Source organism: Serinus canaria, chromosome 9, assembly GCF_022539315.1.
Source record: "Serinus canaria isolate serCan28SL12 chromosome 9, serCan2020, whole genome shotgun sequence".
In the NCBI taxonomy this organism is placed as follows: domain Eukaryota; kingdom Metazoa; phylum Chordata; class Aves; order Passeriformes; family Fringillidae; genus Serinus; species Serinus canaria.
In genome coordinates, this window is record NC_066323.1 from 373,179 (window position 1) to 439,914 (window position 66,736).

Genomic DNA, 66,736 nt, shown 5'->3' on the forward strand with positions numbered 1-66,736 from the left:
CCAGGGGCTGTGCCACATCCTGCCCTGCCCTTCACCTCCTGCCAGATCCCAGGGAAGCTGCTGGTTCCTCCCAGTGGGTCTGCTCCGAGCCCAGGGTCCATCCTGGCTGCAGCCTCCCGAGCCCAGGGCTGCTTTCTGAGCCGAGGCAGCCTCGTGGGGGCTTCTAAACCAGCCAGCCCTCACCAGCCAGCCTGCCCACCCACCAAAACACCCCCAGCCCCCGGAGTGAGCCTGGCCCCCGCAGGGATGGGGTTTGAGGTGGATGTTGGTGGGCTGACACAGGAAAGCTGAACGTGTCTGCACATCTCTTAGTGAGGCTCCGTGGTCAGACACTTGGAGATGTTTTATTTACACCATGTACAAGCAGCCCCACAGGCCAGCAGAGTCTCTGAGGGTGCCCTCAGACGTCGGTGTACTCGTGGTAGATGCGCACCTCCGACCTCCTGACGCTCTGCAGGGACCTGATGCTCTCGCTCCTGGTTCTCATGTTGGATTTCCTGAACAGCCTCCGTGAGAATGATCGACACATGAAAAAATAAATGATTGGGTCCAGACAGACGTTGCATGCGGACAGGAACAGGGTCATTTCCTTACAATAATACAAGATCCTATGTGCGGAGTCATCTAAAATTTTGTCCAGATGACTAAAAGTGAAGGGTATTCGGCACAAATGGTAGGGTAAAAAGCAGGTGAAAAACACGGCCACGACAACCCTGATACTCTGGTTGTGCTTCCTCTTTCGGCTGGAGGAGCTGATGAACTGTTTGCTGGATTTATAGATGTACCTGGAAATGGCAATGTAGCAGCCTATCAGCACGATCAGCACCACCACGAACGTGCAGGTGTTGATGTAGACGACGGCCGAGTGCCACTTGACCCCCAGGGGAGACTTCAGCTTCAGGCAGTCGTCCACGTTCCTCCTGGTGGGGTATCCGTTGGTGAGGATCAGGTTGGGCAGCGCCAGGAACGCCATCACCACCCAGACGCAGGCCGACAGCACCTTGGTGAAGGTGATGCTGTACATCCTGGAGTCTCCAAAGGGCTTCACCACCTTCAGGTAGCGGTCGATGCTGATGAGGCCCAGGAAGACGATGGTGGTGTACATGTTGGCGTAGAAGAGCACCGTGCTGTAGCGGCACAGGAAGGAGTTGAAGTGCCACGGCCCCAGCCGCGAGTCCTGGATGATCTTGAACGGGAACGTCAGCGTCATGAGCAGGTCTGCCACCACAATGTTCTTGAGGTAAAAGATGAAGCTGGTCTTGTTCCTGATGTGGAAGAAGATCCAGACGGCCAGGCCGTTGAGCAGGAGGCTGGCCAGGAAGATGACGAGGTAGAGCACGGGCAGCACGATGGTGGTGAACTCGTCCTGCGCCGGCCGGCTGCCGTTGGGCCAGCTGCTGTTCTCGGGGCTGGGGCGGCTGTCTGGGGACACAGGGGCAATGGTCAGCCCTCGTGGTGACCCAGGGGTGGGCCAGGGGAGGGAAACAACAGGTAAACCTTTGTGGTGATCCAGGGGTGGGAAACAACAGGTAAACCTTCGTGGTGGTGGCTTCAGGGATGGGGCAGGGGAGGGAAACAACAGGTAAACCTTCATGGTGGTGCAGGGGTGGGGCAGGTGAGGGAAACAACAGGTAAACCTTTGTGGTGGTGCAGGGATGGAGCAGGGGAGGGAAACAGTGGTGAACTTTCATGGTGCTTTAGGGATGGGGGCAAGTGAGGGAAACAACAGGTAAAGCTTCGTGGTGCTTTAGGGATGGGGCAGGTGATGGAAACAGTGGTGAACCTACATGGTGCTTTAGGGATGGGGCAGGGGAGGGAATCAGCAGGTGAAGCTTCATGATGCTTTACAGACAGGGCCACTCTGGAACTGCCCTCTCTGGGCAGTCTGAGGCTGCCTGGATGAACCATAAACCAGAGCTGCCAAAGCTCTTGGCTTTCTTGACAGAGTGTGACTTGTGAGCTGAGATGTTTGTCATGGGACAGGGCTCTGGAGAGACTCCTCAGGCCTATCAAAACGTGAATTTAAACTTAGTTTACTTCAATGTACTTAAAAGTCACAGTCTCTGGGGGATTTTAGGATTTCATATGTAAATGTTTGTGAAAAACGTCTAAACTGTGCCATGAAGTGTCAGAACACTTTGTTTCATGTTGTGTGTGCTCAGACCTTGTCTGGTGAGGCAAAGCAGGCTGGGGCAGGCTGGGCAGTGCTCAGACAGCCCGTGCTGCAGTGACTGATTGCTTTCAAACGCTGGTAGGAGCTGACAGTAACAAACACTCATCAATCACCCACATTTCCATTGTTATTTTACCTGGCAGCTTCCCATAGGACAAATTGTACCCCATCCTTCGTGTTGCCTTGGGGTTTTCAGCTGAAATGCTCTTCAGGAGTCCCACTGACAGCTGTGGGTCTGGGATGCAGCAGGGCCTGTGCCAGGATGATGTTCTGGGGGAAAAAAACCCAAATTAAAACCAAAGGAAAATAGAGGAGCCCATCTTCTGGTCCCCTGGGTGGAGAGGAGCCCTGTGGAAGGAGCTGCCTCTGGAATTCCCAGCGAGGGCTGGCTGAGCTGGCTGAGGCCTGGGTACTGCACAGTGGTTGTGCTGCCAGGTCCTCGTTGGCCTCTTCTTGCTCGTTTCAGTGGCAGATGACTGAGAGTATTTTATATCATCACTCACTTCTTGAAGTAAAAATGTTTTATCAGTAATTATGAGATCAGTGTGTATAACTTCATGGTGTATTCCCCAAATTGGGGTGGAAATGACAAGTTTCTGTTCCTTTTTCATAGAAACTGGCACACAAGGAGCACTGAAACCTGCAGAAACCCATTAATGCCAGGATGGCCTCACAATGTTTGACATTGCTCAAAGGGATTTTGCCAATACCAGTTTGAAAGGCTGGGCTCCAAATTGTTCTTTCCCCAGCCAGTATGGAAATGCAGTAACTTTTCTGGGATTCATGTTTTGTTTACAAGTTTTGATAGGAAAACTGGCAAAATGGTTCAGATCTCACCAATCCCACAGGACCTGACTGCTCTCATGGGAAGGAAGAGAGGATGGGAGCCTGCAGCCATTTTGCAGGTCAGAGCCTGTTTTAGGTGCATCCCCATGCAGGAACTGTCTGGTGTGGCACTAGATGGCACCAAAGCAAGTGAGGGTGTGTGAAAGCATCAGCAAAAACCTTTAATTTGGGTATTTTGGCCTTTTTATCAGTCTGGCTTCTTGGCTGGCAGTGTTTGCTCTGACAGTGGCGAGGCTGTCGAAGGTGCTGCAGGTATTTTGTTCTCTCTGTGTCTGAGCAGCAGAAATCCATTTTGTTCTCTCTGTGTCTGAGCAGCAGAAATCCATTTTGTTCTCTCTGTGTCTGAGCAGCAGAAATCCATTTTGTTCTCTCTGTGTCTGAGCAGCAGAAATCCATTTTGTTCTCTCTCTGTGTCTGAGCACCAGAAATCCATTTTGTTCTCTCTGTGTCTGAGCAGCAGTAATCCATTTTGTTCTCTCTGTGTCTGAGCAGCAGAAATCCATTTTGTTCTCTCTGTGTCTGAGCACCAGAAATCCATTTTGTTCTCTCTCTGTGTCTGAGCAACAGAAATCCATTTTGTTCTCTCTGTGTCTGAGCAGCAGAAATCCACCGTGTTTTGCTGTTGTTGAGGATTTGCAGCTCTCTGTTCTGCCCAGGAGGCAGAGATCAAAAGAGTACATGATTTTGTGAAAAGATGCATATCTAACTCCTTATGTAAATAAGGTGCTTATTTCCCTGCTTTTCTGAGTTTCTTTTAAGTCTGCATAATTCCTGGCCCCTGGAAAACTCCCTGTTCTCAGGCTGTGCAGGCAAGGGCTCTACCAAGCCCTCAGTGCAGAGGAGTCAGGGCGGTGCTGGATGTGCTGCCCGGGGTTGGAGGCAGAGCTGAGGGGGCTGCCGTGTCCCCTGCTGTAACCCTGGGAATGCTGCAGCATTCCTGGGGCTGGGGATGCTCTCTGTGCCCTGGCTGCACTCAGCTGCTGTGACTCTGGTGTCCCCATGGCCGTGGCTCCCACGCAGCCCTGCTGGGCCCTGCCCAGGTGGAGCCCTGCCCCTGTCCCTGCTCAGGGAAGGTGGGACCACCCTGGGATTGTCCCTGGAACCCATCCTGGGACCACCCTGGACATCCAGGCCCCTGGAACCCATCCTGGGAGCCGAGTGCTGGTCTGCAGGCCAAGCCTCTCTGTGCCTTCTTGTTCCTGATGGTTTTGACGTTAGAATGTGTTCCAAAATTATCTCAACAAAATGGAAAAGAAAGCAGCAAATGCCTCACCAGTGTAACCTGTGCCAGCTGAGCTTTGGGCCCAGCACACCTGAGCTCAGCAGAGGCTCTGGTGTCTGCAGGGTGGAGGAGAGAGCTACACCTGCAACTGCTTGCCCTCCTCACACACCAAAGGCTCTCCTGCAGCTCAGAGCTTTAAAGGCTTCACCAAAGGGGGCTGTGCAGAGCTGTGGAGCTGTGCTGGTCCTGCTGCACAGAGCTGGCTGTGGGATGGAAGGGATGCAGAGCTGGCTGTGGGATGGAAGGTGGGATGCAGAGCTGGCTGTGGGATGGAAGGTGGGATGCAGAGCTGGCTGTGGGATGGAAGGTGGGATGCAGAGCTGGCTGTGGGATGGAAGGTGGGATGCAGGGCCATGGTCCTGCTCAGACTCAGCAGTCCAAAGGTGCTTCCAGAGTTTCCTACCAAAGTCTGTCAGGCTGAGGGGTGCAGTGGTGGGCAGAGCACTGAGAGCAGTGTGGCTTCATTATTTACATGCTGGGGTAGGTGACCAAGTGTAGAGCTGGGGAACCTGTACCCTGCAGCTTCATCCTTTCCAGCAAAGCCTGCTGTACTGCAGATTCCAGGAGTAGGAACACATTTGTTACATGGAGAATTCACTCTTTTCCATGTGCTTTATTGCAACAGGAGATGCAGACTGTGTTCTCTTTGAAGAGCATTTTAGGGTATTTTGTAGATGCTTGCTGACTGCATACTCCAGTTGTGGATTTTTTATTGTCTGAATGCAGTATTTTTGTGCTCAGCAGGGCTGCCTTTCCTCTCCTTTTCTGGACACTTTACTCACCAATTTTATCCTAAGCAGCTGTCTCAGTCTGCTATACAAATATATTCTGCTTTGAAGATGCACTAGAAGCTGCTTCTTTATCCAGGCAGCTTTGTGGAGCAGAATGCATTTCACTTCTTGTAGCTTCTGTACTTTGTCCGTGGTTGATGAGATAATCTCTTGCAGCTCATGTGGACAGACTGGTTTATGGGCATGACTGATGTAACCTCAGAGAAGAAATGAAATAATAGGCTGCATGGCAGCCTTCAGTGCCAGGGGGATAGGGAATGACTGCAGAGTTTTTCTAGTGACTAAGGCTTTAGGTTACCTTCCTTAAAGAAATTTTACACCCTCAAATCTAATATTTTTTCATCTTATTTGAAACTTTTTAGAATCATAAAACTCTCTTTGTGACCGAGACCAGCTATTTTAGGTTATTTGGGGCTGCAGAGTCTTAAGTGAAGTGTTTTATTGGAGCCCATAACTTGTTGATGTCTGCCTTCTGCTGCACTCATCACCATAAGGGTGGGTAAATGACAGGGTTGATGCAGCAGGAGACAGGTGAGGCAGATATTAAACCTGCTCTAGGCTGGCTGCAATGCTCTTCTTTCCTCTGCCCATCAGAACCAAATCACAGAGTGGTTTGTGAAGATGCAGGGGAGAAGCACTGGTGCAGGGTAAGAGCTTGTGTGCATGAAGCTGCTGCAGGCAGCATGAGCCTGTGCCCCTGCTCTCGGTGTCACCCCACACCTGTCCTGTGTCCCCTGAGCCTGCCCCTGTCCCATGCTCCTGAGCAAGCCCCCATGCTCTGGTGTGCCCTGCCTGCATCTCTTTCTTTGTCTGAGTGCTGTCTCCTGCTCACTACAAGCCTGGTCCCATGGCACTGCCACCCATGGCACTGCCACCTTTCCCTTCCTTGCAGGCTTCTGTCAAAAATGGTCCAGCTCCCTTTTGGTGGAGGAAGATGTTAATGTGCTGGTAATGCACAGTGGAACAACCTGAAATTCCTGTTTGAATCGCTGCCTACCTTGGTGAGTTGCCCTTTTTGCTGTCTTGGGCTTTGCACACTCTAATGGTTCTGGTGCTTTTGTAGCCAGCACCAGCAGGAGTGGGGTGGGAGCTCCTGGGGTCCCCCAGACCCTGAGCAATGCTGGAGCCCCCAGAACCCCGTGCTGCTGGCTGAGCAGGGGGGTGTCAGACCCAAACAGGTCCTTCCTCGGCTGGGAGAGGGTGAGAGCAGCCCCGTGCCCCCTGTGCCCCCCGTGCTGGCACTCAGGCCACCGAGGGCTGGCTCCAAGTGCCAGCCAGGAAGGACTGGGGAATCACTGTCCCAGCTGTGGCTCATGCTGCCCCTCTTCTTAGTCCTACCAGAAATAGGAACCTGCATCTGCTCAGAAAGCTGCCCCAGCATCTGGCACAGCACCCCTTCTGTGTTTCAGGTTCCTCCTTGGGCTTCCCCTCGTGTCCAGCCCAGCTCTCCTCCCACGTGTCCAGGAGCAGCATCCTGTGCAGCTGGCTTCCCTCTGCCTTCGGCTGCAGTCTCCAGGATCCTGGCCCTGCCCTGCCCTGTCCGTCTGTCCTCAGGACAGACAGGAAGGGCAGTGGTCAGGGTGCACCCCTGCCTGGGCCCTGAGCTGGCATCCAGGTGGGGATGCCCAGGGGACAGCCCTCCCTGGCTCTGTGCTGGGACACGCTGCTGGCAGGGACCAGTGTCCCCTGCTGGCTCTGCCCGATGTCACCCGTGTCCTGCAGAGCCCCCGCAGTGGCACTGACAGCGTGGGGCAGGGGACAGCTGGGACAGCTGGGACTGCCTCTGGTGGCCCCGGGGGCTGGCTGTGCCAGGGCTGGCTGTGCCACCTCTGAGGGTCATGGCAAGCTACAGCTGCACAGCTCCTGAGGGCTGCAGTGGCTTTTGCATGAAGCTGAGAGCTCTGCCCACAGACGTGGCATCACCTGGGCAGCAGGTGAGCAGCTGCTCTCGGTGCAAGAGAAGCTGGGTTGCAATTGCTGGCTGCTTTTTGGAGGGCATTAAAAAAAAGAGAGCTCAACCCAGCAGTTGGCAGAGCTGGCATAATGAATGTTTTCTCAGTAAGGCAGCCTCTAATTAGCAAGGAGGAAAGGAACTCTGGAATGTTTCCTTTGCTCCCTTCTGGAAGATGCTGCTGCTGGTTGTGGCTGCACAAACTGCTGGGGTGGGAGCAGAGAGGCTTTCCTTGGCCCCCCCAGGGTTCTCCATGAGAGGTGCAGCCCCCGAGCAGGGCAGGGCCCAGAGCTCCTGTGCAGGTGAGAGGGGACCTTGGCACTGCTGCAGAGCGGGGTGCCACGCTGGCAGTGCCATGGCATGGGCGACATGTGCCTGTGCCCTGTCACCGGTGTCTGTGCCATGTCACTGTGCCCTGTCACTGGTGCCCATGCCCTGTCACTGGTGCCACAGCTGCCATGGGGGACCTGTGGCTGCCATGCTCTGCAGTCCACCAGCAAAGGCCCCGGCTGGGGTGGCCAGGCTTGAGTCAGAGTGTTTTTCTGAGAAGTTCAGCTTTTAGGTTTGCTTATTTGTACTGTGCAGTGAAAAACATTAAGTAAAAATTTCAAAATGACACTTAAAAAAGAATCAAGATGTCTGGGGCACAATGCAGATGTGTAATTGGTAGCATTGCACCTTCATCTGTTGGACCTGAGTCTGTTGTGCCTCTATCACATCCCTCAGGGGCCACTGTGAGAAAAAATCTTGGGAAACAAAAATAATTATTGGTATGTGCACATAGCCAGTGCCATTTCAGTAACTGCAGTCTAACTTTCAGGCATTTTTCTTTGTGCTGAAGCAATTTCTGTTGATTTTTTTGTATGCAATCCTAATTCACATCACAGAAGCACCAAGAAATCCTTGTGTGCCTGTTTCTCTGTGCTCCAGTCCATCCTGCTGCCACACTGTGCCCTGTTTGCTGCTCGCAGCAGCAGCACTGCTTCAAAGAGGAAGGAAAAGGACACGGGGATTTCAGGGAGAAGCCCAGCCTGGGGCAAGGCCGTTTTTTCATGCACAGCCTGGAGAGTTCTGGGCAGGGCATCAGGCAGAGCTGAGAGCTGCTGCTCCTCCTGCCACCCAGCTCTGGGCTCCTTCCTGCAGTGCCTGCAGCTGCAGGAGGGTGACACAGGCTGATCCAAGCAGTTTGTGCTGCTCAGCATCAGCTCTCCCTTTGCCATGCCACTGGCATTTTCTTGAGGAAGAGCCAGAAGCAGTGGTTGCTGCAGTACCTTGCGTGAAGTTCATTGCTGGTCAGAAATGGAAACCCAACTTCTGATCATTGACAGCGCAATGTCTGAGTTCATTTAAGATGTTATGTATTTTCTTCTGTTGGAAAGGATTAATGTTGAAATGTAGGAATGGACCTTGCCTCCTTCCTCTCAAGTTCTCCTGGCAGCCCTGGGGCTGGTGTCTGCTGCAGCCTGGGCTCCTGTGGGGCTGACAGCTGTGCAGAGGGTCTGGAGCTCAGGGTGTGTGTCAGGAGTGTTTTCACCCAGCCCCACACTGGTGATAAGACAGCACAATTCGGGTTCAGTGCTGCAGTCAGAGCACAGGGGGCTTGCTTGGCTTCTGCTGGTGCTCACTGGATCAAAGAGGAGTTCTTCCTGAGCTTTGCTTTGGGAAGGCGAGCAAGGGACTGGTCCCCAGGCGAGGAGAAGGAGGATTCCCAATGCCTGGTTCCTGTCCTGTCTCCTCCAGGGCTCTGTGCCGGGGGGAGTGGAAGGAGCCCGTGGTCTCTGCAGTGCTGCTGTGGTGTGGAGCACCCCGGGTGGAGCCTGGCTGCCCTGTGCCAGTGCTCCTGTCCCGTTTGGCTGTGCTGCCCCTGGATGTCCCCAGCGTGTGTGGGGCCAGGGGAGTGTCCGGGGTCGGGCTCTGGAGCCTGGCAGGGTGCTGCAGCGTGCCCGGGCAGTGTGTGATGTGTGTGCCAGGCTGTGTGTGTGCCCGGGCAGTGTGTGATGTGTGTGCCAGGCTGTGTGTGTGCCCGGGCAGTGTGTGGTGTGTGTGCCAGGCTGTGTGTGTGCCCGGGCAGTGTGTGCCCGGGCTGTGGGTGATGTGTGTGCCCAGGCTGTGTGTGCCCGGGCAGTGTGTGATGTGTGTGCCAGGCTGTGTGTGTGCCCGGGCAGTGTGTGATGTGTGTGCCCGGGCAGTGTGTGATGTGTGTGCCCAGGCTGTGGGTGATGTGTGTGCCGGGCTGTGGGTGATGTGTGTGCCAGGCTGTGTGTGATGTGTGTGCCCGGGCTGTGTGTGCCCGGGCTGTGGGTGATGTGTGTGCCCGGGCTGTGGGTGATGTGTGTGCCAGGCTGTGTGTGCCCGGGCTGTGGGTGATGTGTGTGCCGGGCTGGGCTCCGCGCTCCCTCCCTGCCCCGGGGCTCCGCCAGCCCGGGAGGGAGCGGGGCTGGGACGCGGGGCTGGGACGCGGGGCTGGGCTGGGACAGCCCTGAGCAGCTGGCTAGGAGGAGGGCCCGCGGCTGATGCTGCCGAAATGTGCTGTTTTTCTCTCCCAGCCCCGGTGCAAGCCCACGGTGTCCGTGCGGGAGATGCCCGCACACCCTCCAGCCCCTGTCCCCATGTCCCTCCGGCAGTCCCTCTGTCGGGGCTGTCCCCGGTGCTGCCCTGCCTCCTCCCCATGGACTGGGGAGGCAGGAGAGGCTCTGCCGGTGCCTCGGGGCTGCTGGCCCACCCAAAGAAGGAGAGCAGGGGAACCTTCTCCTAACCAGAAAAGTGCTGGTGGCTTCCATGCTCAGGGCCAGCGGCTGCGTGTGAATCGGCAATATCAGCCAAAGGTTGCCTGGGTTTCCTGGTTTCCCTTTCTAAAGAGGGTTACAGAATTCTTTGAAAAGATGGAGAGAAGTGTGAAGTGCTGCCAGTTTCCAGATGGAGCCCACAGGAGTGGCTGCAGCCCCACAGTGCACAAAGTGATTTTTGACAAAGCCTCGAATCGCGCTGCTGCTCCCCGTGCTCCATAACCGAGAACAACCTTTCCAATGTGAAATCTCCCTAAAAGACAGAGGTTTTTGCAAGCACCTCAGATATTTCCCAAGCTGTGAGACTCATCAGATCTAGTCTGCTCATTCAGAGCTATGTGGTTTTTCCAGTGAACCTGACAAGTTTTAACATGACTTGAACGAAGTACGAAGGAAGAGAACATTTATTTTCTTCGTATAGTGAAGAGAGCTCAAGGTTGCTTTCCTGAACTGAAAGAGGTGAAAGGGAATATAGTACAAACCCTTTGGAAGCAAATTCAGGTACTGTAGTTACTGAATCTTGCTTTCTATGAGTTAAGCTCTGTCAGGAAGCGAGTTACTGAAACAATGGACCCACCTGCACTTTGAGTCGCATCTTAGAAGGAAGGATTAGTAGAAACCGAACTTTTTTGCCACCATACTACTATGTATGAGTGAATAAAAGGTGGGAAAAGGCATGCTATTATGAGAACGTTTCACACTTTGAATTGATCCGACATTTAGTTTATGGTTCCAAGTCAGTTTTTCAGCAACTATATCTGAATTCCTGTTTTTCAGCCAAGGGTGAGAAAGCGCTAGCAGATTCACTGAACAACTTATCGAATGCTTTTTGGATGATCAGAGCTCACTTACCTGCCACCATCGTCGCTTTCCACGCTCGGAGCTGCATCCCTGAAGTGCCTCAGACTCCTGCAGAACGCATCCTGGAGCTACAGTGGCCAGGAGAGTGTTTCCTGGGAGGGGGCAGCCGAACCAACCATGGCTGCCAGGAGGATTTTTGGGCTTCCGATGGCTTTTTTTTGGGGGGATACCTGATCAGAGAGTCAAAATTCCCCTGGCCAGGAGCAACTGGAGCAACAGGCTCTCTCATTCCTGGGAGTGACTCACCTGCCAGGGTAGGAGAGCGCGCTCCGCTCACTTCCTGGCTCCAGCGCAGCTGGGGCGCCCGGGACGCAGACAGTGATTCACCTGGGAGGTGGGTTCGTGCTGGGCAAGGCTGCAGAGCCTGCAGGGCCTCGCTGCTGCCCTGCCTCTGCCTCCCGGGCCGTGCCCTGCCTCTGGATGTAATGTCAGCCTGAAAAATCCGGTGCTGGATAGATGAAAATATCTACTAATCAAGCTTATCTTGTCAATTATTAATTTGATTATATTTAGATTGCCTTTAGTGTTGTGCTTTGAACAGATCCTTCCTTCCAAATAACGTGCAGGATGGAAGTGGAACTCCAGGTCTGTCACTCAGTGTTGCAGGTAAAATGCCCTGAGTGTCTGTGTCCTGCCGTGGTGCTCTGAGCCCAGTGCCCCACAGCCCTGCCCTCAGTGGTCCTGGCTGTACACATGTTTACAATCAGACCAGTTAGTGCCTCTAGAGCTCTGAAATAATCATGGGATAAAATTGGGACACATTATACTGGGACTGTTCTGTTGGGACAAAGTTCTGCTTCTTGTCAGTGGAGGATGAAGTGGGTAATTTTCCATATCTGCTGCCTTCTTTAAAAGAAAGCAAATTCCCACCTCTCTCATCAAAAATTCAAGAGAAAAGAAAAAATAATCCCAGAGCTCTGAGAGCAGTGGCTGCCAAGGCCATCTTCTCTCTGTTCTGCCTGGACTTTTCCATAGACATGTTCAATTTTTTTCTCAAATGCCTGAGGGGCTGAGCCCCCAGTGCCCCTGCACAGGATCCCTGTCAGCTGCACGGAGCCTGCCAGGGGCTGAGCCAGAGCAGGACCCCAGAGCTGAGCAGCTTCTGCTGGGGAACCCGGTGCTAGATCCCATTTTGCTGCTTGTGGGCAGACTCTAAAATTTCCTCTTGCCCCGGGACCTCTCCCTTGGATCAGGCACAGTCCCTGATCCCAGCAGACTGCTGGCACAGCTCGCCTTTGAAGCCCAGCTTTTGCAAGGCAAAGCAGAGCCATGCAGATGAGGCTGCAGGAGCACGGGCTCACTCTGCTGTGTTTTCAGCTTTATTATTGCAGGCTGCCAAGCTCATCCCAGGAGCTGCACACCCTGACAGCAGGGATGGTCCTGCTGCAGGCACAGGCAGCCCCTGAGGATGGAGGAGCCTTTCCCTGCAGCGAGGGAGAGGAGACTTGGCAAAGCCTTTGCCTTGCTCGTGACCCTGCAGGACGGTGTGTGCTCCCCTTCGCCTTCCTTCAGCTGCCCCTGGTGCTCTGGGCTTTGGCAGCTGCCTGTTGGAGGAGGGGAACAACACTCACAGGGTCTGGAGGGGCTTGTACCCTCCTGGAACAACCACCTGCACGAGGCACTGAGCTCCAGAGCCAGTGCTGTGCGGAGCTCAACTCCTGCATCCTGCCCAGGGGCACAGCTGGGCTCAGGGGGTCACAGCTGGGTTCAGGGGCTCACAGCTGGGCTCAGGGGGTCACAGCTGGGCTCAGGGGGTCACAGCTGGGCTCAGGGGGTCACAGCTGGGCTCAGGGGGTCACAGCTGGGCTCAGGGAATGCAGCCACTCCTGCAGTCCAGGCATGGCACAACAACATGCATTGCCTACATTTGTGCTGCTGCTTTTCAGCACTGCCAGTGCTGGTGGTCTCCCAGGCTGGGGTCAAGAACCAGTGCAGCAGGATGTGCCCTGGGGAAAGAGAAGAAATTTTTAGTGAAAACTGAAATGCTTAAAAAATGTGATTTAATTGCTTACAGAGACCCAAATGTTCAGGGGTTGGTGTTCTGGGAGTAGAGTTTACACACCAAAACTGGTGTGGTAGGAATGCTCAAATAATAGATAAAATCTGCACCAGAATGGGGCTTTAGTTTTAGTTATTTAATATGGTGTAAAGGCACATTAACGTTTCTTAAAAATCTCTGTGTTTTGGTGTGCCAGAAGGACATGATGGGCTGGAAGCTGGTGCCCTGGCATCCCGAGCAGGCTGAATGCAGACGTGCTGCTGGCTGCTGCCAGGCTGAGCAGGTCAGGACGAGCTGGCACACGAAACGCCGAAATTGGGGAGCTTGCCCTAAAAGCAGAGCAGGAGAAGTGTGAAGGTCTGATGTAAAGAACAGCTGAAGGTAACCTGTAACTTCACTATTGTTCACATTATTTACAGGCTGGATGTCCCTTTTTGTGTTCTGGTGAATAGAGAGCAACTCTCAGATTTCATAAGAGCCCGAACAACGTTATTACAGCAATTACTGCGTTGCTTCATTCTAAAACGCCTTCACTGCCATATTTAGCAATGTGAACTGCAAGGTTATGTTGAAGCAGATTCATCACCTGGGTAATGCACAGGACTGGCTGTTTCTGCTTTTTAAGCAGAAAAGTGTCAGCAAGATCAGAGCTTGCAACACGGGGAGGATTCTGCAGTGTTAGAGCTGCAGAAGTGAAGGTGGAGGTGCTTTTGTCAGGGAAAAAAAAGAGTCTTGGAAGAGCTGACATTTCCCCTTTCCTGATGTGGATTACCCCAGTCACTGTGTGGTGCCTGTTACCCACAGGGAAAGAAGGAGGAAGGTATCTGACCCAGAACTGACTTTAAAAGTTCTGCTCTTTTCCCCCCTGTCCCCCAGTTCCTCACTGTGTGCTGACAGGGGACCTGGAGTTCCAGGCCTTGTCTGGCTGATCCTGCCTGTAGGCTCAGCTCTGTCCTGGTGCCTTCAGCCCTCCCCTGTGCCCTGCTGGCTCTGTGCATGTGCCATCATGTGGGTCAGACCTTGGCTGCTTGACTTGTCTGCCCAGCTTTTGTTCAGGATGCAAATCTTTGGTTTGCATTTCTAATTAATTGAAGCATGGCTGTGTGTTGTGAGAGTTTTTAGAGCACTCAGAGCTGTGGGAGCCTGGATGGAGGGATGTGTGTAGCTGTGCCAAGGGTCAGGATGTCTCTGAAGAGCAGTTTGTCTCTGGGCACCCAGGAATTTCCATGCTGTCCCTCTGAGGAGAGGCAGGAGGGTGCATGTGAGGGAATACAATGCTTCCTTTTTCCGAAACATGAGGAAAATAAAAAATTTGTATAAGCCTCTATGTACACAAATGAGTGATTTCCTATTAAACTCATCTGCCGAGTGCCCTGTAGTTCCCTTTCCAGGAACCCCATGACCTGTGGAGATGCCTGGGACAAGTGTCAGTACCTTCTGTGTGGAGCTGGCCCGTGGGAGCCTGGGACAAGGGTCATTTCTGCAAAAGGCTTCAAAGCCTCGTGCCAGTTCTCAGTTTCTAGGTTGTCTGGAGTGAGGACAAGCCATGCAAGGGAACATTTGTCCATGGGAAGGGAGAGTCCTGCTGCTGCCTGTGGTGTGATGGGCTGGAGTGAGCACAGGGGTGGGATGGTGCTGGCTGTCCTGTCCAGCACAGGTGGGACAGTGCTGGTGGTGGCTGTCCTGTCCAGCACAGGTGGGACAGTGCTGGTGCTGGCTGTCCTGTCCAGCACAGGTGGGATGGTGCTGGCTGTCCTGTCCAGCACAGGTGGGACAGTGCTGGTGCTGGCTGTCCTGCCCAGCACAGGTGGGACAGTGCTGGTGCTGGCTGTCCTGTCCAGCACAGGTGGGACAGTGCTGGTGCTGGCTGTCCTGTCCAGCACAGGTGGGGTGGGATGGTGTTGGCTGTCCTGTCCAGCACAGGTGGGACAGTGCTGGTGTTGGCTGTCCTGTCCAGCACAGGTGGGACAGTGCTGGTGCTGGCTGTCCTGTCCAGCACAGGTGGGATGGTGCTGGCTGTCCTGTCCAACACAGGTGGGGTGGGATGGTGCTGGCTGTCCTGCCCAGCACAGGTGGGACAGTGCTGGTGTTGGCTGTCCTGTCCAGCACAGGTGGGACAGTGCTGGTGCTGGCTGTCCTGTCCAACACAGGTGAGGTGGGATGGTGCTGGCTGTCCTGTCCAACACAGGTGGGATGGTGCTGGCTGTCCTGTCCAGCACAGGTGGGATGGTGCTGGCTGTCCTGTCCAACACAGGTAGGATGGTGCTGGCTGTCCTGTCCAGCACAGGTGGGACAGTGCTGGTGCTGGCTGTCCTGTCCAGCACAGGTGGGATGGGATGGTGCTGGCTGTCCTGTCCAGCTGCTCTGTCAGGGAACAGTGAGGGATTTGCCCAGGGCAGCACCAGCACGTTCCTGGTGGGCTGGGACAGAAATCAGGTTTGGGAAATGGTGACTGCTGTGTTGAATATGCTGGTAAACTTTGCAGAATTCCACAAATCCCTGGGCTGCCCTGCAGGGATGTGGGGAGTCCGTGGCAGCTGCTGTGCTCCCTCCCTGCTCTGGGCTTCCTGCCAGGGGAGAGCTGCTCTCCAAACACGGCTCTGTTTGATCACGTGCAAAGCAAAATACTGCTTGGGGTGTTTGTTTGAGCCTTGAAAAACAGAGATCTAAACTTTGAGCCATTTTAACTGTTGTGATTTTTACTCCATCTGGAGGCAGTGATCTAAAACTTTGTAGAAAAAGTGTGCCAAATCCCAAGTTCTGGTATTCAGGGACATTGTCCCTAAGTGCACCAAGCAGGTGTTCTGTCCTTGCAGTCACCTTCACTTCTTTGCTACACAGTTTGGTAGCTTTGGCTCCCTTGTACCTGCCTAAGAAGCAACAGCTGAAAAACAGGTGATTAAGACTCCTCAGAAAGCTTTGTCACACCCTTTATTTAAGGACCAACTCATCCCATTTTGTGGCTACACCCACCCTAACACACAGGCTCTCAGCTGTGTGAGCTGCCAGTGTGCGTGCACAGCGCTGGATGAGCCTCGGTCACCAGCAGAAATCACAAAGCAAAAGAAATTTCTGTTCCTCATCCTAGTTTCTCACTGCCCCACTGCTGTGCCAGTCCGGAGCTGGAAGCTGTGAGTGCTGGGAGTCCCTGGGAGCTCTGTGCTGGCTGTGCCATGTGCAAGGCCACAGCTGGGCTACAGACCCTCCTCTGCCAGTGCTTGGCCCCTCTGGTAATTGTCACGCTGTGCCAGCAGGTTGGGAGGAGCATTTCCAGCCTCCTGTGTGCTCCTCTAAGCAGTCACTGAAGGGCTGACAACTTCAGCAGCTAAGAATTTATTATATTTACTTTTCCTGAAGGAGCAAAGTTAATCCTGTTAACAGTGAATGTGTGTGGGGAGAGCCTTTAATGCAACAGCATTTAATGGAAGAGGTAGACAATGGCTGAGATAACACTGATTTATAGGGAGATTCAGAACCAGTTGAAAGCTGATTGGAGATTAGTTCAGTTTCCAGTTAGGAAGGGTGTTACAGCTGTGGAAGGTTTGTAATGCCTGGTGGAGGAGATGTAGTGGGTAGAAGTTGCTAAATAAGACATACATCTCCCTATGTGGCAGAGGCTGGGGAACCCCAGAGGCAGAGATAATTAATGCACAGCAATCTAAAGCAGCTTGAGAAAATCAAACTGCATGGAGCAACCTGCTGGGTTGGATTAGGCTGCTGTAAACAATGAATTTCTAAAAATAGCAGTCTAGCAATGATCAAAGTGTCTGGCACGTGTGAGAGAGTGTAAAGCTGGCAGGGGAGCTGGAGGAGTAGGGATGGTTTGGGATAAGGGACACTGCTGCCTTGAAATAGTGACACAAATCCAGAATCTGGGGTTAGGAAGTAGCTTCTGTGCAGGCACAGTGGCTGTGGGAGAGGCAGGGGAGAGCCCTGGGAGAGGCCTGGTGAGCTGGGGGCAGGGGGAGGCTCAGGGTCCCCTGCTCCCTTCTGCTGGCCTGGCTGGGACTGGGAGGGGTGAAGGTGCCACCAAGGGGGACATCTCTGGTGTTCCTTCCAGGTGAGGGTAGGGTGGGGCTGAGCACCACAGGGCTCAGGCTGGGGGCACAGTCCTGGCTGCTCTGCTGTCCTGGTCAGGAGCCTGTCCCTGGAAATTGGGGTTCTGAACTGGGGTACTGCCAGCACTGCCCTCCACCAGGTGCTGTGGGAGCAGAGAGGAAGGGTGGTGAAACAGCGTGGGTGGCAGGAAAGTAATTACATGTGTGAGAGAGGCCAGGAGGGGTGGGAAGGGACCGAGTCCTTCCCTCTGTTCCTGCCCTTGCCAGCTCTTGATGTGCAGCCAAGCTGACACTCAGGGTAGGAATTACTGACACACACAGTCACCAGCTCTGGGGTTCACTCCCAAATAAAGCTGGATTGCCCTTCAGAGCAGCCAGAGCCAGAAAGCTGCTCAGGTGTTAGCAAGTGAGTTGGTTTAGTTTAAAGCAGGTAGAATTAACCTGTGGATTGTCTCAGGCCCTTTGAGTGAGAGCCTTTTGGCCATCAGGGCTGTGCAGTGAGTGTACTTAGAAAATCCATTTTGCTGCATTTATTGAGTGTCAATATTACTTGGCAAACACCCTTTCATGTTCCTCAGCAGAAGTAAACCAAACTGTTTTTCAAGTTCTCTATGAAGATGCAGAGCGGAGCGTGCAGCTGCAGAATCAAGACTCAGTAGGAGACACTCGTGTGTCCAGTTCTGTTTTTGGGTTTGTCTGGGCTGTTCTTCTCTGCAGAGCCTTTACCCTCCTGTAGAAGACCTTCTCCAGGAAGGGCTTGCACAGGGCCAGGTAGATCAGGGGGTCCATGCAGACGTTGGTGGCTGCCAGCCACAGCGTGCTCTCCTTGGCCACGAAGAGCTGGTTCTGCAGGCGGCAGTGCATGTGGGCACTCGTTTGGCTCACGGTGTAGGGCACCCTGCTGAAGTGGAAGGGGGCAAAGCACAGGAAGAACACGGTGAAAATGATGAATACTTTCCCCTTGATCCGTTTTTCGCTTCTGTTGCCTTTCTTCTGTGTTTTTAGGTAAGACTGGTATACCTTTTTGGCAATGATTGTGTAAAATAGCAGCATGAGGATGAGGACAGTCCAGAAGATGAACTGACAGACATAGTTGACAGCTTCGTGCCACCTGAGTCCGAGGGGGCTCTTCAAGGAGGCACACTTCCTCACGGACTGGGGCGTCGCTGCCTGGTTGGACAGGACCATGTTGGGCAGGGAGAGAACCAGGAAGAAGAGCCAGACCAGAGTCGCCAGGATCTTTGCTGAGGTCGGATTTTGCACCCAGAACTTCCCAAAAGGCCTGACAATCTTGAGAAATCTGTCGAAGGCAATGAGCCCCAGCAGCACGATGCTGATGTACATGGTGTCATAGAAGATCACGGCAGAGAAGCGACAGACAAAGGCCTTGAGCTGCCACGGCGCCAGCCCAGAGTCTGTCAGGATCTTCAGGGGAAGCATCAGGGTCATTATGAAATCAGAAACCAAGATGTTTTTCAAGTAGACGATGAAGGTCGATGTGCTCGGGATGTGGAAGAAAGCCCAGCAAGCCAGGCTGTTCAGCAGGAGCCCCAGGAGGAAGATGAGGGTGTAGAGCACTGGGAAGAGCAGGTGGGTGACAGTGGTGTCACGCTGGCACTGTGCAGAGGAGGGGGCTCCACTGGTGTTACCCACAGAGCTCGTGCTTGCAGAGTCTCCCATCGTTGGAAACAGACTTGGGTGAAAAGGAGGGAGAGAACACAAAACACCCTTCTGTGTGCAGCGTTACATTTCCTTGCAGTGACAGCAGGCTTGCATGAATAAACACAAAACCCCAGCGTGTGTGAATCAGCCCAACCCATTTCTCTTCTGGTTCATGGAAAATCTAAATCTGTGCTGAAATTTAAATCGTTTGCAAGCTAACATCCCCTGAAGGGTTAAAAGGGTTCATACTTATTTTGGATGACAAAATGATGTCAATAGGGTATAAGAGCAGACTGCCTGGAGCACTGTTGGCCTTTCCATGGAAATGGATTTTAGTGTTGAATAGAGATGTTAGAGCTGTGGCCCAAAAGCCAGCCACTCCTGGGTAGGTGACTTGTGGTAATTCTTTCCAAGCACCCACCTTTTCCTTTCTCAGCACAGCTTCAGAGAGCAGTCCCAAGCTCAGCTGCACACCGTGGCTCCCAGCCCTGAGCACCAGCTGCCCCAGCACCCCACACACCCCGACCCTGCCAGTACCTGGGCAAACCTGCAGCAGCTGTCACAGAGCCCTCTGTGGCTGTCCCCATCTCATCCGCTGCTCCTCTGCCAGCAGAAGCCTCCAGCAGAATGATAAGAGTGGGGAAATGTATAGAAAGAGACGTTTTTCTCTTGGTGTGTGGCTTCCTTCCTCATTTTCAGTGTTGCCTGAGTTGGTCACGTTGCTATTGCTTCTGTCTCTTCCCTTGGCTCTGCGTGAGAAAGCACAGCATCTGCTCCTCAACTGGGAAAGGAAACCTGAGCCTGCCTCAGGACAGGACAGACCCATTTCTGGGTTTGTGTGTGCCTGGGACAGACCTGCTGCACCTGGACTGGTAGGGAGAACAAACACAGGGGTTCCCTGACAGCATTCCAGGATATCCCTCAAATGTAGCTCCTGGTTGTTGTTTGTGTGTGAGTTCCACGTTCTGGATGGCACCAGTCACTGCCAAAGCATTACAAGAGTCTGCTCAGGGCCCCTGACCGTGGTGCCTGGTGCCCTCTCCTGCCCCTGGTGCCACTGGCACAGGGCCTGGGCTGGGCTCTGCCTTGCCAGGGAGCATTCCTGGGTTTTGGGCAGGGGAGGCACTGACAGCCCCTTTTGTCTGGCAGGCACGGCTGCCTGCAGAGCTGTGGTGGGTGGTGAGTTTGCTGGGTGCAGGCTGGAGGGGGGTGCTGGAGTTGGGTGCATTTCTGTGAGAGCAGAGCTGTTTGGGTGAGGCTGTTGCTGCTGAGTTTGCTGTGTGCAGGCTGGAGGGGGGTGCTGGAGTTGGGTGCATTTCTGTGAGAGCAGAGCTGTTTGGGTGAGGCTGTTGCTGCTGAGTTTGCTGTGTGCAGGCTGGAGGGGGGTGCTGGAGTTGGGTGCATTTCTGTGAGAGCAGAGCTGTTTGGGTGAGGCTGTTGCTGCCTGCTGGAGGGAAGCTCTGGCCCAGGGCTTGCTGCCTGGGGGCAGTGCTCCTGCCCAGGCCCTTTCCTGGGCAGCTGTGCCTTGCTCCAGAGGTGCTCAGGCTGCAGCAGGGCCAGGGAGTTTGTGCTCCAGTCCCTGGTTAATGTAGGTGCTGGTGTCAGTGATAAAAGGCTGCTGAGAGCAGGCAGCCCTGAGGATGGCTGGGCTTCAGTCACCCAGGCACTGTCACCTGTGTGATTGATGTGTCCCTGGCTGTCCCTTCTGTCCCCACTGGTGACCACACAAGGCTGTCACAGTCACTGCCATGCCCCAGGGCTGCTGTCCAAGGCAGTGCCTTCCAGCTGAGCTCTTGAAGCTGTTCCCAGCTGTCAGCAGGTGCCTGTGCACTCCTCACCTGTGGTGGCTCTGGGGACAGGTGTGCCTGTGGTGTCTGCTGTCTGGACAGCTCACCTGAGCAGGGAAAGGAGCTCCTGCCTAATTGCCACTCTCTCTCCACGTGTGGGTGCAAAATGTGTGCAGAATGAGTTCTGGGTGGGAGTGGGGCATGTGGCACTTCCCTCCCTGGGCATCAGTGGGGACTGACCTGGCCAAGGGCTGCTGGGGGAGCACGCTCTGGGGTGGCTGGACACTGCTCCAGGGAAATCCTGGTGCTCTGGGCTGGACCCCAGCTACTGACTGTCTCAGCTGGAGCAGGGCCCAGCACAGGCAGGGCAGTTTGGGGCAGGGTGGATTCATCCCAGAGGGCTGTCAGAGATGCACAAACCCAAGGCTGAGGGTGGCAGCAGGGGAGCAACAAGTGAGCTGCCTTCTAGCTTCTCAGGAGATTGGGTTTTGGTTGCAGAAGTGCCCTGGCAGGCAGGGACAGGTCCCAGAAGGATGGGCAGGTGATGGCTTTGGCAGGCTGAGCTCTTGTGTGCTGGGGACACACACTGCTCAGCTGGAGCTGTTTGCAGTGGTGATGAGTGAACCACAACTTATTCCAATAGCCCACAATCTATTTCATGTGCAATTGCTGTGATACCTCAAAATGTCATGTACTTGAAAATACTTCCCTGTTTTTTTTCAAGTTTTCCAAGTGCAAAAAGGGAAGTGGTTGAGTATTTTTGTATAGTGGAAAAAGCTGCCCATAATCACCAGTAAAGAAGTTACCATGAGCCTGTCTTCCCCCAGGATCTCAGTGTGATATAAATCGAGTGTTGGTATGTTTTCTAATATAAAGTTCTCTGTGAAAAAGTACAGTTTCATTTATTCATGTAGGAAGGGGGAAGATTTGGGGATTTAATTAATATCAAGATAAGCCTGATTATGAAATTATTTTCTCTGAAATACAACTATTAATTATTGGTCAATGGATTAGGAACTGCAAGCAGAGAATGAGATAAGTAAAGTGTTATTCTGTTACCAAAATCTGCCCAAATGGCTCTCTCTAGGTTTCTGTTTGTCTGTCAGTTGCATACAGGGTGACAATTCCCTGTATTGAAAAATGACATCTGCTGTGGATTTTATCTGCATTTCTCAGGTCCTGTGCTGTCATGAACTTTACTCTGGCCCAAGTTTAGCTATTTCTGCAAAATCTTTACAGTCCATGGTATCATCTGCAGCATTTCATGATTCCTCACAGTTCCACCTTCCAATTCAGACTTCTTCCCAGCAGTTCTGACAGCTGTGGAGGTTGGGGTCTGGGGGGCTCCTGTTTTGGCAAGGGTGGAGTTTGGGGGGACTCCTCTGGTATTTATTTAAGCTTTCTATTTTGGCAGCAGTGGTGGTGGTTCCAGGGTGCTCGTGCTTCATCTGCAGGGCTGTTTCTGAAGAAGTCAGTGAAGCTCTGGATGCTCCTCGTGGGTTTGTGCTCCTGGCACCCCCAGGGAAGGTGGGTGGCCAGGAAGGGGAGTGGGGCCCTGGGATCTAGAGCGGGGTCTCGTCAGAGTCATCCCCCTCGTTCTTCCCCTGTGCCCCGAGCCCTGACACTGCCCTGTGCTTGCACAGCATGTCCAGCAAGGATTTCCTGAAGGATTTGCACAGGAAAAAGTAAATGAAGGGATCCAGGCAGGCATTGAGGGACGTCAGCCAGAGCGTGGTCTCCTTCAGGTAGAACAGAGCGTTCCGAGCAGAGCAGTCAAACACATCCCTGGTTTGGCTCAAGGTGTAGGGGATTCTGGTAAAGTGGAATGGCACAAAACAAACAAAGAACACAGCAATTATTATGAAAACCTTGAGGTTGACAGTCTTTTTAGATGCCTTTCCTGTGCAGCGAGTCCTTTTGTAGGATTTGTAGAGTTCCTTGCTGATCAGGATGTAACAAACCACTATGACTGCTAAGTTAACCCAGAAGATGAGCTGACAAATGTAGTTTACAATTTCATGCCAGACTAAGCCAAACTCTGATTTCAGGAGAGCACACTTCCTTACGTTCCTGGGTGTTTTCTTCTTGTTACTTAGAATCATGTTGGGCAGCGAGAGAGCAAACATTGCCAGCCAGACTGCAGAGGAGAGGACCTTGGCGGCCAGGAGGCTCCGTGGAGAGGAGGTTCTGAAGGGTGAGGTGGCTTTCTGGTAGCGATCAATGGTTATCAGACCAAGAAACAGGATGCTGATGTACATGGTGAAGTAGAACACCACCTGGGTGACCTGGCACACAAACCCTCGCAGGACCCAGGACACCAGCTTGGCGTCACTCAGGATTTTAAATGGAAAAGTCAGGATCATGAGGAAGTCAGAAATCACAGTGTTCTTGAGGAAGATAATGAAATAGGATTTACTGGATATTTTAAAGAAGACCCACATTGCCAGGCTGTTCATCGTGATGCCCACCAGGAACAGAAATGTGTAGAGCAGGGGGAAGATGACTTGGCTGATCCTGCTGTCGCTGGTGCAGTTGCTGTCATTCCTGGAGGGGCTGAACTGGGTTGTGGCTTTCATTGCCATGGTGGTATTTCTTCTCCCTGGAGAAACAAACAGAAAAAAAAAAGAAGAAATTGAGAGTTGTGTCTGTTATGAGGCTTCAGCCTTTTCAGTCAGCTTTGAGTTGCTGTGCTGAGGACAAGGGCACCCGGCGGGTGGGGCAGGGCAGCGCTCAGGTGGGTGGTGCTGCAGCTGGCTCTGTCTGACTGGGCTCTGCCCGTGGGAAACAGGCACTCGGGGAACCGGTGTGCTCTCAGCTGATGCCCAAATCCCTGACCAAGTTTTGTTTCTTCCTAGAAAGCAGAAGAAAAAGGCTTTTTCTTTGAAGCGTGAGGCAGGTTCATGTGCCAAGCTGTGGGAGCAAGCCCTGGCAGAGGTGGGCACGTGGTCCCCCAGGAGCCAGGGCAGGTACCCAGAGGAGCTGGGTGCTCTGGGCAGAGGCTGCTCTCAGCCAGGGGCTCCTTGGCAGCCCCTGCAGCTCTCCAGCGTGGGGCAGGGCAGGAGTGCTCCTGGGGAGCCCCTCGGAGCAGGCAGAGGCAGCAGGAGCAGCTGAGCATCCCAGGCCTGGGGCTCAGACCTTGCTCTGGCTCCAGGCTGCTTTCTTAGCCAGCCACAGCTGCAGGTTCCAGATGATGCACTGTGAGCTTCTGCTTCTGTTTTCTGTAGAAAAGAGAGAGAAATGAAATTTTAAGAAATAATTAGCAGATTGTTTCTTGCCTTTGGGTAACTCCCAGAGGCACTGTTTGTAGAGGGAGCAGGGATTTGTCAGATGGTGCAACTTTGCTGAGCACAGAGCTGCTGGCTGCCCCTTCTGGCCTTGTGAGTCCTTGGTGTTACTTCTGTACACAGCCTCGTTTCTTAAAACTCCTAAAGCACTGGAAAGAAGTAGTGATTTGTTACTCTGGGGAAGGTTATTATTGAAGGAAATATTTCTTCCTTACGTGACTTGCAGAAGAGTGCTTCAAGTTTTAAGCTGCATACAGCTGCATATAATGCTGGATCCAGCATTATCTGATACATACATGTAATTGAAAGACTAAATATCAACAGTTTCAATGAAATGAACAGTACGTATTTCACTTCCTTTGGGGTGAACAAGACACTGCTTTAGGAGATGCACCTTTTTTTCAATGGATTTGTATGTAGTGTCACAGTTTCTAACCATCTCTCTTCTGTTCACTGATCTGCTGCAGAGTATTGATCCAGGGCACAGTTTGGAGGGCCATGCATTTGTATCCTCTGACTCTGTCCTTGTAAATACACACGGAATTCATACTAGCAGGTTGCATTTTCCCTTCCGTGCTTTTACCCACCCTGCAGTGCTTCCCTTTGGCACCATTTCCTCCCTGGTGACAGCCATAGGAGATGTTTTTGTGGCAGGGTTGGTTTCTCCCCTCAGGTTTCCACAGGTGATGACAGGGACAGGCAAGGAGATTTCACCTGTATCTGCTCTTTTCAGGATGAATCCTGAGCAGAGTGTAACCAGCACATGATGAATTCTGTGAATTCTCCTTTGTGGCACTGGTAAGGAGCAGGAAGAAGCACGGCATCAGCTGAAGGAGGTTACCAGAGGCATCCTCAGATTCCTGGACAAGAAGAGCGCTGCAGAAATGGGTGGTGAATGCTCTAACACCATTAGAGCCTACACATCATCCACAGCTGTAATCTGGTTTTCCTCCCTGGCAGTCCCTGGGAGAGGGCTGGGAGCTGCCCTGCCCCGTGGTGCCTGGGGATGGCCCCAGCCACACAAACCCCGTGTTCCAGTCAGCACTGGCTGCAAACAGTGTGTGAGGGCTGAAGCCTGGAATGGGAGAGATCCATGTCCCTGACCCTGCTGGTGGCACTGAGGGACTGCTGCAGCTCTTCTGCACTGTCACCTCTGTGTGCTGGGACAGCCCCACAGTAGCTCTGACAGTGTTTCATGCTCTGGTGTCCCAATTACAATGGAAAACTGGGGCAAGGAGGGTTTGTCTAGTCATGAGTAAACCTTTACTAAGATTTTTATTGTCTTTTAAATCAGTAACAATGGAAACAGGCTAGGGCTCCATTAAATCTAAAATTACTGAGGTAACCTTTTGCATCTGTTCATTTGAGGATGAAGGGCAGAAGGCCAGGAAGACCAAACCAGAGGAGACCAGGTCACAAGACTGCAGCACTTGTCCTATTTCCATCAACCTCAGGTGACATCTCAGGTCGTGTGGCAAACAGTGACCTTTGGGGTGCTGCTGTGCCTGAGGAGCCCTCAGCCACCTCTGATTTCTGACATTCCTGTTCCCAGATCTCCAGCAATGTCCTCGAGCAGGTCACCAGCTTTGCCTCAGGACCATCACACCACCTGCCCTTGGCTACCACATCCAGCCCACCCTGGACCTCAAGGAGCCAGCACTGAGCATCAGGGGCTTAGAGAGCTTGCAGGACAGGTGAGCAGGGCTCATTTTAAGGAGTCATGTCAGGGCAAAGCTGCAGAAATTCCCCAGATTTGATGCCATGTGCTTGTGTCTGTTTCAGTTTCCTGTGCCCTGAAACACAATGCTGGGCACTTCCCCTTTCTGTTGTACTGTGAGAGTTGTGGAGAATCAATGCATGCATTTTATTTTTAAATCTCCCAAAATTAATACAATTCTAGATTACTTTAGCACAAAGGATGCTAGGATGGGCTTTGCTGTTTTGGACCAAACCAAAATATTACTCAGTAACACATCTGATTGCCTGAAATACCGTGGATTTCTGAGGAGTAGCTCTGAGGGATGGTTTTTCTACTTTAACCATTTATTTAGCTCCCTCTTCTCCCTGTTCTCTAGTGAATTGCATTTTTGTTTGCCACACAGTTTATCCTGTGAATCCCTCTTAGGGTTGCAGAACATTTTAGCTTACCTGTACGACCTGTACGTGTCCTGCAGCCACCTGAGGAGTGCGTTTGGAGACTGCTCAGGTGGGTGTGAGGGAGCTGCTGTCACCCTGCTCAGACTGGTGGGGGTTTGGAGACTGCTCAGGTGGGTGCGAGGGACTGCTGTCACCCTGCTCAGACTGGTGAGGGTTTGGAGACTGCTCAGGTGGGTGCGAGGGGACTGCTGTCACCCTGCTCAGACTGGTGAGGGTTCCCTTTGCTTTGCATCCCGTGGAAATCGCCGTGGCCTTTGCAGCCCTCTGTCACCGATGCGGCTCCTCTGCCCATGCCCGGGGGCTGTGCGGTCCCTGGGAGATGTTCGGTCCCGCGGGATTCTCGGTCTCCGGGGCTGTGCGGTGTCCGGAAGATGTGCGGTCCCACAGGATATTCCATCTCTGGGGTATGTTCGGAGCCATGGGGCTGTTCGGTCCCCGCGGGATGTTCGGTCCCCAGATGCTGTTCGGTCCCCAGATGCTGTTCCGTCCCCAGATGCTGTTCGGTCCCCGGGGGCTGTTCGGTCCCGGATGCTGTTCGGTCCCCCAGATGCTGTTCGGTCCCCGGGGGCTGTTCGGTCCCCGGGGGCTGTTCGGTCTCGGGGGATGTTCGGTCCCCGGGGGCTGTTCGGTCCCGGGGGCTGTTCGGTCCCGGGGGATGTTCGGTCCCGGGGGATGTTCGGTCCCGGATGCTGTTCGGTCCCCAGATGCTGTTCGGTCCCCAGATGCTGTTCGGTCCCCAGATGCTGTTCGGTCCCGGATGCTGTTCGGTCCCCAGATGCTGTTCGGTCCCCGGGGGCTGTTCGGTCCCAGATGCTGTTCGGTCCCCGGGGGCTGTTCGGTCCCCGGGGGATGTTCGGTCCCCAGATGCTGTTCGGTCCCCGCGGGATGTTCGGTCCCCAGATGCTGTTCGGTCCCGGGGGATGTTCGGTCTCGGGGGATGTTCGGTCCCCGGATGCTGTTCAGTCCCCCGGATGCTGTTCGGTCCCCGGATGCTGTTCGGTCCCCAGATGCTGTTCGGTCCTCAGATGCTGTTCGGTCCCCCGGGGGCTGTTCGGTCTCGGGGGCTGTTCGGTCCCCGGGGGCTGTTCGGTCCCCAGATGCTGTTCGGTCCCCAGATGCTGTTCAGTCCCCGGATGCTGTTCAGTCCCCCGGGGGCTGTTCGGTCCCGGGGCCGCGCTCGGGGAGCCGGGGCTGAGCCCGCTCCCGCCGGGGTCAGCCCAGGGGCTGCTCCGCCCGCAGCTCGGGACCCTCCCGGTGCAGCCCCGCGGCTCCGGAGCCCCCTGACCCCGCTGCCCCCGCGGGCTGGGGGGCCCGGTTCGGTTCTGGGGCACCTCGGCTGCAGCACAGGCAGGGCTGGATGGAAAACCTGCCAAACCTCAGCTGCAGCGCTCTGTAAAGGTTTCCTTTGCTGCGGGGAGAGGCACGAACGTGCTCGAGCTTCCGAAGTTTTATGCTTGAATGTTCAGTTCCTTGATTTTTAAGTTAAAATAGAATCAGGTTCCCGTGTGCCATATTTTTGGCTTTTACTTTGTAAAGGAGGAATGGAAACCTTTCAGATGCAAATCCACATCTTGTAATACTCACAAACTGCCCCCGTTGCTGTTTCCCCTCCTGGTTTGTGCCCCTAGTTTGGGTCTGCATAGTTTAGATTTGTGGTTCCATTTCATAGGGAGCAGGAGAGTATGTATCAGTGATAATATTTTAATAGGTTTATAACACCTGGCAGCAATAGCATTTAATCAGAAACACCAGGAAAAACAAATAGGAAGTATAGAACTACACAAGTGTCTGGGCTCTATGTTAATTTCTTCTGCTTACAAGCTGAAGTTCAGTAACACAACAAAAATAACAAGTTTTGTTAACGTTAGTCTACAATAACAAATCAGAACAGGGTCTGTAATAATGCAGGGTGTTAAATAATTTGTTAAAGATATGGTGCACAGAACTTGTTTGGAAGCATCTTTTTTTATCAAGTGGAGTTAGAAATTCCTGAAAACTGTCTATAAAATTTATGCATACATTTTGAAACAGCTGTATTTAAGGCAATAACACTACATTCCTGTTGGTCTCCTTTCCAAGCACCCAACCCCACTGCATGCTCACAGGAACGTTTTCAGCTCCTTTCGAGCCTGCTGAGAGCCCAGCTGTTTCTCTCAGTCAGTTTGAAGCAATGATAAATTACAATTCACAAATGCTCACGTTTGGAGACTCACCCTCTGAGGATTGCTGTGCTCTGGTCTCCTCTGCAGTGTGTCTGAGTGGGTGTCAGCAAGGGAGGGGTGTGTTTGGTTTTGTGTGCCTGGAACAGTTACTTATCTTCCCTAAACTTCCTCTTTTAAAATAAGTCTTTCACTTTTTTTAAAGATTCTGTCTCCTGACCTTCAGTATTGCATCTGGTGAGAGTGGTGTCCCAGAGTGAGCACTCCCTGGATTTCTGTCTTTGCTGTGGCTCTGGCTGTCAGAGCAGAGGGTCAACATCAGGCACGTCCTTGTAATTAATTACCCTGCTAATGACCTCGTCCTCCTGCCCTGGAGCAGCAGGCAGGGGCTGGCAGTGACTGGCAGGGGTCCCAGGGCTGCGGGAGATATTTTAAGTTAACTTCAATTCATAGATTCTTTTCAGTAAGGAGGAAGTCCTCCCAGCTGGGCTAATTAGTGAAATTTGTCCCTGTGATATAAAACCTTCTGCTGGAGACAAATGCTCCTTGGAATATTTTGGGTGTGAAATTTGCATTCCTCACTAACACCTATTTTTCTCCCTCAAGAAAACCACTTCACACATTGGTGTTCCTGGCCTGGGACAGTTCTTGCCCTTTTGTCTATCCTTAATGTCAAAATATGAGCTTTAAGTATATTTTCTCTAATTACTGATTTCCAAACCCTGTCTGTTAGGTCACCTGATCATTAACTGTAGCTTTTAATTTGGGTGAATTTTCTCATTTCTCCTTAATGAATTCGCTCTGCCCCACTGCAGCTCACTGGGTCACAACCCCTGGAGAAGGTGGCAGTGTTGGGAAGTTCTGTGCCCTGTAGGAACACCTGATGTCCCAGGAAGCTGCTGGGGAGGAGGATGTTGGCTCTACCCAGCTGCTCACAATTTCAGCCCTAGAAATGTCCAAGAAGTGGTTTGGAAATGCAAGACTTTGTTTGCAGGAAAACTTTAACAAACTAGGTGTATCAGCCTTATTATCTGGCAGATGTTGCTTATCCAAAATGAGTTTGAAGATGTGCATGGAGTGCTGACCCATCAGGAGTTTGAAGATGTGCATGCAGTGCTGACCCAGCAGGAGTTTGTCATTCCCAGCTTCCCTGCAGTTGCACCTGCAGGCAGCTCTGGTTTGGGCCCCAGCAGTGTGTTCCCAGGTGAGCAAACCATCTACAGCAACACTCCAGCTCCAGCCTGCAGTGGGACCCAGAGCTCATGCTGGGTTTCCTGGAGAGCCCTCAGCTCCCACATGAACTCCTCGATGTGGGCAGGATCCTGGGTGCCAGGGCAGCCCTGCTGGGCATGTGCAGGGGCAGGTGAGCTCTGCAGAGCTCCTTCCTCCTGCTTGCTCTGTGCCTGCTTCTGCCATCGTGTCCACTTTCATCCCTGCTGCTGAAAATGTATGGAGTACTCTGAGTTCCTGTGTTACATCAGCCTGTGTCGTTTCTCAGAAGGGAGGAGGGAGCAGCAGGCATTGCTGTCAGACTGTCAGGAGCAGTCTGGAATCAGCAGTTGTGTGTTTGGTATCAGCAGTTGGTGTTTGATATCAGCAGTTGTTGTTTGATATCAGCAGTGGTGTGTTTGATATCAGCAGTGGTGTGTTTGATATCAGCAGTTGTGTGTTTGATATCAGCAGTTGTTGTTTGATATCAGCAGTTGTGTGTTTGATATCAGCAGTTGTTGTTTGATATCAGCAGTTGTGTGTTTGATATCAGCAGTTGTTGTTTGGTATCAGCAGTGGTGTGTTTGGTATCAGCAGTGGTGTGTTTGATATCAGCAGTTGTTTGATATCAGCAGTTGTGTGTTTGATATCAGCAGTTGTGTGTTTGATATCAGCAGTGGTGTGTTTGATATCAGCAGTGGTGTGTTTGATATCATCAGTGGTGTGTTTGATATCAGCAGTGGTGTGTTTGATATCAGCAGCTGTGTGTTTGATATCAGCAGTTGTGTGTTTGATATCAGCAGTTGTTGTTTGATATCAGCAGTTGTGTGTTTGATATCAGCAGTGGTGTGTTTGATATCAGCAGTTGTGTGTTTGATATCAGCAGCTGTTGTTTGATATCAGCAGTGGTGCTGTTTCAGACTGAGCAGCTCAGGACAATCTTTTCCTGTTTGAAGTCTGGAAATGAGGGAAGGTTCTGCATTAGGATCTTGCCTCCTGTTATGATGGGTGTTTTGTTTATTAAATGTGTAATTTATGGATTTTGGCCGCATAGATTTTTGAAAAAATCTGGTTTTTAAAAGAAATTAGAGTTTTTAATGGGGAAATGGCTTTAAAGTGGCAGACACTAGGTTTACATTGGATATGGGGAAGCAATTCTTCCCTGTGAGGGTGGGCAGGCCCTGGCACAGGGTGCCCAGAGCAGCTGGGGCTGCCCCTGGATCCCTGGCAGTGCCCAAGGCCAGGTTGGAAGGGCTGGGAGCAGCTGGGACAGTGGGAGGTGTCCCTGCCTTGGCAGGGGTGGGATGGGATGAGTTTTCCAGTTCCTTCCAAGCCTAACCAGTCTGTGATTCTCTGGAGTGTGGGGCATCCCTGGCAGGGCAGAGCAGCTGAGAGGAAGCAGTTTTGTAAGAGCACAAAAGGGAACATCTAAATGCAGCCAAACGAGTTTCACTCCAGAATAGAGAGAACGTAACTTGCACTGGGGTGAGTCAACTCTGCTGTTTCTTAAGCTCTTACATAACCCTGAATCATGCCCCAAATCCCACATTACACCGTATGGGATCTCTGAAGTGAAATTCTTTAATGCCAGTTGGTTTTGTGGCCAGTCTCCCTCCTGATGGCAGTGCTGGCTGGGCAGGGGCAGGGTCCTGCAGTGACACAGAGCTGGGGAGAGGTGTCACACACCCCTCTGTCCCTGAGCTGGGTGTCTCACACCCCTCTGTCTGTGATGCTGGGTGTCTCACACCCCTCTGTCTGTGATGCTGGGTGTCTCACACCCCTCTGTCTGTGATGCTGGGTGTCTCACACCCCTCTGTCCCTGAGCTGGGTGTCTCACACCCCTCTGTCTGTGATGCTGGGTGTCTCACACCCCTCTGTCCCTGAGCTGGGTGTCTCACACCCCTCTGTCTGTGATGCTGGGTGTCTCACACCCCTCTGTCTGTGATGCTGGGTGTCTCACACCCCTCTGTCCCTGGGCTGGGTGTCTCACACCCCTCTGTCTGTGATGCTGGGTGTCACACACCCCTCTGTCTGTGATGCTGGGTGTCTCACACCCCTCTGTCCCTGAGCTGGGTGTCTCACACCCCTCTGTCTGTGATGCTGGGTGTCTCACACCCCTCTGTCCCTGAGCTGGGTGTCTCACACCCCTCTGTCTGTGATGCTGGGTGTCTCACACCCCTCTGTCTGTGATGCTGGGTGTCTCACACCCCTCTTTGAACCCATAGTTGGTTTTGGTGGCTGTTTGTTTTCATAGGTGAAAATATCCACAGTGCAAGTTCAAAATCACAGGTGTTTCACTACTAGAAGTTGATACCAAAAATCTTTATTGTTTGGGAAATGGCTTGGATGCAGGCAAGACCAGAGGAATTTGCTGAAGCTGATTCATTCTCTGCACCTGGCAGTGTTGAGAAGGGCAGTGTCAGAGGCACTAACAGGGATACAGACTGTGCTGTTTGGGAGCCTGACATGGAAATGGAGAATAAGTGTGATTTCATGCATTTACAGCACTTAATTTTGCTTCATTTGTCATGCAGGTGAGGTAAGGGAAGTAATTTCCTAAATTTATGGTGTCAGAACCAACACAGGCTTCAGTGTCTCATCGTGGTTAAGTTCCCTGTTCACATGGACACAGTGAACCAACAGGCTCCTTTTCTATTTCAGTGCCCACAGCTTATTTTGACATAAATCCATCATAACCAGGTGCCCCAGCTGAACTAGCCACTCACCTGTTGGGCTGCAGTTTCAATGTCAGAACAGTCAGCTCTTTCTTCAGCCCTGAGCTTCTGTAGCTGTTCTAGCTGAGGAGGATTTTGTATAAAGGAAATGTTAGTTAGTAAAAAGTACACTTTTTTACAAGATTTCCTCCTCTTGCCACAGAGAAATTATTTTCTGGAATTTGTTCTTCTTGTGATTGTGAACTCTGGGCTGCTGCTCACTGCAGCATGGAAGTGGGGGCTGTGTTTGCAGTCCTGAAGGCAATGTTGGTGCTTGGTGAGGGTGTGCAGAGTCCTGGGAGAGGTGTTTGTGCCAGTGATGGTGTGGGAACAGCTGATGCCAGTTCCCTGCTGGGGAATGCTCCTGGGAATGGAAACCCTGAGAGCAGGGGAGGAAGGTGGCTGCTGTCCTGGGGAGTGCAGAGCCCGGGTCACAGCCCCATTTCCCTGGTGGGCCAGCCCCAGAGGAGGCTGGAGGCACGTGTGACTGTTCCACATGTTGGCCCTGACCTCCATCCCTGAGTCCCAGTGCATTTAAACTCAGGCAAGTCCCTCTCAAATACAGATAGGAAATAGGGTCTCAGATATCTGAGTTTTCTGTGTTTTACCACAAATCCTGGGTGTCTGCCACTGTGGAAGTTACAAAAGCATCACTCTGAGCAGCTCTCCAGGAGTGGTGAGTGTTATTTTCCAAACAAGTAACTGCCTTTGGTTTGGCACTAGTTCAGCTTGTTGGCACCCTCCAGTAGTAATTGAAAATCTTGACTGGCTTTGCTGCAGAAAAGCATCAGACAATGGTGGCTGCTGCAGTTCTGTGCTGAGGAAGCAGCTGCAGCTTTGTCAGAGCATTCTGGGGTGGCTTTGGGTCCACGTGGCCTCGGTGCCACTCTCCTCATTGCATTATCTCCTGCCAGGGTCTTCCCTCTCAGCCTCCCTGGAGGAAGGAGTGGGCTGGCAGTGAGGCTGAGGGGCCACTGGCCAAACTTACCTCTTGAACTGCAGAATGTTAATAAATAAAGGGAGAGACAGCACTTGGAGAAAGGGCACCTGGGCAGCGTGGGTCCCTGCTGCTTGGTTAGGAGCACTGAGGAGCAGGGTCAGCTGAGAGGTGTGGCAGTGCACAGCTGGCCCTCCTGGACTGATATTTATTTTGGCATGCCATTAACTGTTCACAGGTCAGTGGTTGTGATGATCTGCTCACAGAGGAGGTTTCTGCACGTGCTGTGGTAGAGTTTGAAACCTATTTATTTTCTTCAGACCTGTCCAGTGCTGACTTTAATGTTATTATTATTAGCAGTTAACATTTGTAATGTAAACTCTTCCCCAGAACTCAGACCAGTGGACTCTGTGACAGTCCTGGTTGGAGCTGCAGCTCCTGATCAAACAGTGCAAGAAGGACCTTGTGAGTATTGGTTTCCAAACTTTCTGATTTAAGTATTTAATGCAAAAAAAGTCTATTGAATGTTGACTTAGTCCCTGAGCAGACATGCCAGGAAGGTGCTAGTGTGCTTGTGTTTCACTGCCTGGGGCTGAAGTGAGCAGCTTTCTGGATAACAAAGGCCACATGGAGGTGTTTCAGCAACCCCTGAGTTAACAATAACCATTCCAGCTCTGGTGTTGGCCTCTGCTGTCCAAACTCTCTTGGAAAGGCTGACACAAGTCATACAAGACAGTGGTAAAAGGACATTCCCAGGTTATTGTTTGTAGCACCTTTGTGATTGTTTTAGCCAACATGATGCTTAGCTGTGTGCAGAGTGCCAAGGCTGTTTTGCACTTGAGCCAGGAACGTACAGAAACAGTTACCTGAGGGTTCCTCCTGTTTATTTCAGATTTACAGTAAATGTAGTTGCTGTTCTTGAACTTTCTGAGGAATTGTGCCCGCCCAGTCCTCACTGGTGAGTGCAAAGGGATTTTATCTCTGCTTTATTGAAGCAGCCCAGTCCTTGAACAGTTAAAACTGGCCACAAAACTGCACAGATGTTTTGGCTGAAGTCAGGTTGTTCTGCTCCTAGCTCCTCTGAGTGAGGAGTGTGGCTGGTGGCCCCCAGATTGCAGAACTGTCCCCCCAAAGTGGGGTCTTGGGAGACCCCAAGGTGGGGTCTTGGGAGCTGCAGGAAGGGCAGCACTTGGGGCCACCTGCAGAGGAGAGAGAGAGACAGAGACAAAGGAGGCATGGCACTGGGGAGCAGAGCTTGTGAGGAGGGGCTTGCTGAGGATTCAGATGGCATTTGGTCTGATGCAATGCCTTTGGTTTCAGAGGAAGAACTGTGGCAGCTTTTAACCCACCTGCCAGGGGCTGCTTGGCTGCTTGGTGGTGGGAAATGCTGGGGACTTGAGGGAACAGTTAGAGCACTTGTTGTCCCTTCCCTTCTGTGGCTGTAGGAGATTTCCAAGCTCCCACCATTGTCATGTCTCTTGCTTCCTGCTGGGAATTAATCTTAAGCTCATCTCTAGCTCCAAATGAACGAGAATTTTAATTGCTTAATAGTTACTGATTTTCCTTCAGTAAAATAGTCACCCACGATGACTGAAATGTGTTTGTACTTTCTTGGGGTTGTGCTAGACATTCCACTGAATTAAGTCCATGCTGGAATTTTAGAGCAAGTGGGGCAGCTCTTGTTCCAATCAGAGCCTTTAGGGGAAGCTTCCTTGGGACCTGCTTCAGACCACGAGCATGGATGAGAAACTTTAATTGCCTTATCTCCACACAAGGACACCCTGGTTAGTCAGAGCAGTCTGGGAGTGACTGCTGTGTCCTGGGTCAGCCCTGCAGGTGTGGGGCAGCTCCTGCTCCCCAGGGCCCCCTGAGCTGGGGGGTCCCAGTGGCAGCTGGTGCAGCTCTGCCTTCCTGAAGGGTCCTGAATCCTCTGCCAGGATTTGAATCGACTAAAACAGAAACAGACACAGATGCAGCAGTGCCACTTCAGGGGAAAACGAGCAGACAAAACAGGGAAGGGAGGGAGGATGGGAAGTATCAAAATAACTTTACTAATGCAGCGCTGTTTGCTTCTCCTGCAGCGAGTCCCTGCTGAGCCAGCAGCCCTTCCTGCCCCGGGGACTCACTTGCCTCAGGGCCAGGATGAGCCAAGGGAAGGGCTCCTTCACCCTGCACAGTCAGGTTCCTCAGGTAGGGCAAGCACAGAGCTGTGAGCACCCTTGTCAGGCGGGTGTGTGTCAGCAGTTTGGTGTGGGCACAATGGTGTAAACCCAGGGGAATTTCAGTGCCAAAAGGAGCAGTCCCAGGAGGGGAAAACGGGGAGGCCTTGTTCCTCTTTTGAGTGCAAATACATCTTTTCTCCTAAATTTGTTGCAGAGAAATGCAATGAACTGGAGTCTGATTTTGGTTCTTTCTGGGAAAAACAGTAAAGGTGTTAGTCCTGAGAGCATGTCTTCCCAGCCCCTTGCTGGATCCTGGAAAGTTTGTATGTATTTAAAACTGTCCTTCTGTAGGGAAACCTGTCACCCTCTCCAGCTGGCACAGAGAGAGTGTTTAAGAGTTTTGCACACTGTAAAAAAAGCAGCATTCCTGCTCCCAGACTGGCTGCTGCCTGCAGCTCTCCTTTGGTTCTGCTGAGCTTTCTCACAGCCTCTGCTCCTGGTGCTCCAAAGCTCCCGCTCCAGCCTCCCTCAGCCTGGACATGCCCAGCAGTGGGCTGTGCTCCTTCCTCTGAGCTCAGTTTCTGTCAGCTGCTGTGACAGTGACAACTGGTGCTGTTGTTAATTCCCACACTGCCCCTCAGCCCAGGCCCGGGCTGGACACAGCTCCACATCCCAGGGAAATTCACTCCTTTGATGGCTTTTTCCCCTGTTTCTGCCACTTGGGTTTTCCTTTCCTCGTCTGGGTTGTCCCCTGGTTTGCAGCTGGTCCAGGTCCCTGAGTTTCTGCTCATTTCCCATCTGGAGATGCTGTTGGGAAGGCAGGGTCCTGCTGCTCCAGCCATCCCCAGGGCTGTGGCTCTGCAGGGCTGCAAGACCCTCTGCACTCCTCCAAGTGCTGGCTGCTGTCCTGACAGCTTTAAGCCTGGGTTGTATGTGTGCAATTGTTATCTTTTTGTCCTGTTACTGCTTCATTGAGAGGTTTAGAGGTTCTGTGCTGGCTGTGCCTCCATTTGGGAGAGCACTGGAGCCTTTCTTCTCACTTTTCCTCCCCGGAGCATCTTCCCTTGCTGGGCCCTGTAATTCCTGCTGGCTCCCTGGGCAGTCTGTGCTGGGGAGCTGCCCCTGGGGCCTCTGCCATCAGTCAGAGCTCTGGGCCTCCTGGCAGCCACAGCTCCTGTCTTCACCCTCAGGGGTCTGCTCACCCCGTGCTGGATCTGCTGGGGGTGCCATCAGTGGGACACCCACCCTGGACCTGTCACACACCTCCCAAGGAGGGCCCGAGCACAGCAAAGGGGCTTACAGGCTGTAGTGAAGAGATTAAAGTGTCATGTTTGTTGTTTTCAGCATTTCCCTTGAATTGCTTTCTGTGCTCATGCCTAAATCCTGTCATACCTAGTGTCAGGGAAAAAGAGGAAAGTGTCTTTTGGAAAAAGAAGAAAGACTGAAAAGTTCCTGGTGATAGCAAGAAGAAATAGAAGAAAATAAAAGTACAGGAATGGGGGCATGGGAAGAGATTTCTAAGATTTTCTTCATTTTATATTAAATTTCTTTTAAATTTGGGAACCCTGCAAGGCACTTAGTTACTTTTATTCATGTTTGGGACACTAAACTTGCTTTGTGTACTTTTTATGTTGCATTTAAAGCAGGGATGAAAAGAAAACTTAGAATCTTCAAACAAAGAGAAAAACCCCAAAACTTTGCAAAGGCACTTGCTTAAATTTAGTAAAAGTACAAGGAAATGATTCATGCAGAAAGTGGATGTTTTCTAATAGTGAAAGCAGCGTGGTGCTGTGCCCTGTCCCCGTTTCTGTCTGGCTGAGGGCTGAGTGTGCTCCCAGAAGGAGCTGGGGACAAGGGCTCTCTGAGGCTTTTCTGCCCTCAGCTGTAGCTCTGTCTCTGCTGAGGTGTTGAACTTCGTGGGTAGGTAAGGCAGAACCAGCGCTGTGGTGGCAGTGTCAGGGGCTGGTGGGGTTCTGTGAGGAGTGGAGGGAGAAATGGACAATTGAAGGAACAAAAGCCCTCTGGGTTATTCCCTCTGTGATTCATACCAAGAGCATGGCGGATAATTTGTCACCTTCTAGATGTAATAAATCCACAGGCTCCCATTTTTCCAGCATTTCGGATAGGTGCTTTATTTTGGATTGTGTTGTTTCCTCTAGTTAATGAGTTGTTCTAGTTAGAGCATTAGAGTTTACAGCGATTTGCTGGCTCCAGAGGGCAGCACTGTGTGATGAACTCAGAAACATTACTGTGACTTCTCCAAGCAGAAGTTTAAAAGTTTGGCTCCAGTTATAAATATTAAATATTCATTCCTGGAGCTCCAAATACAACTAACCTGTATGATAACTGTGTGAAGTATTCAGAATATACTAGAGAGTGGCTAGAAAGTTTAAAGAAATGCTGCTTTTGAAAACAAATGTATAAGATGACCTTTGAAGTCTGACAGAGAGATGCATGGTTTTTATCAAGCTGCAGAGTGCATAAACTCCTGCCATACCATAAAATTGCCTTGGCATATTGAGATGCTCAGGCCCTGCTTTTGATGTGACAGGCAGCTTTTGTTCAGCAGCAGTAGTGAGATGTTTTATGTGGCACAGAACATGCAGCAGCCCACAGTCTTTGAGCTGTTTTCTTTCTCATTTACAAGTGGCAGTTGTCAAAGCTGCCTTGCCCATTTAAATTGTCAGGCCAGAAATCAGGTTTAATCTAGGCTGGGCCTCTCCAGAGGTGGATACTTACAAGTATTTCCAATAGTTGCGTCTCTGGTCACTCTTTTTGTGGTGTGTTTCTTGCTGTGGCAGAGGAGAGCAGCTGCAGGACGTGCCTGAAGCTGTGGCTGTGTGAGCGTGGCTGAGTGCTCTGCACTGGCAGAATGGGCCACCAGAGGAATAATCAGCTTTCCACAGCAGTAACAGCTAACACTTACCTACTAAATCATTGACTTTCACAGAATTCAGCTGTTTCTGGAGAAAACAGTGATGCTGTGAAGCTTCACTGCTCCTATCCATGCTGGAGAGCTTTCCAGGTAATGATTAGTGAAGCTGTTGTAGAGCTGGTCTGCAGGACTTTGGTCCTGTCCCAGGGAAGCTGCCCCACAGTTAAAAGCCCTCCCTGGTAAGGCAGAGCCAGATGTGAGTGTGAAGAGGGGTTGCCATTGACCCTGTTTTCTGTATTTCCTACAGAGCAGTCAGTGCTGGTGCTGCTGGGGCATGCCAGAATGGGGCACTCACTGCCCTGCTTGCAGCCAAGAAGGCACACTTGGCTTTGCTGCAGGCACACAGGGAGGGTTCTCCAATCCTCACCCAGCTGGGAGCCTCAGCTGAGATGTTGCTGCTTGCAGCGTGTTATCAAAACCACTTTTAACCTTGATTCATACATCTCTGTAAAGACATCCTGTCTAGAATGGCAAAGGCTTTGTTGGAGGACTTGGATTTGCATTTGGCTCTTTAGGAACTGGGCAGCTGCAGGAAGGACCATTGCTGCTCCAGCTCCTGCCTGTGCCTGGGCTGCTTGGGTGGAATGGTTTCACAAGTGGGCAAGTGCAGCTGTGCAGCATTCCAGTCACACAGGACACACGTGGGGAGAGCTGAGGGGAGGGACAGGGTGGGCTGTGTCCCCATGGACAGAGAAGGCAGCCCCTGACCAGGCCAGGTGCTGGGGGCTGGCCCTGCTGGCTGCCCCTGTGCCCCTGCTGCCCTTGAGGAGCATCCCTGCTGCCTGGCACCTCCAGGCCCTGCTGGGTCCCTCCACAGGGCACTGCTCCTGGCTCGGGGCCCTCGAGTTTTAGGCTGTACTGCCAACAGGCTGGGGGGGAAATGGGGTTTACTGTTTGAAGATCCTTTTAAATGGAACTGTTAGTAATAAACCAGAGTTGCATGAAGACAGCTGAACAAACTGAATTATTTTTGAGACATGACTTTCTGCTGGACTGGAGCCTTTGCTGGATTAGGGAATGGTTTTACCCAACAATTGTCACTGCCAAATCCTTTTTAAATCTCATTATGCTTGTTTCCTTTATTTCCACAGTTTTTCCAAACATATTTAAGGTAGGTGAGGATAACTAGGAAAAGTTTGCTATAGAAAAGTAGAGAAAATACAGTCATGCTGAAATTGCAGCTTTTGAATTAAAAAGCATTAATCTTATACCCTTTTAATCCATTTTTGAGGGTTTTTAAAATAGTTCTTATATGTTGAACAAACTGATGGGAGAGTGTTTCTGCAATGGGCACCTGCCTGGTGCAGACTCCTGTGCCAGCACCTGCACAGCAGAAGGTGCTGTGGGTTGGGTTTATGCCCCCAAAAACCTCCATGTGCCACTTAGTGCCTTTGACTAACCTCAGCAGTTCCTACAGCCTGGTAGCCAGGAGATTACACAAGATGTTTAAAGTGAAGGATTTGGTTTCAGAAAGGGAAAAGATGCTGAAGTCTTGTAAAACACTGAAACTGCCTTCAGTAAGCACCAGGTTTTGCTGAGCAAAGCTCGGGCGGTTTCTGTAGCACCCACGGAGTTATTAGGGTACAGGATTACTCCAGTTTTATTCAGCACATCAGACTTCCAAAGAATCACTTAATTAAAAGCATTGGAAGCACGTGCATTTTCACTGGGTCTAATGAGAAGAACACTGGGGGTTTAGGAGGCAGATCTGTAAAGCTGAGGGGGCAGAGATGGACGGTGGGCGCTGAGTTTGGGGTGCAATCCCCTTGTGCTCTGTGCCACAGCTGCAGTGGGGCCTCCCTGGAGCTTTCACTGCTGCAGGCTGAACACCCTGCTGGGAGACTGCAGGGCAGGACGAGAGCAGGTGTTCTGAGAGTCCTCAGGTGCTCCCTGTGCTCTTGCTGTGCAGGACACCCTGGTGCCCTCCCCACCCCTGGTGCCTGTGCCAGGGCGGTACAGCCGGGCACCTGTGGCTCAGGTACTGTGGGGTTTGGGGTTTGTTCCTGCTGTGGCTCTGTGGCGTTTGTTGCTGACATGGCTCAGACACTTAAGTGCCTTCATTTTGCTTTTCTTTAAATCCCCTGAACATGGAGATAACCAATGCTAGCAAGTAATGCTGGAGCTAATTTTCCCTTTCCTCTCTCCTTTTGCCCAGTGACTGCAGACTGAATGCTGTGATGTGCCCAGGCACTCAGGTGCTTGTGGCTGCCTGTGATTGAAGCCATTGCAGGGCTGAGCCCAGCCTGGCTGCAGCCCGTGTTCCCCACCATTCCTGCTGTGTTTCTGGCTCAGATGACGTGGACGTAGGTGGCTGCAGTGTCGGTGCCCAGGGGGTTCCTCGCTGTGCACCTGTACGTGCCAGAGCTGGAGGGTCGGGGGTTCTGCAGGAGCAGAGTCCCCGTGGGGTGGAGCAGCTCGCCCCCAGAGCCCCGGCCCTGGTGAGCTGTGGAGAGTACGGAGTGGTCAGGTAACTCCCAGGTGATTTCTGGTTTGGGGATGCCCAGCACGACGCAGTGGAGCTGAACTGCTGCCCCGGGCAGGGTGTGGATGGCGGGGGGGGGCCTGCCCATGATCCGTGGGGCGTAGGCTGCCACCACGACAGGAATGGTGAGGGAGGAGTCTCCAGCGAGGTTGTGGGCCCTGCACAGGTAGTTGCCGGCGTCGTGGGCCGAGGCTGCCCCGATGACCAAGGTGCCATTGTCCAGCAGCAGGAGCCTCCCGCTGAGCTGCGGCCGCTCCAGCATGCGGCCCCCGGGCAGCGTCCACGCCAGCCTGGGCCTGGGGCTGCCCTCGGCCAGGCAGTGAAGGGACAGGGGCTCCCCGCTGACCCCCCTCACCAGCCCTGCAGGGCGGGTCAGGATCTTGGGCTTCTGGGCCACCTCCAGGACCATCAGCTTTTCGATGTAGCCGACCTGGTTCCGGGCAGCACAGCGGTAGCGCCCGGCGTGCTGGCTCTCGGGGCTGTAGATGGTCAGGGTCCCGTTGCTTCCTGTGGAAAACTGGGCTGTCCTAATGCTGCTGGAAAACCATGTGCCATTGGGCAGCATCCAGCTTATATCTGGGGGAGGGTTTCCATCCACTGAACAGTTCAGTGTGATCGTCTTCCCAGGTTTTGCTATTATTTTTTCATTGAAAGGGTTTTTGAACATTGGTCTCCGTAGCATTTCTGTGACTTCCAGCTGCACCACCAGCACAGTCTCTCCCCCATCGTTACGTGCCACACAGATAAAATCCCCCGTGTCTGAGGGCCTGATGTTCCGAATCTCGAGTGTCCCATTTTTGTGCACCACAATCCTGCTCCCGTAATATGGGGCTGTTAGGAAAATGTTATCAGGCATGATCCACATGATCTGGGGAGGAGGTGTCCCTTCTGCCCGGCAGTCGATGTGTTTCTTGGAGTGCCTCACTGCCGTCACCTTCATGATCGTTTTGTTCCTGTGTAGACCATTTATGATGGGGGGTTTAGCAGCCACATCCAGCTTATACAGCTTGCTGTCGTCCCCGCCAGGGTTCCGAGCCACACACAGGTACTCCCCAGCATCCAGCAGGCTGGCCTGGCTGATGGACAGCGAGCCATTGGCGTGCAGGGAGTGCCTGGCTGTGGACGAGGAGATCCTCTCACTGGAGGGCAGCACCCAGAATATCTGTGCCCTGGGCTCCCCAGCAGCCTCACAGTCCAGCAGGGCTGCGTCTCCCGCTGTCACTGTAACGTGTGTCTTGTGATTGTGCTTTATTTGAGGGGCTGCCACAATGACCGCGACGTGGATCTTCATCTCGTCCCTCCCCAGAGTGTTTTGGGCGTAGCACGTGTAGTCTCCTCCCTCTGCCACTCCAGCTTTGTTGAGGTACAGAGTGCCATTGTGGAAGAGGACGTACCTGCGAGCCCTGTGCCCGCTGTCGTCCGCCTGCATCGCGCTGTTCACCACCGTCCCGTCCGGCAGGCCCCAGGATATCGCTGGCGTGGGCGACCCTGAGGCCTTGCAGTCCACTCTGAAATCCTTCCCGTAGGGCACCAGCTTCTTGAACTGCTGCTTGTGGTCAATCTTGGCTGGTTTCATTGCGATGCTGACTTTCATCAGTATCAGATCATCCCCGATGCTGTTTCTGGCCACGCACAGGTAATCACCTGCATCCTTTTCTGTAACTGCCTCAATGGCCAAGGATCCATTGGGATAGACCTGGATCCGACTTCCCATCCTGTTGGGGGGGAGAGAGAGGGGAACAGAATTATGGAAGCAAGTGCTGGGGGTGAGCACTGAGCACAGGAAGGGACTGAACTTGTTAGCAGCAGGGTACAACACAGGAGGCCTTTCCAAAGGTGCTGTGCCCGTGCCTCCTGCCCACGCAGCGTGTCCTGCCCTGATGTCACTGCCAGTTTTGGTGTTGTGTGGATGTGAGCGGTGCTGGCTCTGCTGGGAACACCCTGAGCTGGGGCTGTGTCTCCTAAGGTGGAGGTGAGTGTCACTGTGGGAGGGGGTGGGGGGACACCCCCAAAGGTAGACATGGCAGAGATAAAAGAAACCCCTCCCTCTTGAGCCCTGCTTCACAAATCTGTTACAAATAATTTCCCCTCCTCTGAACTGACAGCAGTCAGCCAGTGCATGGTGACAGTAATTATCTTAATTCAAATATGACTTGTACCTGTTCTGAGACCTCACTCACCTATGGCAATTGATGTGATCTGTTAATAGGTCTGTTATTAGATATAGATGCTGTTAGAACAGATGTTTCACAACTGTTAATACTCAAAGTTTGGTTTAGTTCACAGTGCATTAGTGCTGTGATAGGCTCTTATGTGAGTATTAGAGCAGACCGTGTTTGAAGCTCCAAAGCAGAGGAGGAAAAAAAGGGTCATACCTGTGCCACTGGTCCACAAGAGCCTTGGAGGGCAGCCTCCAGATTATCCTGGGCTTGGGCTCCCCACTTGCTGTACAGTTCAGAAGCAACCTCTCCCCAAAGTTCAGCCGCGTCAGTTCTTGGGAGGCGACGGCAATTTTCGGAGGTGTCTCTCTGCGCTGCACCACGAGGCTGACCACCCTCCTGTCCGAGCCCGTGGAGCTGGTGGCGATGCACTCGTAGGTGCCGCTGTCGGAGGGGGCGATGCTGCCCAGGAGCAGCGTGCCGTTGGCGAGCAGGAGCAGCCTGGCGTGCAGCCCCTGCAGCGGCTTCAGCACGGTGCCGGCGGGCAGCACCCAGTGCACGCTGGGCTCGGGCTTCCCCTGCACCGTGCAGGGCAGGCTCAGGCTCTGCCCCGCCGTCCCCGCCACGCTCTGTCTCTTCTCCTCCAGGATGGTGGGAGGGGCCGCGACCACCTGCAGCCTCAGGGGCAGCGTGTCGGTGCCCGCGGCGTTCCGGGCCAGGCAGGTGTAGGTGCCCCTGTCGTAGACGGTGACCGCCCGGATGAGCAGCGTGCCGTCCGGCTCCACCCGCGCCCTGCCGCCGCCCGCCGAGCCGGGCCCCAGCTCGGTGCCGTTGGCCAGGAGCCAGGAGATGCGGGGCGGGGGGCTGCCCTCGGCCCGGCACGGCAGCGCCGCCGAGCTCCCGGAGTGCGCGGTCAGCGGGCGGCCGCGGCCGGCGATGCGCGGCGGGTGCGCCCGCACGGCCAGCGTGACCAGGAGCCGAGCCGAGCCGAGCGCGTTGGCCGCCGTGCACAGGTACTGCCCGCCGTCCTGCGGCCCCGCCCGGGCGATGGCCAGAGTCCCGTTGGGCAGCACCGACCAGCGGCCCGCGGCACCGCGCCCTGCGGAGCAAGGCAGGGACAGTCACTGCCTGCACAGCCTGGGACAGCCGGGGCTGCCTGGCGCTGCTTTGGATAGCCTGACAGCCTAGAATAGCCTGGCGCTGCCTGCCTCTTGTTACGTTTTCCTCAGTCCCAAATACCCTGACCTGCTCTGCTCTGCCCAAATAACCAAGACGACAGCGATAAACCAGAAAGAAATCAGAGAATTCTGCATATAGACTGACAAAGCTTTAAAGTAAGAATGAAGCTGAATCTCCAGCAGAGACAAAGTTTGGATAAAGCACGTGGGGCTTTGCAATCCAAACTTGGCACAGCTATGACCCAATTTGAGTGGTTTTTGCCATATTTTTGTTTTCGCTTGTCTCACTGTCCTGGAATAGCAGGTAATGTACAATAAATACCCAATTCTTCCCATAATGAGCAAGGAATTATAATTGAACATAGATTTGATTTTTTAATCCTTTCACTAAAGATCTGTTCCAGAATCAGCACTAAGTTGCTCCAGTGAGTCTCTGTCACTGTTTCCAAGTTTACCTTTCACTAATATTTCACAGTACTCTGAAATGAAGCAATGCTTGAGTTTGGCACACAGAAGAGGTGCCAAACTACAGGGCTAATGAAAGGTAAATTCTCAAGAGGTTTATCAATCTCACCTGGTGGTATCTTGGTCCAGTGTATTGTTGGAGGGGGGTTCCCAGTAGCTTCACAAGGAATAAAAGCATCCGAATTCGCCTGCAGAGTGAAAGCAGCCACTTTCCCTCCGACTATTCTGGGCTTTGAAAATTGGTTTCTGCTTGCAGAGGCTGAGGTGCTGGGACTGGGCAGGGTGCTGGTGTCTTGATCCTGTCGCCTTTCGGACCAGGCACTGACAGAGCTGTCCTTGTCCCCTCCCCAGGGAGGTGCCATCGGTGGTGCCTGCAGCGCGTTCCCCCTCTCGGTGCCCTCGGGAGGCGGCCTGGGCTGGAGCTGGAGCTGGAGCTGGAGCTGGAGCTGGAGCTCTCCATGGCCCCGGCGGGGCGAGGGGGCTCTCGGGGGGTCTGCGGGCAGGGCGGCACTGGGGGCTGGCAGAGGGGAGGGGTGCTGGGTGCTGGGGGCAGTGACTGCAGCAGGAGCGCTGGGCACGGCTCGGGCTGGGGCTGCGGGCTGTGCTCCCTGCTCCTCCGGGACAGCTCCCTCCCCCAAATCCAGAGAGGGCTTCTCTCCTGCCCTGGCACCGGCTCTGGTGCCCTGGGCACGTCCTGGCCCTGGCGTGGCACTGACTGCAGCAGGTGGGGCACTCGTGGCACCAGGGGACTCGTCCAGCCATGGTGAGGTTTGGAGAGCCATGGTGGGCATCTGGGCAGGACTGGCAGCTGGTGACGTGGCCAGCTGGGTGTTCCTCTGCCAGTCTGGTGTGGTTTGGGGTGCCATGGGGGGGCTCTGAGCTGTCACACTGCCAGCTAGGGGCATTGCTGATGGGGAGCTCCTCCAGGTGCCTGGGGCTGCTGCTGTCTGTGTGTCTGCCATGGGCCTGTGCTGGGGTGCCTCGGGGCTGTCAGGGACCCCCAGTGCGGCTGCTTTGGTCCTGGACACTGCACTGCTGCTCCCAGGGAGAGGGTTTGCAGGTGCAAGGCTTGGAGGCACAGCTGGTGATGTCCAAGCTGTCACCGTGGAGGTGCCTGCTGTGCTCTGGGCTGCAGGGGTGCCTGCCATGCTCCGGGCTGCAGGGGTGGCTGCAGTGCTCTGGGCTGCAGGGGTGGTTGCAGTGCTCCAGGCTGCAGGGGTGGCTGCCGTGCTCCGGGCTGCAGGGGTGGCTGCAGGGGTGGCTGCAGTGCTCTGGGCTGCAGTGCTCCAGGCTGCAGTGCTGGCTGCCGTGCTCTGGGCTGCAGGGGTGGCTGCAGTGCTCCAGGCTGCAGGGGTGGCTGCAGTGCTCTGGGCTGCAGGGGTGCCTGCAGTGCTCTGGACTGCAGCCACATGCTGTGGGGCAGGTGTTTTAGGAGGCTTCTTCCTCCTCTGACCTCTCCTTCCTCCCACTCTGAGTATTTTACTTTTGGTGGCTCTGGTGTCAGTCTGAGGAGTAATAACAAGTGTAACTGTTGGTTTCAAACCCGTCACACCCAATCCGCTGGCTGCAGCAGTGGCAGTGTCCTCTGCAGTGACAGACACGACTGTGGCAGCAGCTTTTTGCCTTGCACCATGTTTCTTTTCCTCTGTGTTTTGAGGGGTACCCACGGGGTGCTCCAATGGCATTTTCGTGGTGGAGGGGGAAGACTGGGGTGTTTCTGGGCTAAATGGATTGATGGAACTGCTGGAGTTATTTAAGGCTGGTACATTTGATGCATAGTTCAGGTTCAGTTGGACACCTGTAGCCACAGCTGTACTTCCTCTGGCAGGCCCTGGCCTCCCAAAATTGTATCGGGGCTCCTTCATACCTGGGACACGTCCTGGTCTAACAATTCGTCTCCGACCAGAAATTTTCCTTCGTTTTCCGTAGTGTTGCTGCAGCTGGGCTGGATGAGTTGGAACATCCTGGATCACCTGAATTTGCTGATGAGTAGCAAAAGTCGAGGCCGGTGGTGGATTAGGGGCTCCTCCTTTCTGAGTACTATGAAAATAAACGGGGCTAAATTCAGAGCTTGGTGCACTGACTGTTGTCACAGGGACCTGGTGATCTGTTTTGGTGGAGACATTATCAATAGACTCAATTAAAATATGTAACTTGTCTGCTGTGTTTTGGGGAGTTACAGCCTTGCTGGTGCCTGTAGCTTCTGTCATGGGTGTCATGGATGCAGACTTTAGGTGCTGGTTATTACTTTCCCCAGAATATATTGATTTTTGCCCAGCAGGGAAAAGTGTGGCTGTTCCACTGGGTACAGTTGGCTGTTTTACACCATTTGCTGATATTTGACTCAAATCAGGTCTTTCCCATGAGGCTGTAGGTTTTGGAAGTGTTTGCAGCCTTTTGCTGGCCGGTGCCCCAGAGTGTGGAAGAGGTGAGGGTAGGGGAGTTAATGGCTCTGTGGGCAGGAGGGAGGAGTTCCAGGCAGGAGGGGGATCCTCAGTCTCCTTGGGCCCTGCAGTGATCATGAGCTCTGTTGCTCTGCCCAGAGCAGATACTGGGGATCTCTCTGTGGCTGGTATCATGAATTCTTCTTCTGGAGAGACGAGATCACCAGATGTCTCCTCCTCACCCTCGGGTACCTCTGAGAGCTTACGGACTTGAATGGGCGGTTCTGTTGCAGCTTCTCCTCGTTTGTCTGTCACTGTTGAGTTCCTCTTTGTTTTCTCCAGCAAGGCTGCCCAGCGCTGTGGATCAGCTCTCCTGCCTGAGGGAACAAACTGTCTCCTGTGTCCCCTGAAGCGCCGGCCGGCTCTGTCTGCGTAGGGCCAGTGAGGCATTTTCCCGTGGCTGCTCCTCTGGCTCTGGCTCCGTGCGCCCTGGCTGCTGGCTGCTGGTGCAGCAGGCTCCCCGAGAGCTCTCAGGGTGGCTGCAGTGCCTGAGGGATGTCTCTGTGCTGCAGCAGAGCGCAGCAACTCATTGCCAGAGCCTTCTTCCCAGTCTCCCAGAGCTCCATGCTTTTTCTTCAGAGTAGTTTCATCCTGTCTCACCAGCACTTGGAAAACCAAAAGATCAACACCGTACCGGTTGGCCGCCACGCATCGGAAGTAGCCCACGTCTCTCTGCGTCACCCCTTGTATTCTCAAGGTGCCATTGGCAAAAATGTGTTTGTTTCCAGCAGACTGACGGAGGATTGTGTGCTCAGGTAGCACCCAGGTAACGGCAGGGTCTGGGGCAGCCGTGGCTGTGCAGGGGAGGTGCAGCGTGCTGCCGAGAGCAGCCGGCAGCTGGGCTCCATTGACACCGTTGTGCTCCACGAGGGGATCCACCACAGTGATTCGGAATGTGAGCACGTCAGCGTCCTGGTGGTTGGTGCAGGTGCAGTGATAGAGCCCCGAGTCGAACACGTCGGCTGTCCGCAGGGTCAGCACCCCGCTCCTGAGGACCAGGACCCTCCCATCCTCGCTGATGTGGGGGGCTCGCACCTTGCTGCCATCGGCCAACACCCACTCCACGGCAGGAGCTGGCTGCCCGGCCGCCTGGCACCCCAGCTCCACGGTGCCCCCCACCAGCACGGTGTGCTCCGTTTGGGTGCTGTTGTCCCTGGCAATGATGGCCCAGCCGTGCCCGCCCTGGTCCTTGTCCTGGCTGGGCAGAGGCAGCCGGGCCTGGGTGGCGTAGCGCAGGTGCAGCGTGCTGAGCGTGGTGGCTGTCCTGTCCAGCTGCAGGGACAGCTGGCTCTGCATCAGCCACGCCGGCTCAGCTCGCAGCTCCGCCTCGATCCTGGTGAAGAGCTCGTCGTTCTCGCTGTACGTCTGCCTGTATCTGTAGCTGACAAAAGGCTCGGCAGCTGCCTGCACTGTTTGCTCCAGTCTCAAAGGAGAGCTGCTGTACAGTGCCAGGATGCTCCACAGCTGCTGGATGTGCCCATGATCGATACCACACACCAGGAATGCTGAGAACGAGGCTTTGAGCACTCTGCTGGGGCCATCTTGGTCAAATGAGATGGGAGACATTTCTTCAGGTCTCTGGACATTGCAAACCAAGTTGCCTCGATTTCCTGCCTGGTCAGTCATATTCAAAACCACAGATCCTATCGGAGCCATCAAGTCCTTGGGAGACACAAAACTGAAATCCCCATCGTCTGGCACCGAGAGGTTTCTGGATTTCAGGGAGTCTTGGATGACAGGCTTCGTGCAGGTGAAAGATGCAGAAGGAAGATCCACTAAACTTTTCCCATTATGATTTTTGGGACTAGCACAGACCGGGCATTGCTGGACACCAGAACTTCTCTCTTTTCTGCACTTTATGACATCTGAAGGGAAAAAAATCCTCAGTAAGTTTCTGTGCTACAAGTTTTAATATTAAAAATGACCTATAGCTACTAACAAGTGGTTCTTTTGAATGAAATAAAACCAAAGCTTGAAGTGACATGTGAAGGCAGCAGCAGAGAAAGTCCCAGAGTCCCTTGAGTTCCTGAATTTCTTTTTAAAGAATCAAGTGCAATGTGGCCCTTGCTCTTGCCAGTTCCACAAAAGTTGGCTTGTTCCCTGTGGATTCTCCCAGTGCACAGAAGCTTTGGACTGGCCAAGAAAAATTCTCCATTAAGGAAAGCTGCACTTGGGAATGGCCACTAGATTAATTTAATCTGGGAAACACAGTGGTGTTAATCTTTTTATCCTGATTATACACACCTACACAAATCCTATCTTCCAGTCTTTTCTGGGAGAATAAACAGATGAATAAAGGACAATTACCTGTATCAGGAAGAGTAAGATGCTACAACAGGATTGAAGAGCATGAACAAAGCCTTCAGCTCACCTGGCCTCTCCTGTGCCCACCCTGCAAACCCCTGCAGGCTGCAGTCGCAGGACCAGGGGTTTCCGTGGAGGTAAATGCTCTCCAGCTCTGACATGTAGGAAAACATCTCTTGTGGAAGTGAAGTCAGCCCGTTGTCAGACAGAGAGATGTGCTTCAGGAAGGATATTCTGAATATTTGGCTATAGCGCAAGGTGACAAAAGTGTCTGGATGCAGCTGCTGAAGTAAATTTCCATCCAGGTGGACCAGCCTCAAGGAAGTGAGTCCATAGAAAACATTGGGATTCACAAATTCAATTTGATTGTGGTCCATATGCAGCCGTACCAAGCTGTTCAGGCCATAAAATACATCCTGCTGAAGCACTCTGACCTTGTTGTAACTCATTTTTAAGACCTGTTCATGAAAAAGTAACAAATGCATAATATTAAGCCATGTTAAAGTTATAGAACCCCTAATAAATGCTGCTGCAGGTTGCTCTGTGCAGTGAAAGTTCTTCACCAGACCAGGAATGCCAGGTAACTGGAGTTTCTTTAAAGAACTGGAATGTTTATGTGCAGGGTGCTAAGCTTCTGCACACTGTGGTCTTTTTTTCATGAAGGCCAGAAAGGGACAGGACTGTACTGAAGGGAAAGGGAAATCTCTATGGAAAAAAAAGAATCCTCAAAAAGCCCCAAACTGACGGACAAATTAACAATGACAGGCTCCTTTTTCAGACACAGTATTTGGAGCTTTGCAATCTTTCTCCTCTGTAGGAAGAGAGTTTTGACTGCAGTTGCCTGCTAAGGTAGAGCTGAGAGAAATCTACCAAAGGGTTTGTCATGCTCTGCACCCTGTATCTGAGTGCCTGCCTGGGAAGGAAAGACATTTCCCACCAGGATACTGGATTTTGAAGGCTGTTGACTTTCACATGAATAAGGTAAGAAACAGGAAACTGAAATGCTGCAGAAGGCTGCTCTGTGGCTGCCTGCCAGTATCACTGAGAGTTAAATCATGGCAAAATTAACACTGGCTCATTTAGCTCTTACCTGTAGTGAATGCAGGTCCCTGAACACCTTCTCAGGGATGGTGCTGATCTCATTGCTGTGCAGCATCAGTAACTCCAGTTTCTGCAGGCCAGCAAAGTCCGTGGGGCTGAGTTTCCTCAGGCTGTTGTAGCTGTACAGGATGGGTTCAGTCAGCCCCAACTCACAGCTTTTACATCCAACCAACCCAAAACAAAAGAACCACTCTTTGGGAACGGCTAAAGGTAAGCAGCACTCCCCTTGCCAAGAGGAAAGCAAGCCATTCCTTCAGATGAGCACAAAAGGTGGTCACTGTCCCAGGACAGGGTTCTGAAGGTGAATTCCCAGTGGGTGGGGTGAGTGACAGCAGTGAAACACATCTGTCTGTGCTCACTGTGTACCACTTCAGTGAAAAGTTCCTTGTGTATTTCTGCAGGCACATCTGGGTGGTTCCAAGGTTATGTGTGTCAAAAGGGACACAGATCAGACAAATACTGCTGATGGGTCTCATAATTTGATTTAAGAGAGGGACACTTGCTGGAAACTGCATGAAGGGGCCAGACAAGCCTGGGTATGATCCCTGCTCCTTTAACCACACGGAGAACGGAGCCACCGTGGAGGCTGACATGGCCAGACAAGTGAAATTTCCCTGGAAGTCAGCAGGTGAAACATAGACCCCAATGCTGTGGGACATTCTGAGTGACAGAATCACAGAACAGGCTGAATCAGGAGGGGCCCAGAAGGATCATCGAGTCCAGCCCTTAAGAGAATGACTCACAGGGGGATCTAACCCCCGATCTTGGTGTTACATCACTGCAAAGTCTCTGCAGATTTTAATACCTGTGCTCCTTTTCCAGATCACTTTCTGAGCCCTGGACTATCCTTCCCAGAGAGAAATCTATTTCAGCCTTTTTCCAGGGTCCGTGCTACAGGCACAACTCATTCAGGTAATAGAAAGGAAAGTTAAGTTCAAAACTTTCTGAAGTTCTCATGTGTCCTGAGCTAGATCCCCAAAACTTCTCCTTTCTGTGGGTGGTCTCTGGCTCTGCTGGCTGTGGCTGCAGCCCCTGCTGAGCACTGCAGAACATTATAGACTTACCTACTGCTGTGGTTAATTTTTAGCCCTAAATCTGGACGGTTAATTGCTGCCGTGCAAAGAGCTGAAAGGCAAGCCGAGTGTTCGGATGCGGCAGCTGCACGTACCCCAGGTTGATGCGCTGCACGTCCGGCGGGATGCGCGGGGGCACGGCGCTGAAGTAGCGGAAGGTGCAGTGGAGCTCGGCGGAGCCGTGGCAGGCACAGGGCCGGGGACAGGCGCTGATGGCCGGCAGGGTGGCCAGGCGGGTGGCCAGGCAGGCGGCCAGGAGGGTCCCCAGCCAGCGGGGCCGTTCCCCGCGCGGGGCCCCCATCCTGCGGGGATCCTACGCTGCCATCCCCGGCGGCGGCGGCGGACGGGCTCCTGCGGGGGAAGCAGAACACGCGGGCTCACCGCGCCAGCCGAGCTGAGCCGGTCGGGTTTAAGCCATAAGCAAAAAAGAATTCTTAACTTGAAAGAAAAACCCGCCTACGAGCCAGCCCCCAAACTCTCGGGTTTCCCCTCAGCGATGGATCTGCGTCGCGCCCCAAAGCGTTGTCATTTGACGGCTGCCCCGCGGTGCCCGTGCCCGGCGCTGTGCCGGGAGCTGCCGCTCGCGGGAAAGGCCGGAATTCCGCAGGGAGCGGCGGGGGAGCTGCAGCCGGTGCCCGCCGTGTGCCCCGGCTGCGGACCCGGCCCGGCTGTGCCGAGCGTTCCCGGCTCCGCCGGCGGCTCATCCCCCGGAGGCGTCTCCACACGTCAGCTCCTTCCCCGCCAGCAGCTATTCCAAGCAAAATTAACTCATTTCGCATCCCTCGCTCAAGCCCTCCCCGGCACCGGGACCGGCCGCTCGTCCCCACCTGCGCGTTCCCCTCCGGGGCCGGGCCGGGCAGGGGCAAACCCGACACCGCCTCCTCCTCCTCCCGGGGGGACCCCGGGCTCCCCGCAGCTCCATCGGCACCGCTCGCTGCCCGGCGGGGAGGGAGAAGCGCCCGCCGCCTCTCCGGGAATGCTGCGGGAGATAAGCCCTAGATATCTTTCTAAAGGTTCTGGAACTGTTCAGATGAGTTCAAAATCAAATGTGAGCTGTGGGAGTTCAGGAGGGCTGGCAGGAATAGGGTGTTCTGTGTAAGCCAGCCAGAACTTTACTGGTGGCATTTGCTGGCTGGTGTTTGTTATCTCAGGGGCTGGATGGTCCCACCCTGAGCCAGCACGGGAGCTGGGGCCGGGAAACACTGACCCACTCGTGTCACTGCACTTTGGTCTCAGAAGAAAGAGCAATGCCTCAACTGATCCCTGCACTGCATCCTCAGGTGGCATTTTGAGGTGCTAGCCCAAGAAGAGGGGAATGTTGGCAGCTCACACTGAGCTCTGTTCCCGTGGGGGCTAGAGAGGGTGAGCTGGCTGCTGTTAGGTGCCTTTTCTCCACCTTCATTACTGTCTGAAAAGTAAAGCACCAATTGCTTTCTTTCAGTTCATCAATTTTTTTTTCTTCTGGAAGACTGAGGTCAAGGCTTCTGGAACATTCCAATGCTGTGCTTCTGTGAGTTTAAACATAAGGTAAATGACATTTAAAAATCATTTGTACCAGTCTCCATAATTTACAGACACGGTAGACAAGGAACTGAAGTCACTTCTGAGGATGTTTTCCAAAATCACATTTGGGAAAATTTGCAATAAAATAAAAACAAATGTTTTAAATGTACCTAGACCTTGTCAATATTTTAAGAACAGGGTTTTCATCTCAGGACGTGCTGTCTGTTGTCATTAAGCTGCAGCTCTCACTGCTGAGAGCCAGAGCATTAAATTACAAGAGATACAAAGTTCTCCCTCCGGAAGGTGGCTGAGGAACATGTGGAATATTTTATTATGATGTGGCTGGGATCTCCCAGGGCAGCCTTACAGGGAGCACAATGGTTGTACAAACCCCAGCTGAGCTCGCTGCTCTGCTGGCAATCCTGGCCCGTGTCTGACTTGGAGACATTGGTTTAGCTGGAATTCATTACAAGGGAGAATGAAGGGAGCTTTTTGTTAAGTGAAACTATATTTTGGCAAGAAAGTGTGACTGAGTGTGAGCTCAGGAGTGCTGGGAAGGGGAAAGCTGAGTGGAGGAGGTGTTTGTGAACTGGATCTGCATAGCAAATTGTACCTATCAGAAATGGAATCTCACAATTTCAGCTCATTTTTCAGCAGCTCTGTTCCTAACGTTATTCCACAGAAAGCTGTGGAATAACCTGGCTTTGTCCAAGCCAGGAGGGAAGGCAGAGCTGCTCCACAGCTCATCTGTGTGGTTTGTGTGCTCCTGGGGCACGGGCAGGTGACTGTGGGCAGGTGACTGTGGGCAGGTGCAGTGGGCAGGTGACTGTGGGCAGGTGCAGTGGGCAGGTGCAGTGGGCAGGTGCAGTGGGCAGGTGCAGTGACTGTGGGCAGGTGACAGTGGGCAGGTGCAGTGGGCAGGTGACTATGGGCAGGTGCAGTGGACAGGTGCAGTGGGCAGGTGCAGTGGGCAGGTCACTGTGGGCAGGTGCAGTGGGCAGGTGCAGTGGGCAGGTCAGTAGAAATTCGGTTAAAGAGGCAGCTTTGGAGAGCACCACCCTGATGTGTTTCATGCATCAGTGTTGGCAAACGGGTTTTTTATGCAATTCTAATCTTAATTAGGTACCTGAATTATGTATCTGGGTTCTGTTTGATGATGTTTGGTTTTAAATTTGTTCTTCCATTGCAGCCATGGGCTGGTCCCTCCCTCATCCCACTGTTCCCTTGTGATATCTCCCAGCTGTTTCCCAGGCCAGCACTGCAGGTGCCTCTGTTCCTGCAGCACAGCATTCCCTCTCTGCCTCCGTTTGTCCCTCCTCATGCTCTCTCTTCTCTCTGCATTGTGCCAATTCTCCTCAAAGGCCCTCTGCAAAGTGCTTTCATGTTGTTCTTTTCCTTCACAGCTTCTTGCTGGCCAAGTCCTTGCAATGCCTTGGGAAGGATGACATGACCCCCCAGGCACCACGTTGGGGATTTCACAATAACACACTCAGGTACAGCCCTCCTGGGGCTCGGGCCAGTCAGACATTCTAGTTCCACTGTAATGAGCTGGACAAGCTCCCAGCAAAGCAGCAAGTGGCTCTGGAAGCAGGGTCAGTGCTGGGAGCTGCTGGAGGGTTTGTGCTAATTTGCTTTGGGACAGGAGGGCTGTCTGCAGGGCAGGGTGGTGCTGAGCTCAGGGCAGCCAAGCAGCACATCAGAGGAATGTGTGCTGTAGGGGGGACTGGCTGCCTTCCTGTCCCCTCCTGTCCCCTCCTGTCCCAGCAGCCCTGCACTCCAGATTTTTTTCTGTCCCCCCTGTGCTCCCTCAGCCTCCTGGGCTGGAGACAATCCATCCTCTCCAGGTGGGATGGGCTGTCCTTGATGTCCACGCCAGCTGTGAGGGGCCAGGGACCCCCGTGGCTGCTGCTTTTGCCCTCCATGCAGCAGAGATGGCCTGGGGCTCTGCAAACCACCCACGGTGTGGGCAGCCACAGCAAGAGCCCCGGCTGGCTGCTCTCACCCAGCATGGCCAGCACCTCTGGAGCTGGGAAAGGTCTGAACTCTTTGTCTGGAAGCTGTGACTCCTCTCTCTTTCCATGGGCAGTTGGAGGTGGGCAGGCAGGGAGGGCTCTCTGTCCCTCCAGTCAGAGGAAAAGCCTCTTCAACACTCGGTGTGCCCGGGGAAGATCTGCTCTCCTCATTACTGGAGCAGGTCCTCGGCTGGGGAAATTCCATGTTTGATCTGCAGTGACACGCTCCACCAGGGGCTCCTGTGCTCTCCAGGAGATCTTTAATCTCCTGTCAGGCAGAGACAGGCACCTGCAAATCCACCCCAGGCACTCCTGCTAAAGCACTTCTGCAGGTGCAGGCTGGATGTTTTCAACACTCATCTTTAACATTAGCTGGAGTGGTTCTTTACAGTTTTAATTGCAAAAACAGCACTGAACCAGATTTTGGAGGTCCCTGTCTTGCTCTCTGCAGCTGTTTAGTGAGGGTGATTAATCAGGCATGTTCCTGTTTCTGGATGGCCACTATACATCATGGATTTACGTCCATAGGATGAGGCAGCAAGCCTACAAATCCATAGCTCCCATAACCTATAGGTCTAATGCAGTAATTAAAGGGAAATGTTCTGCAGTTCATTAACAAGAGCCTGAACACCTCCCAGCCAGCTGAAAGCAAGCCAAAAGCTGATCTTTGCTGCACAAGTTTTGCTTGTTCTGGAGTAACTTTTTGTCATCTGCTGAAGATGGCCCTGCACTGGACTGGACTTTAATTCAGCTTTTAAATTGTTAAAAGAACAAACAGAAACCCCCAACAAAAACCCAACCAGCCCCTGCCCTCAGCCAAAGAAGCCAACAGACACCTCTGGGTGAGGGAGATGAGGCACGGCTGTTTATCCCCAAGTTATGGGTCAGAGTGTGTTTCTGAATGATGTTTTATTTCCCAGTGGCAATTAAATAAACAGAGTCCAGGGCTCAGCTGCAGCCTTTCCCCTGCCCATCAGTTTGTCAGCAGCTCTGACCAGCCAGGGAGCTGCATTGCTTTCAGGTGCCAGAGGGGTGAGGCACAGGTGCCTCCTGCCAGGCACAAGCCCTGGCACTGTTTAAGGCAGGAGCAGGGGCAGCCCCTGTTTGGCTGGGGCAGAGCTCTCTGCTGTGTCTGAGTCCTGGTTTGAGGCTTGTGACTGAAAACCAGCAAGAGCAGGGTGTGAAAGCCTGGTGAATTTTGGAATTACTGCATGAGTCTGTAGAAGTCAAGGCCAAGACCAGAGAAGGAGAGCTCTTCTGGGCTGAGCTGTGGGGAGAAGGGAAGCAAAGCTGCCTGTCCTGCAGGTAAGGAAGCCTCAGTGCTACCCTGGGGTCTTCATGTTGGCAACACAGGGAGGAAGAGTGGTTTTCCCTAGGGAATGCAGTTAGCTTGCTGACCTCCCCGTGCTGGGTCACACAGAATTGGGCTGCACCCTGCTGGGTAAGGGTAACTTGCACCAGCAGCCTTTGCTGCCACAGCTGAGCCAGCAAACAGCGAATGTCTGGGTTCTGGGGCTGGCTGTGCTACATGAGCAGGGCTGGGCTGGTGGAGAGCTGGCCCTGGTAAGCTGATGAAGGCAGAGGGGATGCTCAGTGCTGGGCCATTTTAAAACCCTTGGTTCTAAGCGATGGAATAATTTTTCTCTGGAATAGTATGTGAGGAGTTGTTTGGGAGGAGAAGGCATGTGAAAGTGTGATATGGATCAAAAAGTGAAAAGTGGAGAGCTCAAACTCATCACTTTCTCCTTTTTCTCCATTTGTATGCTCAGCACAGTAGTTCTCCACCACTTTCAAGTAATTGAGAAGATCTAATTTAAAATCCTTTAAAAATAGTAATTCTCCTAATTGAAACGGTGAAGTCATAGCTGGACAATGATGTCCCACTGTCTCTTCTGCTGCTTTAGTCTTAACAATATTTTCCTATGGTTTCTTGAATGGCTCACAGGCACTGCTGTGTGGCTGTTGGCTTTCCAAAGCTCTGGAAGTGGCTGAGCCCTGTGGCAAATTAAATGCTCATGACCTGCTCTGCTTTGAGCTGTGGATGTGGGGTGGTTCAACATTTAAACCACGCTGAAGCTGTGGTGTCACTTATTAGACTTAATAAATTTATTTGTGTTGTGGTTTGAAGTGGATCGCCACAGGCCAAAATCAAGATCTGGCCAAAAAACCACTTCACAAACGTCTGCAGTCGAGGTTTCTGAACCTGTGCTGGCTAATTCTGCTCCAGCACTGGGTGAGGTTGTGCAGTTTCTCTCTCTGTGCTCCAGGCTGGGTCTGACCCCATCCCTGTGCAGAGAAGTTTCTGAGCTGTGACACAGAGCAATGGGACTCGCTGTTTCAAATGGGTGGTTTTAAGTGTAATGCTGAAAATGTCTGGACTCTGCTGGAGCCCGTGAGGAAGTTCAGTGTGACAGGTGCCACCATTTGAAGGCCCCCCCCCTCGGGCAGGAGTGACCTGGGCAATGTGAGGGGATGAGCAGGAGCAGCACTGCTGGGCTGGAATGACCACCTGTGCCATTCCCAGTTAGCCCAGTAAGGGTGCTGGCTGAGGGCCTGGGCTACTGCCTCACTGATTGCAAGGAAAGGGGTCATTCTGGATTAATTTTATCACTAAAGGGATCTCTAGAGCATTTTGAGCTTTATCTTGTGGTAGCTCTGAGCGATGGATGTGTTGGTAGTGGCACAGATCCAGGTCCCCTGGGCCCAGAGGTTCAAACAAACTTGCTTTTATCAGTGAAGTGAATTCCACTCCAGTTCCAGGAAACCAGAGTCCAATCTGACACACCAGAGAAGTTTATAGACCTCTATTTGTAAGAGCATTTATTTACCTGTGGAGTGCCTTTTGGTGCCATTGCAGTGCCAGGTGTGGAGCAGGGCTGTGCCTGGCCCTGGGCTGTCAGCTCTGGCCTGCCCTGGCACCTGGCTCCAGGTGTGGGTGCTCTCTGGGAGAGGTGCCAGCACTGCCCAGCACTGCCCAGCCCTGCCCAGCCCTGCTGGCACCTCCCTGGTCAGGCTGGGCACCCCTCAGCAGTGCTGGAGGAAACAAAAGCTCTCTGCCAGGGGCAGGGTAAAGCGAGCAGGGCTGGTGGGGGGCAGAGCATTTCCTCTCTGCTTCCCTGGGGGGCTGCTCTCGTGCTCCATGGGGTTTGGAGCGGGCTCCAGACTTCTCTGTGTGTTGGTTTGTGCCGGAGCTGTCGGCTGGATCAAATGTCCTTTCCATTACTGAATGTAAGAAACTCTCCAGGGACGAGTGCTGCAAACTATTCCAGAGCCCTGTTTTCTTCCACGAAGGCCTCCTATGGAACATGCAGCTGCTGTGCTGGAAGGCAGCAGGAAAGGCAGGAGGAAATCCGATGCTTTTGGACATATCAAAGTACAGCAAGCCTCCGTTTCCTCTCCCTGCTCTGGTTCCTCACCTCCCTGCTGCTGTTGGCACAACTCTCACTGCAAACTCCATCCTCTGGGGCACGGGGCAGGGGCAGCGTGTGGGACAGAGCCTGGTGCCAGGCTGGGGGGCACTGGGCTCCTCCCCTGGCGTTCCAGGGGCAGGAGATGCTGCAGGGTCCCCCGGGACACCTGGGCAAGCAGGGATCCTCCGGGAGGAGCCAGGCTCTGGGATTTGGGATCCCTTGTGTTCAGCCCAGCCTGGTCTGGTTCTATTTATCCTGTGAGGGATGTGGGGTAGAGAGCGCTTGGAACAGCTCGACAGCCACTAAAATAAATGTTCTTTTCTGTTTATTCCTTGGCTTACATCTGGAAATTGAATGTGCTGCATTAGGAATCTCAAACTTTGACTGTCTTCCTGAGCCTTTAATTGAAGACAGGTCAAGCCCAAAAGCATGACTGACTTCTGCTGCTGGATAGGAAAAGTCACTGAGTTTGGAGAGGCTGTGGGTACAAGGCATTGCTGCTGTGGGTACAACACATCACTGCTGTACAAAAATCCTCTGCTCTGGTCAGCACATGGCAGAGACTCTGGTTTGGAATGGCTGAATCTTGCAGTGGGAAATAGATGGAGAAAGGCTTTAATGCTGGTCTGGGTAAAGCTGCAGCAAGCTCTACTGCAGGCTGAGAGCTTGCTGTTTAAAGCTGCTATGTCTCTGCTAAAAACTGGTACATTTTCCACAACAGTCAGCTTAATGCTGCGTTTTTTACATAAAGAAAATTGTTGAATCAAGCTGAAAGGAATGTGTCCTTAATTCTTTCAGCAGTTCTTGAGCCACACGTCCAGCAGCTTTGTTCACAAGCCTCAGCAATGTTGTTCTTATTTCTTGTTGTTCTTATTTGCCTCAATTTCCTGTTTTCCAGCATTTTTTGAGTTGAAGAGAAAACGACTCTCTCCTCAAAGCTGTCTCAGGGCCAGGGTAGCTGTCAGTGTGTGTGCAGAGAAGGTTTCCCAAGGAAGCTCAGCCCTGCAAGGTGCAGGAGCCTGGGCTGGTGCTGTGGCTGAGCCCCAGCCCCGTGGCCAGGAGCTGCTCTGGGTCAGAGTCCAGCTGCTCTGTCCTGCTGAATTGTCCCTGCCAGCCCCGAGCCAGCGGGCACTGGTGCAATTAAACAGCTTTTAAACCCCTGCCAGCAGGCTAATAAAGCCTTGTTTATGTGCAAAGCCCTTGGAAAACAACTCTAAACACTGGATTGATTTGCAGTAAATGTTGGACCTGATCACAGAAGATTTTTATCTGTGTTTGCACACGTGATGCACATTTTTGCTTTGTTTCATAGCAGAGAATCAGGCCCTGGTTACCTGTGGGAAGGTGAGTGGGTGGCTCTGGAGCAGCTCCTGCCACTCCTCCTCTGCTCTCTGTGCTTGCACTCCCTGGGAGCAGCTCGGGGCAGGGCTGGCAGGGTTTGGTGGCAGCAGCCTCAAAGCCACCCTGACCCTTCCTCTCCTTCAGGCAGGGGCTGTGTCCCAGGGCAGCTGAGGAAGGGCTTTCCCTGGCAGTGCCCACAGAGGGGAGAACCCAAAGCTGTACCTGGGCAAAATTATTGGTTTTCTAGCATTTGAACAAAATTTACTCTTTCCTTTTCTAGAAAAGGACTTTCAGAATTCTTTTTTCACTACAAGAATGAAAAAGGACAGCTTGGCTTCTTTCCTTTCCTGAAAGACTCAGCTCATTTCTGAGTCCTTGCTGGAAAAACATTTTCTGATGTTGAAATTAGCCAAGACCAGAGTTGCTGCCTGGGAGTACTTAGCTGTAAATTCACATGCTCTTGGCCTCTGGTTTGCTTTATCTCCTTGTGTTCAGCAGAAAGCCTTTGGCTCTGTTCTGGTTTTGCTGACAATGTGAGGTCCAAAGTGACTGCCCCAGAGGGTGCTACAGTCCTGAGATCAGCATCCTGTGTGTGGGGCAAAACTGGCAGCTTCTGTGCCCCACTGGTCATGGGATGGCAGGATGTGTGGGTGAAAATCACATTTTACTCCAGTTTAGTCCTTGTGTCAGTCCCACAGCAGCCCCAAGTGTCTGTGAGATCCCCACTGGGAACTGCAATTCCTGCAGGGGGGATCAGGGCCAGGGTGGGGGATCAGGGCCAGGATGGGGGATCAGGGACAGGGTAGGGGGGAGCAGGGCCGGGGTGGGGGGAGCAGGGCCGGGGTGGGGGGAGCAGGGCCAGGGTGGGGGGAGCAGGGCCAGGGTGGGGGGAGCAGGGCCAGGGTGGGGGGATCAGGGCCAGGGTGGGGGGAGCAGGGACAGGATGGGGGGAGCAGGGACAGGGTGGGGGGATAATCAGGGCCAGGGTGGGGAGCTGCTGCAGACCCCAGCCCTAGGGAGGGTTTGTGCTGCTGGCTCAGACAGCCCTGGGCTGGCAGGGCTCCCTCCTGCCACGCCGTGCCCCTGTGTGCTCGTGGGGCTGGATGTTTGCACATCCCACCAGTGCCTTACCAGGAGCACCCCCGGGCCCCTGGTGCTGCTTTCCAAGTGGGGGGAAAAGCCTCTGGGGGAGCTGGGAGGAGCACTGGGGATGCTGGAGGTCCAGGCTGTGCCCGGGCTCCCTCCCAGGCAGGCTCCAAAGGGCTGCTCTGACCCAGGAGCTGCACTCTGCTCCCTCCATCCACCTCTGGTCTCAGAAGAATAAGAAACATCTGGCAGAGAGGCCACGTAGCTCAAATCTTTGAAGTGCAGATGTTTGGGGGAGTTGTGTACAAACATGGAGCTTGGGTTTCCTTGTCACTGAAAGCTCTGACACTTTCCCTGTGCTGAGCCTCTGCTCCACCTGGCACTCTCCTGGGCATGGTCTCCTGCTGGCTGCCCCTTCTCCCTGGTACTGCTGGTTCAGGTATAAGCCAAGCCAAGGGTGCCACAGGGCTCACTCTGCTCCTGCTGGCCAGGCTTCCCTGTGACTGTGTGTGGAAAATACCTGGTTGGGTGTGTGTGAGCTGGATTTCATCTCTGGGCCGTGGTAAGCAGGGCTGATGGGCCAAATTCTGATCCAGTGATGACATGGGTAAACTCCCACTGATTTCCAAAGGCTGAATTGGCTGTAGAGGGCTGGGTTTGCAAATCCAAGTGCCTCTGACAAACACATTTGGCTCCCTCTCTGCCAGCACTCCATTATTTTTTCCCCAGTTCAGATGTTTATGTGAGTGCTTGCTGGCTCGAGAGGCTGAATGTGTCTGGTTATATTTGAGGGGATAAATGAAACTAAACATACCCAGCAAATGCCACCAGCCCTGCTCAGCTGGAGGAGCTGCAGGGCTCTGGGACCCTGGTGTCTCAGCTCTGCCCCTCTGGTTTCTCCTGGCTGGGAGGATGCAGGTTTCTTGTAGAGTTCCCACAGCTCTGCACCAGGGCTTAACCCCCCTGGCCTGGTGTCCCTGAAATGCCAGCCAGGATGTGGCAATGGCACTGAAATTTAAGGTGGGCAGAAATGCTCAGAGAAAAACCCCTCTTATTTATCTGGATAAATGATTTTCTGAAGCATGGGAAGTACTGGCATTAGTGGCACATGTCTGTAATAAGCAGTGCAGAACAAATCTGGGAGCAGAACCCTTCCTGCAGGGCAGTATTGAGCCAGTGTAATTTGTTTATCCTGATTCTGAGATAAGGAATTGTTGTGGGTTCAGCCCTGCCACAGCCAGCACAGCAGTGTGTGTGTGTGACAGCTTTTACAATTTTATTCCAAGTATTAAGAAGACAATAAAATTTATCTGTGTGGCTGTGAGAGGAGCAGTCAGCTCGGTGAAATGTGCTTTCAGCAGCAGGAGTGTAGGAGGGACACATGGTGGGAAAACATGAAACTGAGCATAAACACCTTCCCTAGAGCAGGGTGTGCAAAGTTCTGGGGCTGAGTGGGGCTGCCAGAGCAGCCTCTGGCAGGGGACAGGGCTGAGGGGGTTTGCCCCAAACCTCACCTGCACAGGTGTGCTCTGCAGCTCTGGGGCTGCCCAGAGGGAGGGAGGGAGGGAGGGAGGGCTTTACCTCCATTTATTGCCTTCCTTTCCTTCCTGGCCTGGCTGGACAGGGCAGGTGGAGATTTTCTCTGTCCTCCTGGATGGACACACTGTTCTTGGCTATTTTATTCACCAGTATTATGAGCTGTAATTTTGTGCTAAAACCAAAGCACTGCATGGAAACAGCAGCCAGCAGGGAGTCAAGGAATGCTGGATGTAACAGCTCTCACAGTTGTTAAGCCATTGCACTGAGCAGTTTGACTCACTGGTGCAGCCTCCTCTCTGCTCCCTTGGATATCAATGCTGTCCTGGTTTTTCTCTGTAGTTTCTCGGGAGTGTTTTAGCTGCAGTTCCTTCCTGTGGTCACTGCCACGTATGCAGCACTCTGGGAGTGCCAGTGGGCATCAGGTGCCCTTGGCATGGGCATCTCCTGGGGCTCTGTCCTTGCCCCACTGCCCTCTCCTTGCACTCTGGAGGGAAAGCCCAGAATATCCAGGAAGATTTTCCTTCCTGAGCTGCTGTGGGTGGAAGGAGGGAGCCTTAAGGTTGTGTTTAAACTGTTCATCTGTGCCATTAGGAGGCTGGGATACATTTCCAGGTGTAGTTTTGAAATCCTTTTATTTCAAGACCAAGACAAGCAGAGAGCCTGGATAACTGGATAACGTGTCTGACTGGGGGCTCCTTCCCAGAGATGGTGATTTCCTTGGCTTGGACAGCTGGGTGGGATCCAGCTGCCATTTCTGACCCCTGAGCTCTGCCAAAGGGAAGTGCTGGCCTTGCTGGGCTGTGAGGGAGGCTCAGACACCCCGGGCTGGCTCTCTGGGTCCGTGGGACCAGCTGAGACCCCGTCCCTCCCTGCTGCAGCTGGGCTGGGCCCTGCCAGGGCCAGCTCCCTCCTGGGCACTGGAGGCTGCTCTGGCTGGGGAATTCTGCCACTTTTCCCCGAGCTGAGCAGCCAGCCTGCTCCTGGAGTGTCAGCTTGGGAACACCTCGGCATGGACTGGCTCTGGCACCTAAAGCCAGAATTTGTTTCTAGCCAGAAAGAATGCAGCCCATGGAAAAACCATAAAAGTTTCTGGTTGTGGCAGGATTACAGCAGGGCTGACAGTGAAAGTTCCTGCTTGGAGCAGGATTACAGCAGAATGAAATTTCTCAGGAACTCAGAGTTTCCACTCAAATACAGACATTGATAATTTTATATTTGCCTCTTTGTGGCTTGAAGTCAATCTCCTCCTGAAGTTGATTTTTCTGTTCTGTGGAAGCTAAATCTTCTGTAATGCATTTTACAATTTTAAAAACGTCCTTTTTGTTGTAAGATTTTCTCCCCTCCTTGTGTCCTGCTGCCTGGGTGGGCGTGCAGCTCCAGCAGCACCTGCAGCAGTCTGGGGATAACTGCACTCAGTTAAATGCCCCAGGAGGGTGCCAAGGCCACCAGGCTGTCATGGGCTGGGGCAAGAAGCACCAGCTGCTGATTGCTGGGATTGATTGAAAAGCAGGGGCTGTGGGTGGTCAGTCTGACACCATTCACATCCCGAGGCTGTTTCTGTGAAGTTTTGGTCAACCCTTTTGGCCAGTCCTTGGTAAAACACCAGCAGAAATCTCAGTCCTGTTAATATTCTAATTGTTTTCCTGTTATTGGCAAAGGCTGTGGATTCCCTTGCAGCATGTTAATGGTTTTGCACAGGAGAAAATGATGGGATGCACTTTCCAAAGGGCTTTTGTGAGTGGTGGGGCCACAAAGGGAGGCTGGCCCGGGAGCCTGCAGGCACCAGCACTCAGGTTTGCCTCTGTCCCTTGGACTGTGCAAAGCCATGGGCCAATTTCCATCCCTGCTTCACCTTCCCACAGGCAAAGCATGGTCTTGGAGCTGATTTAATATTTAGAGAAGTGGTTTGAGAGCTATTTGCTTAGCTTGCACTATTATTATTAAAGACAGAAATGGGTTTTTAAAGGTTTTAGTGAGTTATAATTGTAGATGGTTTTCACTCCAAATCACCCAGTGGGAGCCCTGGGACTTGCTCTGCAAAAAGGGGAAACCTGAGCTGCAGCAGTGCTGAGCCTCAGGGACGTGGATGCCTCACTGCAAATCCACTTCAGAACCACAGAATCTCTGGGGCTGGAGAAGAACTCCAAGGTCATAAAGTGCAGCCTTTGACCAGTGCCCACCTTGTCACCAGCCCTGAGCACTGAGTGCCACATCCAGCCTTTCCTTGGACACCTCCCTGGGCAGCCAATGTTCCACCACCCATCCAGTGGAGAAATTCTCCCTGCCAATGTTCCACCACCCATCCAGTGGAGAAATTCTCCCTGCCAATGTTCCACCACCCATCCAGTGGAGAAATTCTCCCTGGTGCCCACCCTGAGCCTCTCAGTGCAGCCTGAGGCCATTCCCCTTGTCCTGCCTCTTGTTGCTGACCCCACCTGGCCACAACCTCCTGCCAGGTAGAAATACCAGCTGCACCTTGAGAATCCTGAGTCTTCTGCTGGGGTCTGAGCAGGACCCTGCAGCAGCTCTGCAACCCACTGGGCACTGCAGGTGCTTTAAGCTCCATAAAAGCCTCTGTAATGAACCTTCATTACTAAATGCTAACAATCAGTTGTTGCAAATTCACGTCCTTGATGTTTATTGGAAGTATTTGGCATTGGAACACTTCCCAGAATTCTTGTGTGTCCATTCTAGGAACTGCCTGAGAGTGGAGAACAAGCCCTGCACTGGACACAGATGTTGCTCCCCCATTCCTGGCAGGGACAGAGTTTATGGACAGCACTCTGCTCACACAGGGGGGTTTTCCCCCTCACAGTGCATCCACTACTGTCATGGATTTTCTGCTTTGCTTTAAACAGTTTCAGTTTTAACACCAACCAAATACTTTCTGCAATATTTTCTTCTGGTTTTGTACGACTTTGGTGGATTGAAGGATGGAGGGAGGTACTGTACCTGGTCCTGGCTTGACTCCTCCTTCCTGGACCTGCCCAGTGGGGTTACTGCAGGAGGATCTCTGCTGGCTCAGCTCTGAGCAGGCAGGGCTGACCCAGATGCTCTGCAGGGTGATTTCAGAGCTCACACTGGTGGTGTGAGGTGTGAGCACGGATGTCCAGCTCCTCTGAGGAGCAGTTCAGCACCCCCTGTGTCCCCTGGTGTTCCCTGCATGCCCATCCTGCTGGGGAGGGGCAGCCAGGGCTCTCTGGGCATTGCAGCTCAGCCCAAACTCCCTGGCCTGGCTCTCCCTGGGATTCCCAGTGCTCCTCAGCTCCAGCCTGGCCACGGAGGCGGCAGAACATTGGTTCAGGAAGCCTGGGTCTGGCTGAGGATGGGTGTGAGAAACAGGAGCAGGGGGAGAAAATGTGTCTCCAAATGACAATACTGGGAGTTTGAGTTCTCAGTGCTGGGTTTGATTTGGCCAAATGACTGATTTTGGTACACTTTGAGAGAATTAAACCAGAATGTGAGTGTGAGGCTGCCTTTAAAAATGCAGTTACTGAGAGCTAGCCCTTCACTCTCATCTGTGTGGAAACAAGATGAAAGCTGCAGGTTTCCAGTTCTGACTGTTCTGCACGTGTGAGATGCACTGGCTGCTGCTCCTGCTCTGGTGCCTCTGAGTGCAACCCTCACTGCAGGGCAGCAGGAACAGCTGCACAGCACAGAGCTGCTGCTGGGCCAGCCCCACGGGCAGGGAAGCAGCCCCAGAGCACTTCCATGGCACTGCCCTGGCTGGGGCTGCCTCAGAATGGGCTTTCTGCTGGCACCATGGCATGGGCCCCGTGCTCCTCCAGAGCCCTGGGACCTCCCAAGGGCCACTGAGGGGACTTTAGAGCCATCTGAGCTGGGTAACTCACCCTGCTGAGCCCCCCTTTTCCAGTGGGAGCAGTTAAATCCACCTTGCTGGCACTGCTGCAGGGATGGGCCAGGGCATGGGCACCTGGGAGCACAAGGGTTTTGGCTTAACCTTTCTCTCACAAATACACAGGCCAAGTATCTGTGGCACCTTGGCCAAACCTCCTCTTGCATAAAGAAACATCCCTGGGGTCGTTTGTGTTGGTGTTCCCAGCAGCTGGTGGAATTACTCCTGGTTGTTTCCTTTCCCTCTCCTATTCACAAAAGGAACAAATTAAGAAAGTCAAGATTTTCTGCTTACGAAATGAAAGAAAAAGCTTTGTGGAAATGAGGTCTGGGCAGCAGTTGGGTCTTTGTTTTGTGCAGCAGGACCTGCTTATGCAAGGGAGAGCGTTTGGCAGGGCCCTGCAGGGAGGTGGGCTGGGGCAGCTTTGGGAGAAACAAAGAGGAGAAGAGAGATCTGAGGAGGGGAAACATGAAATGCACCTGGGGGCACGCTGTGTCCCAGGAGCCCACACCTTCCTAGACACTGAGCTCATCCAGCACCAGCCATGTGTTATCTCCCAGTCAGTGGAAGTCCCAGTACTGCTGCACATTTGGTTTATTAAATATTAGATCCAGTGTAAATGGGCTCTTTCTGCCAGTCCTGTTACTGTGGCTTTATCTGCTCAGCAGCAATATAGAGTCTTCCCAGCACAGGAGAATCCCCATCCTTGCTTTCCTTTTCCCCTAATTTTGGAGGAAGGAGTGGGGGCAGTGAGAGAAGGTGGAGTGTGGGCACTGCCAGCAGGGCAGGAGGGAGCTGGGCTGTCCCCAGCACCCCTGGCAGCACAGGCTGTGTCAGAGCAGTGCCCCATCCCACCATCCCACCCAGGGCTGGTGTGCCAGGCTGGACAGCCCTCCTGGGAGCTGGGTGAGGGAGGAGCTGCCCACCCTCACTCTGCAGCCTTTGCTCAGGAGCAAACCACAGTCCTGACAGTGGGGCTGCCCTGGGGTAGAGCTGCCCCCAGAGCAGATGGAACTCTGCATCATCTTAC

The 66,736-nt window shown here is 53.0% G+C and overlaps 5 protein-coding genes and 2 long non-coding RNA genes across 10 annotated transcripts; 3 read left to right on the forward strand and 4 right to left on the reverse strand.

Moving 5' to 3' along the window:
* Nucleotides 1–325: 325 nt before the first annotated feature.
* On the reverse strand, nucleotides 326–10,829 carry GPR87 (G protein-coupled receptor 87). Its single transcript, XM_018912658.3, has 3 exons — nucleotides 10,682–10,829; nucleotides 2,310–2,443; nucleotides 326–1,422 (listed from the first exon to the last, which is right to left on the reverse strand). The coding sequence occupies exons 2-3, from the start codon at nucleotides 2,341–2,343 to the stop codon at nucleotides 401–403; spliced, it is 1,056 nt and encodes a 351-aa protein (XP_018768203.1). The 5' UTR covers nucleotides 2,344–2,443; nucleotides 10,682–10,829; the 3' UTR covers nucleotides 326–400.
* Nucleotides 10,830–15,603: 4,774 nt separating this feature from the next.
* Nucleotides 15,604–19,270, reverse strand: P2RY13 (purinergic receptor P2Y13). Of its 3 annotated transcripts, none has more exons than XM_030227032.2 (3): nucleotides 18,947–19,270; nucleotides 17,768–18,440; nucleotides 15,604–17,645 (listed from the first exon to the last, which is right to left on the reverse strand). In XM_030227032.2, the coding sequence occupies exons 1-3, from the start codon at nucleotides 18,994–18,996 to the stop codon at nucleotides 17,400–17,402; spliced, it is 969 nt and encodes a 322-aa protein (XP_030082892.2). In that variant the 5' UTR covers nucleotides 18,997–19,270; the 3' UTR covers nucleotides 15,604–17,399. The 3 variants fall into 3 exon arrangements, with proteins under 3 accessions (XP_030082892.2, XP_018768205.3, XP_018768204.3); XM_018912660.3 differs by having other exon boundaries at nucleotides 15,604–17,648; XM_018912659.3 differs by having other exon boundaries at nucleotides 15,604–18,440; nucleotides 18,947–19,269.
* Nucleotides 19,271–21,716: 2,446 nt separating this feature from the next.
* On the reverse strand, nucleotides 21,717–28,169 carry P2RY12 (purinergic receptor P2Y12). Of its 2 annotated transcripts, XM_050977864.1 has the most exons (3): nucleotides 27,851–28,169; nucleotides 23,332–23,414; nucleotides 21,717–22,795 (listed from the first exon to the last, which is right to left on the reverse strand). In XM_050977864.1, exon 3 carries the CDS (start codon nucleotides 22,776–22,778, stop codon nucleotides 21,759–21,761), a length of 1,020 nt encoding a protein of 339 aa, XP_050833821.1. In that variant the 5' UTR covers nucleotides 22,779–22,795; nucleotides 23,332–23,414; nucleotides 27,851–28,169; the 3' UTR covers nucleotides 21,717–21,758. The 2 variants fall into 2 exon arrangements, with proteins under 2 accessions (XP_050833821.1, XP_009087222.1); XM_009088974.4 differs by lacking the exon at nucleotides 23,332–23,414 and having other exon boundaries at nucleotides 27,851–28,148.
* LOC108961855 (uncharacterized) lies at nucleotides 22,303–26,832 on the forward strand. Its single transcript, XM_050978117.1, has 5 exons — nucleotides 22,303–22,390; nucleotides 24,214–24,946; nucleotides 25,033–25,174; nucleotides 25,583–26,265; nucleotides 26,645–26,832. Exons 2-5 carry the CDS (start codon nucleotides 24,850–24,852, stop codon nucleotides 26,830–26,832), a joined length of 1,110 nt encoding a protein of 369 aa, XP_050834074.1. The 5' UTR covers nucleotides 22,303–22,390; nucleotides 24,214–24,849.
* An 11,854-nt stretch (nucleotides 28,170–40,023) lies between the features above and the next one.
* Nucleotides 40,024–51,540, reverse strand: IGSF10 (immunoglobulin superfamily member 10). The gene is made up of 7 exons (XM_050977865.1): nucleotides 51,055–51,540; nucleotides 49,876–50,005; nucleotides 48,853–49,243; nucleotides 45,431–48,346; nucleotides 44,147–45,133; nucleotides 42,611–43,493; nucleotides 40,024–41,950 (listed from the first exon to the last, which is right to left on the reverse strand). The coding sequence occupies exons 1-7, from the start codon at nucleotides 51,258–51,260 to the stop codon at nucleotides 40,042–40,044; spliced, it is 7,422 nt and encodes a 2,473-aa protein (XP_050833822.1). The 5' UTR covers nucleotides 51,261–51,540; the 3' UTR covers nucleotides 40,024–40,041.
* On the forward strand, nucleotides 40,095–42,595 carry LOC127059894 (uncharacterized). Its single transcript, XR_007778216.1, has 4 exons — nucleotides 40,095–40,220; nucleotides 41,493–41,598; nucleotides 41,762–41,871; nucleotides 42,072–42,595. It is a non-coding gene; the product is annotated as an uncharacterized LOC127059894 (long non-coding RNA).
* LOC127059895 (uncharacterized) lies at nucleotides 49,163–50,803 on the forward strand. The gene is made up of 3 exons (XR_007778217.1): nucleotides 49,163–49,766; nucleotides 49,963–50,096; nucleotides 50,709–50,803. It is a non-coding gene; the product is annotated as an uncharacterized LOC127059895 (long non-coding RNA).
* Nucleotides 51,541–66,736: the final 15,196 nt, after the last annotated feature.

Bases quoted from the DNA above. Each gene is read 5' to 3' on its own strand.
- GPR87 (XM_018912658.3), bottom strand. From the start codon at position 2,343: ATGGGGTACAATTTGTCCTATGGGAAGCTGCCAG. The intron at 1,423-2,309 runs GTAAAATAACAA...CTGTGTCCCCAG, and splicing joins GTCCTATGGGAAGCTGCCAG to ACAGCCGCCCCAGCCCCGAG.
- P2RY13 (XM_018912659.3), bottom strand. From the start codon at position 18,996: ATGGGGACAGCCACAGAGGGCTCTGTGACAGCTGCTGCAGGTTTGCCC. The intron at 18,441-18,946 runs GTACTGGCAGGG...TTTTCACCCAAG, and splicing joins GCTGCTGCAGGTTTGCCCAG to TCTGTTTCCAACGATGGGAG.
- P2RY12 (XM_050977864.1), bottom strand. From the start codon at position 22,778: ATGGCAATGAAAGCCACAACCCAGTTCAGCCCCTCCAGGAATGACAGC.
- LOC108961855 (XM_050978117.1), top strand. From the start codon at position 24,850: ATGAAGGGCAGAAGGCCAGGAAGACCAAACCAGAGGAGACCAGGTCAC. The intron at 24,947-25,032 runs GTCGTGTGGCAA...TCCTGTTCCCAG, and splicing joins AACCTCAGGTGACATCTCAG to ATCTCCAGCAATGTCCTCGA. The intron at 25,175-25,582 runs GTGAGCAGGGCT...TTTGCCACACAG, and splicing joins TTAGAGAGCTTGCAGGACAG to TTTATCCTGTGAATCCCTCT.
- IGSF10 (XM_050977865.1), bottom strand. From the start codon at position 51,260: ATGGGGGCCCCGCGCGGGGAACGGCCCCGCTGGCTGGGGACCCTCCTG. The intron at 49,244-49,875 runs GTAAGAGCTAAA...TTTCATGAACAG, and splicing joins GGGACCTGCATTCACTACAG to GTCTTAAAAATGAGTTACAA. The intron at 41,951-42,610 runs GTATGACCCTTT...CCCCCCCAACAG, and splicing joins CTTGTGGACCAGTGGCACAG to GATGGGAAGTCGGATCCAGG.